We start from the raw sequence: 72,089 nt of genomic DNA, 5'->3' as shown, positions 1-72,089 counted from the left end.
TGGTGCAAATCACCATAGCTGGGCCACATCAATTGAATAAACTGTAACAGGATGGCTTACAAAAGTCCCTGCCCCTCCCTCTGTACATTGGACCTATGTGTCATTAGTGTGTCATGGCCACAAGGCATGTTTGACTGGTAATGCAGTCCTCAAGTAATCAGTCTCTGCTCACCAATTACGGGGCATGTTTGCAACCACATGATAGTTAGGGCCAATGTATGTGTGCAGATATGTGTGTAACTGTCACAGGAGACCCATGCTATGTACATGTTGGCCGTGATATATCAGATGCAGTACCGTCATGTCTGAATGGCTGCCAGTTCCTTATTCAGCCTACACATTGTGTATGTTTATGAAATTGTTGCGCTGTGCACAGATTTTGAGCACATTTCTTCCTTCCATACATTACAGGTGGACCGGCACCCTACACTGTGGGAGAGGTGGCAACATTTGAGGACCCCGACCACTCCAGTAAGTGTTGATAGTTCTGTTATGTGTTATGTTTGCTGGTTATGGACTTGTGTGAGTTGGACTCATAGCAAGGTGTGATGCGTTGGGCAAGCTTTTCTCTTGTTCCATGAGTGGGAATTCAGTTTCTCACATGTTTTGAGTTGGCCAATGCGTCTCCAGTGGTATCATGTAGGGATTGTAGGCCATTCCTGTAGGCCCCACTGTGAGTACAGGGGTTAGTCATGTTGATGACACTTGTATCACCAAGAGTCGCACTGGAAGTCAGCTCCGATTAAGTCAGCCTGTCAGACCCTCATTCTCTAAGATTGGTATAGCAAATTGCTTTCCAATAGACATCTGCTTCCCTATTTACCTACGTAATTATGAAACAGTAGGTTGAACCTCCTAGCAGCATGTACTTCCACATGGAGTGCTGCAAGTATGTTGAACTTGAGTGCAATGGCCTAGGTGTGCATGCAATTCATTATCATGGGTGTTCTAGCAACTCTGTGTCTGATGTAAGTCAGGCCTCCCTGGAAGTATATGTTGTGTACCAAGTTCTGCATTTCCTGACATGTGTGGCCCTATGAGTGCTCTAGGGTTTGCTGACTCCTAATTGTTGATAGACCTTACCTGTGGTGTGTCTGTAGAGACAAAAATGTGTGGAGTTTTCTATACACTCCTCGGTGTACATGTTGTTGGCAAATTATAGTTGTTTATCCACCCCCCCTCAAACACGGGCATGGGTTTGTGAATGGGGTACCTAGTACTGATGCTACCAGTATGTTACCCATACATGTCCTTTTACAACTTGCAGACCATGTGGCTTTAGTTTTGCTTTCCGTTACACTGACATTTGTAGCCCAGGTCTTGGCGGAGGATATGCAGCATGATTCTTAGCTGATAACTGCCATAACTCAGATTGCAAGTCAAAGCCAGTTGTTACCCATCTTGTAGGTTATGGATGTGCTATGTGTGATGTGACCTTTGTAGTCTGGCTTGCCATGCACTTCCTCAGGGACATTCAATGATCTGTATTGTGATATGAGCTGTTACAAGTACAGTAGATGTATTGTCTGATTAACTTCCTGTGCCATTTCACACAATGCAGTTACTAATGTAGAATATCTGCATTTGTCTTCACAGCTGCTAACATGACTCCAGACCAGGTCCGTGAATTTCAGCGCCGGACCATGCGATACCAGCACATCCTGCTGGTGGAGTCAGGGTTCCGAAGGATGGCCCGGCGATGTCGCCATGAAGGGGCCTCCAGCGCATGGAGAGCCTTCCCACAGGGTGGGCCTACTTTGCCCACCACAGCCACCGCCAGCACAACCACCAATCCGAGCCAGGTGGCCCCACCCACAGCTGCCACTGTTGGTCCGACATCTGCTGGACTTCCAGGCCCCAGCATTGCCACCGGTGCAGGACAGCCCACTAGGCCTGGCACCACACCCACACAGACCTCCTCCACCGGTACCCAGACTGCCACTGCTCCATCTGTTGACCCTGCAGCCTTCAACCAAATGGACCGTAAGATGGACAAAGTGCTGCGCAAGTTGAGCCACCTGAGCCAGGATGTGCGCCACATTAACTGGCGTGTTAAGTCCATTAAGAGGACCCTCCGGAAGGCCAACCTCTAGACTTTTTGATATGGACATGATTCCCTCCCCTCCCTCCTCTTTCCTTGTTCTTATAGTTAGTGTGCTTCGGGGGCTTAGTGTTAGGTTAGTATAGGCTGTTAGTTTAGTTAGTGTTAGTGGGTGGGGGGTCCTGATTGTTTCTATTTTTACTTATTACATGTGTGGGTGGGTGGGTGGCGGGCTATGTTGGTGTTCTTGTTTGTTTAAAAAACAAATCCCAAAAAACAAAAACAAAAATACACAAAAAAAAAAAAAAACATATATTTGTATAGGATAGTATAGTATGTGTTTAGGTTAGTATGTGTTGTCCTCCATGTGTCCCGTCTCATAAGGGGGGTGGGGGGTAGATGTTTAGAACGTTTCGTTACATGTGATAAGTAAGTGTAGCTTAGGTTAGTTAGGGACAGTTGTGGGTAATGAGTAGTCAGGGTAGATTAGGGTAGGTAAGATTTTTCCCTCAGTTTCCTCATTTGTGATTAGCATTTAATAAATATTTGGTTAACCCTTAATAGTATGTGTTGAATGGTACTTGATCGTGGTTTTGGATTCAGTGTACATCAATTTTGTACTATAACATCTGTGTCCTATGCTACAAACAAATCCCAACTGAGCTGTACGATTGGCAGCTAGCCCAGAGCTACCTTGCAAAGTTTCAACCCTTCGTTGCAACCACCAATCACAGTTAATATGGATGACAATGTGTTTCTGTTGATAAGTGTGTTTTCAAAGTCACAAACTGTCCTTCCAGACTTGGTATTGGGGAAACAGTTTTAGGTCTGACTGCAGTGTGATGATCATGCACACCCTTATAAGATGAGTTCTCATTGGCAATCTTGTATTCTTGTCTTCATGACCCTCATACATCATTTGTGACACAGTTCGGCATGATTACCTATTTGTATGTTAACTCGGACACCTTCATTTATGCAGTTTTTGTAGTGTTTACTTAGATTTGTGTGGCATGTTATTTGTGTTATTTTTGCATGTTGACAACATTTTCCGGGCACTATTTGATGACTTAGTTATCCCCTGAGGAAGCATGCTTCTGTCCAACACAGCATGATGGTGTATGGTTTCTCACTTCATTAGATTTGTCCCTCAGGATGGGCAGAGTATGATGCAATCATGGGCACTGTGCAGAATTCTCTGACTACATATTATCAGGACGGTTGTATTGACAAGCTACGTAATTTGACAGTAGGCACATTTCAGTTATCTACTGCACAGTTGATATGTCACATTACCCAGAGACAGATTTGTTGTGTAAGTGCTATTTATTGAAAAGTGCTGTAGTACTATCTGTACATTGTCCATGATTCTGAGTCCATTATAGTGACATCTTACATTGTGATCCTACACAAGGGGTTACGGAAATGCTTTTGACATGCTGGGGTTGATGTTTCAGACAGTGCAGAGGGACAGGATTTGCCAATGAGTAGGAGAGAGACAATCACTGGGCTGGGTGACAAGACATACAGTGGTTTGCAGAACAGTGTTTGAGTAAAGTTGTTGCAAGACTGGGAAGATACAAAGCGCAGGACCTTGGTAAATGTGGGCCATGTGGCAGGGACTACTGCTTCCGGGTCATTTTCCTTGTGAATGTGATCTGTTCCATGTCTTCTTCTTCTGATGTGTGTGTTGTCTCTTCTGTCCTTGTAATTGTTGTTGGTTGTGAAGGGGCAACACAGACCTCAGTGTTAGAAGACATGGAGTCAGACATCCTGGTCGCTGCTCCCTGTGAAGGTCTTAAGGGCAGTACTGCAGCAAGGAGGGTCTGCTGGTTCTTTAGAATAGCAGCCACATCACGATGGTAGGCAGCCAGGTCTGCCCTGAGGGGGTCATGATTGCATTTGTGCATGCACTGGAAGGTTTGGGGTGCAAGGTGTTGTGGCAACTCCCTTACTGCAGTGGTAAATTCCTTGACAGTTTCTTGTAGTCCTTGCAGTATAGATGTTAGGGCTTGCATAGCTGCTGCCTGATCTGCAGATGACATACACAAACGTATCCCCTCAAGGCTGGCTGCCATATTTTGCATCCCACCCGCACCTCCTTGGCCAGCTCCCGCTGTACTCCAACTACAGTTCTCTCAAAGCTGGAGCCAGTGTCGTCTGAGTCCTCAGCTGTATTGGAGCAGGCAGGTCTTACAATTGGGGTGGTGGGTGGATCCTCTGCGATGGCTGCTTGTTCTGTGCTCCTCCTTGTGACTAAAGGTGGGGTCTGGAGGGTGTCCAGGACCTTTTGGATAGTCTCCTGGGGAATGTTTATTGGCTCGTCATCCATGTCATCAGGGAAATCTGGGACAGGCATATCTGCAGGAGATCCATCTTCTGCAATAAAACAGGGTACAATTAGTGTGTCTGTGTTGTGGCAATTTTGATGTGACGTGCCTGCCTTTTGATGAATTCACTTTGTGATCTTGTTTTGTGTTAATTTCTCCAGTCCTCCAGATGGGCATTCTTCCAGGCCTATGGCCCACCTGTATGTCACATGTATATTATTGAGTTATCAGACTTGTCAGCCTTATCGCCTCTAGGTGTTGGTTTAAGCCAAATCGAGATTTGCCACCTTCTTTTCCTACTCAAGCCTCAGTCTACATCCATTCTCATGGTGAGACCTTTTGACCGGCTGTGGGTGTACTGATGGCCCTGGCAGCACACTTAACAATCTGGACCTGCCCCAATCTCTGATCTTTCACATCCAGTTAAATGTAATTGACATGTGGCATATCCTATGCATGGCAATGTTATGATCTGATATGGATGTTGACATTGGTAATGTGTCCTGCTGATGTTGGGGAATGTGTGTTACATTGGATTGCCCTGATAATCGTATCAGTGTCCTATTTCCTCCTCTGACTGTGCAGGTGTATTTCAGTGACCAGTTACATGTGTCCCCCCCTCAATGCTGTTGTCTGAGCAGTATGACATTTGGGATGTTGCATTGTTACCCAGGCACAGGATGGACCCAGACATATGCAGCATGGGTGTGTCCTTAGTGCTGTGTAGCTCCTATTGTTGGTTACATTGGCTGATGTTTGTGACAACTATGGGCATTGACATTTGAGAGTACTGGGGCCCTTGTCTTGTTTCTGGGGATTGATGAAGTTGTCATCCTCACCCCCTAATTTAGGTGTGTATGATCCATGGGGAAGTTACTGCCATTGGCTACTTGAGCTGCACACAGAGCAGAGATGGTAGTGGCAACTGTTGTCGCAGTTACATTCCAGTTGTCAGTATGGCTAGAGGTTGTTAAGAGGGCCCTAGTTAATGTAGGCGGTATGGTGGCTGACGTGTGCCGGGATGTCAGTTTGACGTTGTGGCCTTCCCTTCTGGCGTGGCTTTCCCTTTGCTCCATTGTTGGCATGACAGCCTGCCCCCATGGGACTGTTGTTGGTGTTGTGTAATGGTGTGCCCCAGGTCTTCTCAGAACGGGCCATGCCCCCATGCCGTGCCCCTTTACCCATGCCACTCCGTGTATTAGATGACTTCCATGCATTTGGTGGTCGGTATCCCCCCCCTGCTCACAGTTGACATTATTGCATTATAATTCCCCATGCGACTTACCCTGCATGTGCGTTGTCTCCTGGTAGTCTGCGCTGTCCTGTCCTTGAATCCCTGTGACGATCTCCTCAGGGATGACGGCTGCGACCATCTCCTCCATGTGGTCCGGGGCCTCCTGGTGTGCTGGACTCCCCCCTCCAGTCTGCAGTGCTGCCTTCCTGTTCCTGGCCATCTTTTCCTTGGTCCTGAGCTTGCAGTCATGCCAGCGTTTCTTGCACTCGATGACAGTTCTGAGTACTTCAGCCACACTGTTAATCTTGTCGACAATTTGTTGCCATATTGCCTCTCTCCTACTGATTGGCAACTTTGATGTGACAAACAGTTGGTGCTGGTGTTCTGTCACCTCTTTAACCAGAATTTCCTGCACCTCTGCACTAAAGCAACACTTTCTTTTCTTCTTAAAAGTGTCCTGGTTCTTGTGTGGGTCATCCTGGCTGGTTCCTGGTCTGCTGTCATCTTCCTCGGGTCTGTAGTGGCATCTGGGATCCATTTTGGCTCTCCTCTGGTGTAATGGCGGTGTGATGCAGTTTATCATTGAAACAATTACTTAAAAGGTGTTCTTTCATAAACAGATTGTACTGCCCATCATAATCATTTACACCACAGCCATTAATCCATCTATCCAGTGTTTTGACTGAGAAGTCAACAAATTCAACCCAGGTCTGGCTAGAGGATTTATGAGCCCCCCTGAACCTAATCCTGTACTCCTCAGTTGAGAATCCAAAGCCCTCAATCAGGGTAGCCTTCATGAGGTCATAGGATTCAGCATCTTTTCCAGAGAGTGTGAGGAGTCTATCCCTACACTTTCCAGTGAACATTTCCCAAAGGAGAGCACCCCAGGGAGATCTGCTTACTTTTCTGGTTGCACAAGCCCTCTCAAAAGCTGTGAACCATTTGGTGATGTCATCAACATCTTCATATTTAGTTACAATGCCTTTGGGGATTTTTAGCATGTCAGGAGAATCTCTGACCCTATTTAAATTGCTGCCACCATTGATGGCACCTAAGCCCATCTCTTGTCTTTCCCTTTCTAGGGCTAGGAGCTGTCTCTCCAAAGCCAATATTTTGGCCATCCTGGCTAACAGGAGGTCATCTTCATTGAGGCTGCCCTCAATGCTTCCAGAGTTGCTGGACTCCCCTGTGGGAGAAGCAGCATCCCTGACTATCACTTGTGGAGTCAGGGTTGGAGAAACCCTGGTTTCCCTAACTAGGAGTGGAGGGGGGAAATCATCCTCCACTTCACTAGCTTCCCCCTCTGTAAGGATCTCTTCAGAGGGGTTGTCTCTCGCAAACTCTGCCAAGAGCTCCTGGAGCTGTACTTTGGTAGGGTTTGAACCAGTTTTTATCTTTTTGATTTTGCAGAGAGACCTTAACTCTGACATCCTAAGATGCAGGTAAGGGGTGAGGTTGAGTTCCACCACCATCTCTTCTACAGCAGACATTTTGTTTCTAAAAGTTGGAATACGTTTTAAGAATCTAAAACTATCTCTAGAACTTAATTCAAACTTTTACAAAACTTTTAAACTCTAAAAGAAATGCTAACAGGGACTAACACAAGGCCCTAGCAGGAATTTTGAAAAATAGCTTAAATTTCAAAAATCAGTTTCTAATGACAATTTTTGGAATGTAGTCGTGTGATCAGGTAATGGCTGAGTAGTCCAGCAAATACAAAATCTTGTACCCCACTGCCTATCCACCAATGTAGGAAGTTGACTCTGTATGTACTATTTCAAAGTAAGAAATAGCATGCACAGTGTCCAAGGGTTCCCCTTAGAGGTAAGATAGTGGCAAAAATAGATAATTCTAATGCTCTATTTTGTGGTAGTGTGGCCGAGCACTAGGCTTATCAGAGGGTAGTGTTAAGCATTTGTTGTATACACACAGGCAATTAATGAGGAACACACACTCAGACAATTCCAGGCCAATAGGTGTTTACATAGACAAATAACTTTTCTTAGTTTATTTTAAGAACCACAGGTTCAAGATTTACAAACAATACTTTAAATGAAAGATATTTCACTCAGGTATCTTAGGAACTTTGAATCATCACAATAGCATTTACACTTTTGGCAAAAATGGCAATAAGCTATTTTTAAAATGGACACAGCGCAAAAATCAACAGTTCCTGGGGGAAGTAAGTATTTTTTAGGTTCACAGGTAAGTAAAGCACTTGCAGGGTTCAAAGTTGGGTCCAAGGTAGCCCACCGTTGGGGGTTCAAGGCAACCACAAAGTTACCACACCAGCAGCTCAGGGCCCGTCAGGTGCAGAGGTCAAAGTGGTGCCCAAAACACATAGACTTCAATGGAAATAGGGGTGCCTCGGTTCCAGTCAGCAAGCAGGTAAGTACCCGCGACTTCGGAGGGCAGACCAGGGGCGTTTTGTAGGGCACCGGGGGGAACACAAGCAGGCACCGAAAGTACACACTCAGTGGCACAGGGGCGGCCTGGTGCAGAGTGCAAACAGGCGTTGAGTTTGCAATAGGATTCAATGGGAGACCCCAGGGTCTCTTCAGTTCTGCAGGCAGGCAAGGGGGGGGGGCTCCTCGGGGTAGCCACCACCTGGGCAAGGAAGAGGGCTGCCTAGTGGTCTCTCCTGCACTGGAGTTCAGATCCTTCAGGTCCTGGGGGCTGCGGGTGCAGTGTGTTTCCCAGGCGTCGGGTTATTTGTAGTAGGCAGTCGTGGTCAGGGGGAGCCTCTGGATTCCCTCTGCAGGCTTCTTTGTGGGGGCTCAGGGAGGTCAACTCTGGCTACTCACGGGCTCGCAGTCGCCAGGGAGTCTTCCCTGTAGAGTTAGTTTTCCGCAGGTCGAGCCGGGGGCGTCGGGTGCAGAGTAGAAAGTCTCACGCTTCCGGCGGGAAATGTGTGGTCTTTAAAAGTTGCTTCTTTGTTGCAAAGTTGCAGTCTTTGTGGAACAGGGCCGCTGTTCTCGGGAGTTTCTTGGTCCTTTTAGATGGAGGGGTCCTCTGTGGCTTCAGAGGTCGCTGGACCCTGGGGGACGCGTCACTGTTGCAGTTTTTCTTGAAGTGGGGAGACAGGCCGGTAGGGCTGGGGCCAAAGCAGTTGGTGTCTCCGTCTTCTCTGCAGGTCTTCAGGTCAGCAGTCCTTCTTCGTCTTCAGGTTGCAGGAATCTATCTTGCTAGGTTCTGGGGAGCCCCTAAATACTCGATTTAGGGGTGTGTTTAGGTCCGGGGGTTAGTAGCCAATGGCTACTAGCCCTGAGGGTGTCTACACCCTCTTTGTGCCTCCTCCCTGAGGTGAGGGGGGCACATCCCTAATCCTATTGGGGGGAATCCTCCATCTGCAAGATGGAGGATTTCTAAAAGTCAGTGTCACCTCAGCTTAGGACACCTTAGGGGTTGTCCTGACTGGCCAGTGACTCCTCCTTGTTGTTCTCATTATCTCCTCCGGCCTTGCCGCCAAAAGTGGGGCAGTGGCTGGAGGGAGGGGGACATCTCCACTAGCTGGGATGCCCTGTGGTGCTGTAAAAAAGGGGGTGAGCCTTTGAGGCTCACCGCCAGGTGTTACAGTTGCTGCAGGGGAAGGTGAGAAGCACCTCCACCCAGTACAGGCTTTGTTACTAGCCACAGAGTGACAAAGGCACTCTCCCCATGTGGGCAGCAATATGTCTGGTGTGTGGCAGGCTGGCAAAACTAGTTAGCCCACACTGGAAGTCGGGTATGTTTTCAGGGGGCATCTCTAAGATGCCCTCTGGGTGTATTTCACAATAAAATGTACACTGGCATCAGTGTGCATTTATTGTGCTGAGAAGTTTGACACCAAACTTCCCAGTTTCCAGTGTAGCCATTATGGTGCTGTGGAGTTCGTGTATGACAGACTCCCAGACCATATACTCTTATGGCTACCCTGCACTTACAATGTCTAATGTTTTGCTTAGACATTGTAGGCGCATAGTGCTCATGCACCTATGCCCTCACCTGTGGTATAGTGCACCCTGCCTTAGGGCTGTAAGGCCTGCTAAAGGGGTGACTTGTCTATGCCATAGGCAGTGTGAGGTTGGCATGGCACCCTAAGGGGAGTGCCATGTCGACTTAGTCATTTTCTCCCCACCAGCACACACAAGCTGGCAAGCAGTGTGTATGTGCTGAGTGAGGGGTCCCCAGGGTGGCATAAGACATGCTGCAGCCCTTAGAGACCTTCCCTGGCATCAGGGCCCTTGGTACCAGGAGTACCAGTTACAAGGGACTTACCTGGATGCCAGGGTGTGCCAATTGTGGTGACAAAGGTACAGGTTAGGGAAGAACACTGGTGCTGGGGCCTGGTTAGCAGGCCTCAGCACACTTTCAAATCATAACTTGGCATCAGCAAAGGCAAAAAGTCAGGGGGTAACCATGCCAAGGAGGTATTTCCTTACACTTATTACTAGAGCAGCCTTAGAATTTCAGGGTTCCTCCTGGCTCCTATACGAAGTTAAATTTAGTCGGATGAAGGCGGTCATGCCAGAAATGGATTAGGATCAAAGGGAGACTAATCTGTAGCACCCCAAATTCACCATGTCCCCCTATGGGTCAATCACTTGGAAGCCTTTTTGGTCTGATAAAAGTTAGAGGGACAATAAACTTGCACGGTGGCAATATATAAAAAAGGAATGCAGTAACGGGCCAGCATACAAATATAAACACATTTGCTCCTTCTGTGGGTCCCAGGGGCACCCCGAAAGCAAGTGCACTATCTGGATGACTTTCGGTTTATGGGACCCTTAGGCTCTACATACTGTGAGAAGGCCCTGATGGGCTTCCAACAGTTGGCCCAAGCCCTGGGGGTGCCAGTGGTAGCTGACAAGATGGAGGGCCCCTCTTTGCAGATAACATTTCTGGGTATTGAAATTGAGTCAGTGGCTTGTGTGTGCAGGCTCCCAGCAGACAAGGTTATGGCATTGAAAGCATCCATTCAGACTTGTCTAGTGGGCAGGAAGGTCGCCTTGCGCCAGTTGGAAGTGTTGATTGGGCAGTTGAATTTTGCATTACGGGTGATTCCTATGGGGAGAGCCTTTTCAAAGGATGTCTTCAGGGTTATGGCAGGCCTTCAGGCCAAGCATCACCCCACCAGACTGTCCTTTGAGGTCAGAGAGGACTTGAGGACCTGGAAATGCTTTCTGGATAACATCAATAGCACCCTCCTATAGCAACAGCTGCTGCGGTCCAGCACTGAGCTGGCCCTGTTCACTGATACAGCGGGCAGCATGGGTTTTTGGGGCAATATATGGCACAAGATGGTGCATGCAGCATTGGCTAGAAGAATGAAGGGCCTCTGGGCTCATCCAAAACTTTACCTTCCTAGAGCTTTTCCTTATTAATGTAGCGGTGCAGATCTGAGGAGACACTTTGGCCAACAGCAGGATAGTATTCTGGTCAGACAGCGTGTTGGCAGTCATGGCAATAAATAATCAGAGTGCAAAGTGTCCATTTGTGTTACTCTTGATTAAGGCCCTTGTCCGCAGTTGCTTAACGCATAATGTGTTCTTCTCAGCAAAGCATGTCCCGGGGGGTAATAACGCAGGGGCTGATGCCTTGTTTCATTCCAAGTTGGCAGAGTTCAGAGCACTGTCGCCACAAGCAGACGAGACAATGCCATTCTTCCCTCAGGAGTTATGGAAGCTTGGTGCCTCATCGCCTCCGACTTGATCACAGCATACTTGGCACGCAAAACCAAAGGTACGCATGAGTCGGCTTGGCAAATATACAATGCCTCCTTTGAATCCCCTGTTGCGGCAGAGGTGCAGGGCATCCTAAAGTTCCTGGTGAAGCAAAGAGAGGGTGGCAAGTCTCTGTACCTAGTACGGAGACAGCTGTCTGCATTTGCCTTCTTTGCTGGGCTCAAAGGGGTGACAGACCCGACCAAAGATCCTAGGGTGAGGAGGGCTATCATGGGTTGGGAACGTATGCCCCCCCCCAAGGAAGACGCCAGGAGACCTATTGATGCAGCAAGGGTGGCACAAATTGTGGGAGTTTTGAAATGGGTATGCTGACCTCCCTATGAACTTAGGCCTATAGTTATACTTTGTAAGCGCCGCATTTGCATCATTTTTTGATGCAAAAGCGGCACAAACGTACAAAATACAATTGTATTTTGTAAGTTTGTGCCACTTTTGCGTCAAAAAGAGGCACAAATGCGGCATTAACAAAGTATAAATATGGGCCTTAGTCTATTCAGCCACGCCTTCTCACTAGGCCTATCGGGGGACGCCATCAAGAGGGTTGGCAGGTGGAAATCGCAATGCTATGTGTGCCTCCATTTGGTTTAGGCTTCTCTAATGCCTAGGTTCCTTTTTTACCCTCTGTTCCAGTCCTCGGGCGCTGTTGGGTGCTGTACAATTCATGTGTGTTGGTGCACATGCTCCTTCAGTCGAAGAGCCTCCCAATATTTCACTGACTCTGGCCTGGAGAAGGCCCAGTGGGAGGTAGGGTTCCAGCATCATTGGGCGGGTATTGGAGGCCTCAAGCTAAGAGATTTATTTCACAATCTTGAGAGGGCCCTGAATGAAGGAAGGGTCCCCCTCCTGACATAATCATCATCCATGTGGGAAGCAACAATATGGTGCCATTGGGTAGGCGGGGGTTGGGAGGCTCTCTTCTCCACCCTGTCAAGGGTGCAGATTCGGCTACCAGCAGCAGCCATGCTGTAGTCCGAGATTATCCCATGATTGGGTGCGGCCTGGAGGGGTGTCCACCAGGGCAATCAATGATTTGGTGAGAAAGTTGAATCGTTCAATACAAAGAATCCTAGCTGGTTCATCGATGGGCACGGTCCGGCACAACTTGATCCATGTAACCAGACCCAAGTTATTCCTTCCTGATGGAGTGCATTTGTCCATCAGGGGCCAAGAGTTATGTATCCAGACCATTTTGGGGGCCATACTCGATCATGCCCAGTGCTGTTGGGGGGAGGGAGGGTTCCGCCGGGTAGCTCCTTGCCCTGTGGAAAGAGTATGGACTCTTGGCTGGACTGACCCCTTAACGGAGTGTGATTTTGTGGGCAATAGGCTGGCGAGAGAGGATGGTTTACCTTCCGATGGCCTTGGACTATCTTGCCCTAAATGCCTGGTTGGAACATTGGGGGCTACGCCATTGTTCAGATACATAGGCGGGTCAATTTGCTATACGTTGCCCTATCATTTGATGGGAGCACCCTTCTAGATTGGAGGGATGTCAAAAGTTGTTGAGCCAGTGGGGTTATGGTGATAAACTCTACTTAAATGTACGGGTGGTGGTGCTGTTTGAGGCCTGCCGGCACAATGCGCATTACAGCCGTAGTGGCAAAAGACTGTTTCCAAGAGAGCTGTAACCAATCTGCTTTCTGCCGTCCTTGTAAACATTTTGAAAATGCTCAGTCATATCTTTCATATCTCTGATACCTCAAGCGTTTGTATGTCGAATTCTGCTGTCCCTTGTTGGGGGGAGGGGGTATTTTGGTCGATTGATTACAAGTGGCATACACCAATTTGCTATATGATGTTTTAATGTGTTATACTGGTATGAAAAGGCTATGCAGGGGTGATCCACATACCTTAAGTTGTCACAACTCTTTTTTTGTAGGGGTGAGAGTTGCACATTGTGCGCACAATATATATTATGTTCTCATATTGATTCTACGGAGGTGTATATAGTAGCCCATAGTCCAGGTTTTCCCCGTAATGAAGCACTTGTGCAAAATATCCTCTTGTATCAGGCTAGTTTGCATTTCGCACACTTCCCATCTCCTCTCAGGATAGAGTGGGACTAAGGAAGCTTGCTTGTCCAACCCCACCCTGTGATGAGTTCTGAAATGTGTGGTGTACCCTGGCTTACTGACAGGTTTATGAAACCCATGGCCTCACAGTGTTGAAGGTCACTGAGGGTTGGGGCTGAAATCTGGTGAGCCCCGTTAGAACTGTGATGGCATGCAAATGCGAACTAGCACATGTGTCTTTTGAAGGACTCTAATTTTTCCTGACCATCACTCAGAGCGAGGGTCAGAAGCTCTAAAAAGTTCAGTTACTGCAAACTGAACAATAAACTAAGAGGCAGGAATTAAGGTGGAGGTTCTTGCCCTACGTAATCAGCCTCCTATGCTCTACAGTTCCTTTAGAAAGCGGATCTACGCATGACTCCGCAACCATCAATTACAGAAGCAGCAACTTTCAGCATTAGTGACAACTCACTGCAATTTCGAACTGTGATAGTTTTGCACCTTCGGTAATTGTAAGGAAATGGCTCCCAGTTGCAATTACCCCCCCACTTTTTGCCTGATACTGATGCTGACTTGACTGAGAAGTGTGCTGGGGCCCTCATAACCAGGCCCCAGCACCAGTGTTCTTTCACCTAAAATGTACCATTGTCTCCACAATTGGCATAACCCTGGCACCCAGGTAAGCCCCTTGTAACTGGTACCCCTGGTACCAAGGGCCCTGATGCCAGGGAAGGTCTCTAAGGGCTGCAGCATGTCTTATGCCACCATAGGGATCCCTCACTCAGCACAGACACACTGCTAGCCAGCTTGTGTCTGCTGGTGGGGAGAAAATGACTAAGCCGACATGACACTCCCCTCAGGGTGCCATGCCAACCTCACACTGCCCGTGGCATCAGTAAGTCACCTCTCTAGCAGGCCTTACAGCCCTAAGGCAGGGTGCACTATACCACAGGTGAGGGCATAGGTGCATGAGCACTATGCCCCTACAGTGTACACTCTGCACTCGACGCCCCCGGCTCGACCTGCAGAGAAACACTACAGGGAGGACTCCCCGGCTACTGCGACCCTTTGAGTAGCCAGAGTTGACCCCCCTGAGCCGCCCCCAGCGACGCCTGGATAGGGAATCCAGAGGCTCCCCCTGATCGCGACTGCCTGCTTCAAAGAACCCGACGCCTGGTAAAGACACTGCACCCGCAGCCCCCAGGACCTGAAGGATCCGACCTCCAGTGCAGAAGCGACCCCCAGGCGGCCCTCTCCCTTGCCCAGGTGGTGGCTGCCCCGAGGAGCCCCCCTTTGCCTGCCTGCTTCGCTGAAGAGACCCCTGGGTCTCCCATTGAATCCTATTGCAAACCCAACGCCTGTTTGCACTCTGCACCCGGCCGCCCCCGTGCCGCTGAAGGTGTACTTTTTGTGCTGACTTGTGTCCCCCCCCGGTGCCCTACAAACCCCCCCTGGTCTGCCCTCCGAAGTCGCGGGTTCTTACCTGCTGGCAGACTGGAACCAGGGCACCCCCTTCTCCATTGAAGCCTATGCGTTTTGGGCACCACTTTGACCTCTGCACCTGACCGGCCCTGAGCTGCTGGTGTGGTAACTTTGGGATGCCCTGAACCCCCAACGGTGGGCTACCTTGGACCCAACTTTGAACCCTGTAGGTGGTTTACTTACCTGCAAAACTAACAAATAGTTACCTCCCCCAGTAACTGTTGAAATTTGCACTGTCTAGTTTTAAAATAGCTTATTGCCATTTTTGCCAAAACTGTACATGCTATTTTGCTGATTCAAAGTTCCTACAATACCTCAGTGAAGTACCTTTCATTTGAAGCATTGATTGTAAATCTTGAACCTGTGGTTCTTAAAATAAACTAAGAAAATATATTTTTCTATATAAAAACCTATTGGCCTGGAATTGTCTTTGAGTGTGTGTTCCCCATTTATTGACTGTGTGTCTATGCAAGAGCACTCCATCAGCAATTCCCCTCACATTCTGTGAGGAATAACAGCAATTTAATCAATTGGCTGATTTGCAAAGATATGTGCCAGTAACATTAATTAATATTTATTATATCAGCAGAGTTGAAGGTTTAAATACATTTCAGAATGGTATCAGCTTACTCAACCAATGTGGCTGAGTAGAGTTTTTAAGTGTGTTTAATTCTGATCTATAACAGCGTTTAATGGAAGCAACCTAGTTACGATTTGGCTTATTTTAAATGCTGTGAAGTACCCTCAGCTCTGCATAAACAAGGGATTTATTGTCATAAAACAGGTGATAAACAACTGAAAACATCTGAACCATATGCAGGTAAAACTGAAGGGCATTCATGCCACGCATGAAAGGAGCTGGGCACTGGGCCGAAGGCCATTGCTAAGCAGGTAGCTGATGTATTATCCAGTTTTTAATATCATCCTGATAATAGATGGACTCTATAATATCAACTACCACTATATCATCATGGTAAATATAAGCATAAATTTACCATTCTTTACTCCACATCAACGTACCTTGCAGATATGGCAGTATGGAATTAAGGATAGCTTTTCATCTGCCTTCTTCCTGTGATAACCTGCTTTCCTGGGAGCTGTTTTCCTGCAAGGGAACAACGTACTGACTTTCTATTTTGTTTGCTTCTTCCCCTCATAGGGAAGATAATGACCATCAAAGCAGAAATGAGACCCTAAAGGTCTGGAAAGAGGTTTATGTTCTGGGGAGTGAACTATCTGCTTAAAGGGCTTCATACAATTGCTCTTCTGAATCTATACTGATGTGAGATATATACCTTGTTCTCCCTTCAGTTGAGCAGAAAATACTGCCACGTGATTTGTTAAAACCCATGATCGACAGCAAAGTAGCTCACCATTTATATACCTTGAAGATTAATATATTGTCAATGTACATGTATGTGTTGTTAGATATAGTAAGTTATTGATACAGCGCTCATTAATATGTTTATAGCACAATATTTAGTACCCAATATTCTCTTACCATAAAGGTCTTACACCCAAGTCTTATGGGAATATGAGAGACAAACCTCAGGAATGTATGGAATACATTTCTGTTCCATATTTTATTGTGCCCTTCAATCTATCTGAATGATAGCATTTCATGTAAAATGTAAACTTCGCACTTATATAGCGCACTACTCACCCATTAGTGTCTCAAGGTGCTGTATGCATACCGCTGTGGAACCCCTCCTGGCTTTTCCCTGTGAGGCACCCACCCCTGGGCAGCCCCCAGGGTGAAGCCAGACATCCAAGTGCTGTCAGGGCCATTGTAGAGATTAAGCAAGCTATTGCCCAGAGTTACAGAGTGGGACCCATTAATTAAATTAGACACCGTGGCAAGAATTATCTGGTCCAAGGGAATTGAGCTCAAGACCCACGAGGCAGAAATTGAGCCCTGGTCCAGGGTCAGATCTCTGCATCAGGGTCTGCCGCTGTAACCACTGTGCCACACTTGGCCACAAGAAAGGTAAAGAGCAACTATCAAGAGTTTCTTTATCATTCTATATATTCTATCAGATGTATTTGTAAGCATATTCCCTAAACAGCCAGCTGTGGCTTCAAAAGCAAGTATTGTATTATTCTACCATAAAATTGACAAAAGTGAAGATTATGTTACCTGCCATGGGGATGTTGACCTCCAAAACCTACTTACAATGTTCACAGCCTCGCTTTAGGATAACAAACCTTTGATAGTAACAGAGAAACACAGAGACAGAAATATTATAAATTTAATGTAAAGTTTATTTAAATCAAGACCAACTTAGTGCACACTTTGAAGAGATACAATACAAATATTTGTCTACATTTAAGACAGTTATTTCATTTTGCTAGCAAGCTTTGCTTAAAACTGTAAAGACAATAAAGCATCAAAATCATGTTTTAATCTAATTGTAAATGCACTTAAGTTGTTCTGTTCCATTTTGCCAATTACTAGATTTTATTTTATGAAACATTAAATCAAAGTTATATATATTTTTATGTTGATGTTTTTTACAGTGTCACCAAATTGCCTTTCACAAATGTTAGGTTGAATTATCGCTAAGCACTTACGTTAGCAAACATGCAAAGAATGTTTTTGTTATTTTCAAAATAGTTTGGTTAACAAACTTTGGGCCTGATTTAGAACTGTAAATATATGTATATTCACATGTGCAAGATCCATGAACTGAAAGAGTTCGAAACATGCATAATTAAGCATCTGTTTTGAAAAATCATTCAAAATGATGCTTAAACACACAAAATGTTGCAGAGGATTAAGAATGCCACAAAACGTTGTGGGTGAGGGGAACTCTCAAATATATTTTGATAACCTTACCCTAGTTCTTCTTGAATGGGATAAACCTGGTATATTGTCTTTAAATTTGCGTTCTAGGATCTCGCACGGGTGAAGAGATATTCTACCTTTTATGACTATAAGAAGGAATCCGGTGAAGATAATTCTATGTTAAGCTGGTATTTTATGGACTTACAAAAATAATGTTTCCAAAATGTATGGCGATTCGGTGGAAATATTTATTTCTTATATAGTGAGATCACCCACCATAATCAGAATTATTGAGAAAGGTTAGGGTACAGCCTACATAATCATTACAGTTGATAGGCTATATGTTATTTTGGGGACTATAAGTCTCAATGACATCAGGACCATGGTTTCATCTAATTACATGGTGAAACCCTAACATTTTGATCCCCCAGAGCTCTGTCCTCCCATCACCTAACCTAGACATACACACATTTTTTGTTACTTTCAAAAGGTCTTCCTATTTATTTTAGTTAAATGTCAGTACATTAAACTTGCTTGAAAGTTCCAGTTTAGTGAAATTCGGATAAAGATAAGTAAATTAAGGTACCTATTTATGTTTATTTTAACATTCCTAAATAGAATTGCAAGTATTGACTTGCTTTGAAAACAGCAGAAATATATTTAGAAAAATTTCATAGAATACTAAAATCACACTTTATTCACTATGGGCCGTATTTATACTTTTTGACGCTAAACTGCGCTAACGCAGTTTAGCGTCAAAAAGTTTTGCGCCGTCTAACGCCATTCTGAAGCGCCATGCGGGCGCCGTATTTATGGAATGGCGTTAGACGGCGCAATCAGACCGGCGCTGCCTGGTTTGCGTGGGAAAAAACCACGTAGACCAGACAGCGCCGGCGTAGGGGGAAAATGGCGCATGGGCGTCTTAAAATGGGGCAAGTCAGGTTACGTCGAAAAAATCGTCTTAACCCGACTTGCGCTATTTTTTAACGACGCCCATCCCCCATCAACATGACTCCTATCATTGTAAAGATAGGAGTCATGCCCCCTTGCCCAATGGCCATGCCCAGGGGACTTGTGTCCCCTGGGCATGGTCATTGGGCATAGTGGCATGTAGGGGGGCACAAATAAGGCCCCCCTATGCCACCAAAACAAAATATAAAAAAAAAAAAATTATACTTACCTGAACTTACCTGAATGTCCCTGGGGTGGGTCCCTCCATCCTTGGGGGTCCTCCTGGGGTGGGCAAGGGTGGCAGGGGGGGTCCCTGGGGGCATGGGAGGGCACCTGTGGGCTCATTTTGAGCCCACAGGCCCCTTAACGCCTGCCCTGAGCAGGCGTTAAAAAGTGGCGCAAATGCGCCGTTTTTAGCCACGCCAACTCCCGGGCGTCTCTTTTGCCCGGGAGTATAAATACCACGTAAAGTCCTGGGAGTCATTTTTTAGACGGGAACGCCTCCCTTGCATATCATTAACGCAAGGAAGGGGTTCACGCTAAAAAATGACGCACATTCCGGGAACTTTGGCGCTATTCGCCTCTAACGCCATAGTATAAATATGGCGTTAGTTGGCGTTAGTTTTGCGTCGAAATTGCGTCAAAAAAAACGACGCAATTTCGGCGCAAACGGAGTATAAATATGGCCCTATATTTTTTAGTTATTTGTTATGTTCTTAAGAATGGTGAGGAAGCGTTCAGCAAAAACCCCCTTCAAATATAAATTTTTCATACTATCCCTGAATTTGAAGGTGGATAGCATGTAGCGCTGCTTTTCCTGCTTCTTGGGTTTTTATATTCTCAAATTTGTATTCCTATTACTCTATTCTATTAGTGACCTAATGCATACAGAAGGAAATACTATTAAAAACTATTGTAAACTAAACATTAACTAAATGCATAATACAGAAATGAAAATATATCTATTCGTATATGTTAAAAATCTGATTCCTCTGATCAGTTAGGCATTTAACAAATTCTCCACTGCTGATGACAACCATCTATAGCCTGTTGAAGAAAAAAAACACAAAAGGTACATATAATTAGATCGAGAGATAGAAACCACAAAATGACCTGAAAACACTTAAACACAAAGTAATGTTCAGTGACACACATTATATGAACAATTATAGACTGGTTACACAGTCTGGGTTTTAATGAGTCCACTATATTGATGTACCATGTCTATGACAGCATACTCCACCCAATAAAATAATAAATGCATTTTCTCCAATGTTTGAATTGGAGACAGAGCATAGATGAGAGATATAAAATGCAGCTCTGTCTTTCACTGAAGATGAGCCCAGCTTGCCTTTTAGGATTGCAGTAAACATTTTCACTAGGGGTAGGGAACTGACACCAGTTTGCCTCCTCCAAAAAGGTGCTGTTGATCCTGACATCCTTGATGTGGATTTACCCAAACTTTTTTGTTGTACAGCCTTCTGTTTTTGCTCACTTTTTTAGCTGGCGTTAAACTTTTGCATACTTTACAACTGCTAACCTGTGCTATGGTGCTTGTTCTCTCTCCTTTAAATATTATAACATTGGCTTACATCCTATTGACATATTTAATTTACTTGGATATCCCTAGTAAATTGGTAGGATATTCACCCAGGGCCAGTAAATTAAAGGTACTAGTGGGTTTGCAGCACTGATTGTACCACCCACTTAAGTAGTTCTTAAAACAGGTCTCAGGACTGCCATTGTAGCCTGTGCGTGCAATTTAAAACTTCCTTTTCAACTTGGCAAAATATAACTCTTGCCAGGCGCAACCCTCCCCTCTGTTCTGTTTTATTACACGGAAGTCACTTCTATGGTAGATCCTAAATAACCCAGAGGGCAAATTGCAATATACTTGAAAGTTTTGACATGTACTTTTAGATTTTACATGTTTTGATAGTCAAATAACTGCTTTGAGGCCTACCTCTCTTCAAGGATAACATTGGATCAACTTATTACATTTAATAAGAGATAACTAACAATTGGCAGCAGGTGGGAATATCAAACTTGGCTTCTAAAGAATTGTAATTAAAAGTCCACTTTAATAGTAAAGTTTCATTTTTAGCCACAATACTTAAATGTCACTTTTTCTAAATTTGGCATTTTCTTGGCCTATCCATTTGGTGGCAGAAGCCTGTCCCTGGGTCACAGCTAATGACTAGTTGCAACTGGCATTTGGTCCCTGCGTATTGCTCCCTGAGAGTGAGACGAAGAGAAGATATGTATTGGTAGGATAGGCCACTCTGGGTTGATGAAAGAGAAGAACTGTTACCTATCAGGCTTGCACATTAAAAAGGCTCTTCTGGAGCATTTTCAGAAAGGTTCTGACACTGGTCTTTTGTGAACCAAGTCAAGCTGGGGTCAGTGTAAGGAGGAAGGGGATGCCTTACCCCTTGGGGTGGGGGGCGGGAGGGTGGAAACCTCCAAAACCTTCTCCTACTTCAAAGTGGGCACCAGGTACAAATATTAGACTGTTAGACCCAGCTCTTCAGTACACATCTGGACCTATGGGGGAACTCAGAAGGAGGCCTGTTGTGTTGCTCTGCAACAAGGACTTCCGATCTACTGCCGTGCTGCCTGCACGAATGACTTGACCTGCTTCTTGAACCCATGACCACCAAGTTGGAAAGTTGGCTGTCCTTCTGACCAACGCCTCGGGGAGAGAAGGCTCCAGACACTTTGAACACAGCACCTGGACTTTGCCTGCTGTTAGTGATACCCTCCGAAGTGGTGCCTCCTGAGTTCTGGACCATTGGAAGTGAGCCTGAAGGTGCTCTGTCAGCCCAGCTTTGCTCCCAATGGAACAGACACATTGCCTTTGGAAAAGTCTGCATCAGAGCCGGTGAGTGAAGCATCATTGGTGCTGGTCCTCAGATTGTAAGCCCCTCTTCGATGGCATCCTTGACGCCAATGCAGGACTCTGCATCAGAAGCCCCGCAGCGCAACATATTGTCAACGCAGGCCCTCACATCACAAACCCCCTGGTCAATAGCTCCCTTGATGATGATGGAGGTCCTCGCCTTGAAGCTCCTTGGAAGAGACGATGCTTGATGCGTCTACATACCAGGACCTCACATCGCTTCGGCTGCGCTATGCATCCTCGGCACAAGGCCTCACAACGCTCTGCACCCAGGATTTAAGCTACTTTGTTTTGCAGGCATAACTGGGTCCCTGCAGCTGGCCCACGCTCCATTTCAGTTGACCTGAACATATGACTTTGTCCCAGCCAGGTACGATCAGATAACCACAGTTTTGGTTCTGTGCTTTTTGGGGCTAAATTCACTAAAATCTTTACAATTGCATATCTCCGGTTCTACTGTTTGGATTTTTGTTATTTTGATCTTAAATTGTTTATTAAGTTTTACTCTATTTTTGTAATTTGTGTGGGATTTTTCTTGAGTTGTATTTGACTTTATTACTGTTTGACGTGCTGCATAAATACTTTACACGTTGCCTCTAAGTTAAGTCTGACTGCTCTTGTGCGAAGCTACCAGATGGTTGAGCACAGGTTAATTTTGGGGTTTGTCTGTGACTTCACCCTGACAAAGATTGTGGTTACTGCTTGAGTAGGGTTTCACCCCCCTAAACCAGTAACCCAATTTGGTGCATTGAATATTCACCATTCTTGGTTGGTGTCTCAAAGAGCCACTATGCTTTTGTGTCCAGATATGTAATATGGCAGCATCTTTGTCTAAGAGACCTGATCAGGCAGGTCTTCTAAGTTGTTGTGTAAGTTGAAACCCTTGGTAATGCTTTTGATAATCAGTCTCCTCTGGCGGCATGACAGAACGAAGTCCACCGCTAGACTGCTAGTACAGGCGGGCTCGGCCAACCAAATCACTGGATGGGCTTTGATACTGCTTACATCAGAGCCTGACCCGGACAGGCGGCCACCCTGAAGGACTGCTGGTCAGGGCTTGTGTCCTGGGGCTGCTCGGGCAGTTGGCACACAGAACTTGGAGTCAATACACTGGTCATGGCCATCGGTCCGAACTCAGACTTCTTATGGCTGAGGGCCGCCCTCTCACACAGAAAAACGTATTGCACATATCAGGCCAACTCACCCATACTTCACGTCAATGTACATGGATACCCGAGATCACAGTGCACTCCAAATGCTCACATATTTAATGACAAAAGGTTGCATTTTTTAGTGTTGTCAGACTACTAAATGTCTCAAAATATTGCCTTCCCATTGTATATTACCAAACTTCAATAAAGACCAATTGGAAAAGTACTCTTTTGTTAGTCAGTCTGTAATCCTAAACAAATCACTGTCGCTTCATCAGGCTCTCCGTCTATAGGAATGGCTGGAAATAGCTCTTTGATTGCATGTTACCCTCTTACCCAGTCTCACCCACAACCTTCTAGGTAGCTAGACATGACAGTCTTGCTTGCTGAGGAGGGGATATACCTTATAATGTACCTACCAAGACTTAAAGCCCCCTACGCTTTAGGTGGATCAGTAGCAGTAAAGGCTAAGGCCCTCATTACAACCCTGGCGGTCGGTGGAGAAGTGGCGGTAATACCGCAAACAAGCCGGCGGTAAAACAATTGGAATTCCAAGCATGGCGGTGACAGCCATGCAAAAACGCCACTTCTCCACTCCGACCGCCAGGGTGGTAATGACTGCTGGGCTGGAGACTTTGGTCTCCAGCCCGGCGGCCGTTACTACACTGCCGGCAGCATCACGACCCCGCATACCGCCCTGGAGTTCTTGGGGTTCTGTATTGCCACAAAATCCATGGCGGTAGGCACTATCAGTGCCAGGGAATTCGTTCCCTGGCACTGACAGGGTTCTTCCCCACCCCTCTCCCCTCCCCCGGGTCTTCCCCCCAAACCCACGACCCCCATGCCACCCCTCAAAGGTGGTTGGACCCCCCTCCCCCACCCAACATTGACACACACACCCCCTACACGCACACTTACACTACAACTACACATACACGCACACATACACACAGACAGACATGCACACATTTTCCAAACACACAACACCCCCCCGCATGCATACACACACTCACACACACCCTCTACACACTCACACGCACACCCTCATGCACGCACACAACACACAACACCCCCCACCCCCCTCCACTAATGGACGATCACCTTACCTGGTCCGGTGATCCTCCGGGAGGGAACGGGATCCATGGGGATGCTCCGCCGCCAGCTCCCCGTTACCTGAGCACCGCCACACCAAATCATGGGACGTGATTCGGTGGGCGGTGTTCTGATGACGTGGTGGTGGAGGTGGAGCAGCCTCCACTTCCCCGCCGACCGCCAGTATTGCTGCTGGCGGCTCTCTGTCCGAAAAAGGGTGGAGGGCTGCCAGCAGTCATGATACGCTGTGCGGAAAACCACCTGCACTGGCGGTCTTCAGCACGGCGGTACCTCAGCGGTCTTGCTTAAAGACCGCTAAGGTTGAAATGAGGCCCTAAGTCATTAATCCTGTGTTTATGCACAAGATAGTACTTCAAAGTGTGGTTCTCTTGTTGCTCATAAGTTTCCTTTTTAGTGGTTCACTGAAGCAGACTTTTCTGATGTTTAATTAGACAACAAGATATGACAATTTCTCAATAGCTGCTTCATCCACTGGGTCACAGGGTTCATGCTAACCAAGAGGAGTTAAATCCACGTGTATGACCCCTGTAGAAGGCTGTTCTCTGTTTGATCAAGATAAAGAAACCATAGACTAAAATATATGAAGGGACGTCTGCAAAGTCAGGCTCAGTTGGGACCACTTCTGAGAAAATGCTTCTTGCTTTTTTGCTTACCTGTCAAAGTACACAAGCCCTAGGACATTAAGCACCACAAGGTTAACAAGTATCTGTGTGCCTTTTGACATAGCAATAGCAGGATCAGGGGGTCATGGTGCAGAGAAAGGAACCTCGGTAACAAAATAGGACTAAAGTAGACACAGTTGCCTGTGGTGCCACAATTGGGCTATCACAAAGATGATGCTCCACACCTGCACAGGTTCCACACACAAACCAAGCAGTTATTGAAAAGTAAGAGCTTGTGACACAACAGGGTTTTTCGAGCAGGTATGACATGGTGAGGCTAGTACCTGCAGAATTTATGATCTTCTTAGAGGAGTGGTACAGGAACAGCGCTGATGCACGAAACCGCAAAATGGGAAATCCATCATTTTCACTTGATGGTTTGTGTGAAATGGTCAGAAACTGATTGGGTATCACTCACATCTACAGCTCATGGTTAAATCATTCCAGGGTGGAAATCAAGAAAAGTACGCACCGGAAGGCACCACTACCAATTAACACCTATTTCTTCTTGTGGAAACAACAACAAAAGAATCTGTAAAGCGAAAAAGAAAAGTATGACTTAGATAAAACCCAGTGTGTCACTGAACTGTACTCGTCATGGGTGACATGTATTAACTAGAGGTCTTAAAAAGTCTATTATACACAGTCCCTTTATAAAAATGAGCCTATTTATTTTTAGCAGATGCTTCTTATGTGCACAGACCACAGCACAATGAGTGGTAGTATATTTGTGTTTGCAGGTGTGTGTATGAACCCCTAGTGGAGCTCAGTGGATAAATAAAAATACACCCCCTTTTCTTAAGGACTCAAGGTATCCAACATTCAATCAATGCCGTCCATCAACAAAATGACCCACCTTCACTGCCATTCCGTATGTACATTTACAGAGCATACATGACTGTTTGTCCTGCACAGCACAACTCAACCACCATATTCCATGTGTTGTCCTAAAGTAGCTACCCAGAAAGTAACTCCGTTATTTCCACTCTTGAGATGCTACGAACATCACTGCTGTGAGAGGTCCTGCTAAAGCTCAATAAGTATACAAGAAAACACAGAGCCTGTTTCACAAAGGTAAACAAACTTTTGTGTAAGTTACTTGTTTTGGTAGTCACAAACTACAAGTTAATAGTAAATTTAGGACTGCGGAGGATCCGCAGTCAGAGCAGAGAACTCCACACATAAAAATATAGGCCTGGCCTATTAGTAAGTTTACAACTGCAGAAACTCAACAGTTGGGGGAGAGCTCTGCACATAAAAAGATAGGCCTATCCTCAATTTTTATGTGTGAAGTTCTCTGCCCCAACTGCAGACTCTCCACAGCAGAAACTTAACATTGACTCGTAGTTTGTGAATACCAAAAATAAGGGCCAACAATGCCACAATAGCCGAAATGCGTGTCGCCAATAGCAACGGCTAGGCAACGGCCAAGAGTTGGCGAAAGGTTACTGAGTGGCAGTAAGAAGTTTACGTTGCCTACCATGATCTTGGAGGATCTCTAAGTGGCCCATGAAAGAGTTACAGTGTTCACTATGGACAACTATTTCAATAATCACTAGTACGCGAATCTCGAGGATCACCAAGTGGCGCACGAAAGGGCTGCAGCGCTCAAAATTAATAATCATCTGCTGGCACTGAATGTTCCCCTATTAGTAGTTGGACAAAAGACTGACAACTGTAGTTTTGGTATAGAACATGGATTTGCTATTATCTGTGATAAATTATGAGTAATGAACTCTTTGCTTGATATATAGGTGTGGTTATCATTATGTGATATTTGTTGTTGTATGTTGGTCTGTTGCTATTGTGGGTATGTGTTTGTCAGTCCCTAATTGGAGTTTTTCTTTATTATTGTCTTGTCTTAAGTATGTTGATATGTTTTATTTTTATTTCAGGTTAGCTTAGGGAATTTTTGCTTTTTTTCTGCTTGGAAACTGTATAATGAAGTAGTTATCTGTTGAATAAAATAAAAAAAAATTCTAAAAATATGTAGAGCAACTATTGATGTGATATATTGTGAATACAGTCGGAGAGATGCATGTGTCGCCTTCAGAGTGTTGCTCCCTCGATTTCTCTCCTTATCTAGTCAGGGACCCCTTCTGTTTTCTACTCTGATTTTCTGTACTACAGCTCCAGCACTGCACGTGAGAGGTGTGACATGGGATATAGCTCAAAGAGAACTTGGTGGTGACACACAGGGTGTGAAAGCTAAAAAAAGTGAGTGCTGGTAAGTGGTGGCAGTCAGTTCACCCTCTTACACTTTCACCAGCATCAACAGTTCAGAAGGTTATCAGGCATACTTACGAAAGCGTTGCATAAGTATGCTTCCCATCGCCTACACAAGAAAATAAATACAATAGAATTAGAGAGCATTTGGTTGGGTAGAGAAAGGGAGGGATATAAAAAGAGAGAAAGAGCGGGAGAGCTACAAAAGGGGGACAGAGAGGCAATAGGACATAGTAAAATAGAGAGAGGAAGAGAAGAATGAGGAAAGAGAAAGAGAGACGACCACAACGACAGACAGAAAGAGAAAAAATATCACAGTAAACGGAGACTGACTCAATCTTTTAGACAAGCAAGACTAGTAGTTATGTCTCCTTGAAGGAGATTGGTGAAATGGCTTGACCCTCACTGATTTACACAGCTATCGCCGCTAGTCCTACAAAGCCCAGTTAGGAGGAGAAATGTCTTTTCATTGTCACAGATGAATTTCCAATTTGACCTGATCCTTATTACAATATATTACAGGGCGAGCATGATTCTTCATACAGAGTAATTTTATACTGAAGCAGTCGGATCAGATACCCTTATCAAGGGAGATAAAGAAATTCAAGCAATGCCCTCAAGATAGTTCTATTTGTATTCATAAGTGAGCCCTGAAGAAGCGATTTTTCACAAAACATGTGTTGGCTGTTAACAATTACTCTGTATGAAGAATCCAGGTTGTCATGTATTATTTTGTAAGAAGAACCATGCCAAATTGGAAACTGATCTGGGACAATGCATTTCTCAAACTGAAAATTCATCTGTGACAATAAAGAACAATTTCTATGAAATATTCACAGTTCAAGGACTTTATATTGTCTATTAGATAATCAATGATATCCTGCTGTTGGTTATATAAATGTGAATGGTTATGCCCTGTTTGAGTTGATGGGTGGTAGGCAGACTTCACTCTTTTCTTCCAAGGGGGACCTTAGTATAGCAAGGATGGTCCACCGTGTCCCAAAGAATGCTTGTTTCAATAACAAATATAAAGAATTCTAGAAGATACAGCCATTACCTTATTCCAGAGCCTCAGGTGCAAGATGCTGTAAAGTAAACAATACAAATTATTGTTGTGATTTACAAACAAACCTATCCTTGCGTCTACCACCCAGACACGGAGGGCCTGATTCAACAAGGTACATTTAAACTTGAAATCCAACTTTAGACCTGAAGTCTATGTTAGACCTTAAGTTGAACTCTAGACCTAAAGTATAGGCTAGATCTGAAGTCTAAGTTTGGACTTCAGGTCTAAAGTTAGACTTCAGATTTCAATTACACTTCAGGACTAAGTCTACCTTTGTGAATCGGGCCCTGACTGATGTTGATGTCAGTCCCCCCTACCTCCCCCCTGCCAGAGCAACCACTGACTCCCACAGAGTTCCACCATTGTGTCTTGCTCAACTCTTGGCACTGATCGGTGCACCCACATCCCAAGGTTCAAAACACAGCTGTGGATTTTACCTGAAGACTCGGCGTGAAACCACTACAGTGATAGATCTGAGGTACCACACTTACAGCGAGATGAACAACAGAACGAGCTGTTATTTAGTAGATAAGGTGAGAGATTTACAGCCCCCGTGACGCACTCCAACTCCTAACTCATCCTTGATTGATCATTCTCTATGGTTGCTCTGGCAACCATGTGTGAAGTATCCCACGCTGGAGAAACGTCTGTAGCACCGCAAGCATCTATCTCAATCAGAAACTAATGGGGAGACTCGGATTATAAACACAAAGAGGGTTTTAGACACATGCTTATGACCTTGAAGAGGGTTCCCTAAGGTTAGATACTTTTGGTGGTACAAACAAGCTGAAATAAAAGAGCGACCCACAGAAATCTAAGGCTATGCAGAGTCTCTGACAGAAACCATGAGTCGCTCACATCCATTTCAGGCTGGGACAAAGAAAAGTAAAAGAAACATGCTTCATTGGAGAAAATTCTGCATCTAAGCTTTCATGTGAACAGAAATATATTATTTTATTGAATGTTTCAATAATTGCATCCAATTCAGTTAGTGGTTTTAAGTACTCGTAGTCCACATGAAAGAAGAGTGGCATTGGAAGCTAAAATAAAACGTAAAAACCTTGAGTAGAAAAGGTGAAAAAGACACCTTCATTGTAAATCCATCCCCTGCTGTAGAGTGATGGACACAGAGGCTACAGGAATAGGATGCTGGAGCCTGGACGAGGGTAGAATGCACTTCCATGCACACTGACATCCACGCATACTTCGACGCCCCCGCTGACCTCTGATGTAGAAGACCTGTCCTCGTGCAGATTACCGGAAGGATGCGGGGACCAGTAAATAATGAGCACAGAGACTATGGGTGTCTTCGATCTGACAATGCCTCCAAGTACATTCTTCTGGGGCGGGGGAGGGGTTTACTTTTTGCTAATATCACTCTTAAGAGATCACGCCTCTCTGGCATTAAATTGGAAAAGACAGAAAAAGTGAGCCAAAATGTTCCCTATCCTTAAGTGACTCAAGTGGCAGATTAATAAGATTACATAACAAAGGCTACCTCTTAGCCAATCAGAACACGCTCTATATGAATAAATGTGATGCTTTCAGAAACCTGACAAATATGTTCGTAATGTGACTGGATACGCACATATCTAAAGACAAGTCATTTTTTAAAGGTAAACGCCGGTGTTGCTCATTGGCAGAGGCTGTAACTACTTTTGGTTATGGTCTGACTCAGCTGTGATGGCCTTTGTTTAACCAATGTCTGAAGTTGCTGTGGTATGCAAAGGATCATGGAGGGGGTGGGGGTTCACTACATGCTCACATGGATGGATTTCTCATTCGTTTGACATGTTCCACATATGCAGTTGTTTGAAAACTCAGAGGAAAGGTCACTGATCAGTGACTGAACACAGAACTGACTGACTGACTGACAGCTTTAATCAGTTCTCATTATTAGCTGATTATTCCTCCCTTCTAGCATATTCTGAGCTTCAGGTGGACACACAGAGTGAGGACTCAGCTATTCCTGTATTATTCCACACTCAGTACATGTCTCTACATGCATCTGGTCTGTTAGGAGGGAATATTACCTTGAGATGCTGCAACTATTCCACACACTGTGTGCGTGCGTTTACAAATCATCCTATATTTACAAGAAATATTTTACCTCAGTGCAGTCATCTGTGAATTGGCGCTGTAGTGTCTCCTCATCGCCCAGACCCACCAGGCCCTCCTCCTCTAACGCCTTCACCTGCTTATTCTGCAGCCAAACTCTCTCACACTCACCAGACTGTCCCTCCACACCAGCTCCCGCACCTACACTAGACTGTCCATCCACACCAGCTCCCGCACCTACACTAGGCTGTCCCTCCAGACCAGCACTCACCTGCACTAGACTGCCCCTCCACTCCAGCTCCCTCACCTACACTAGGCTGTCCCTCCACACCAGCTCCTGCACCTACACTAGACTGTCCCTCCAGACCAGCACTCTCACCTTCACTAGACTGTCTCTCCACTTCAACTCCCTCACCTTCACTAGACTTTCCGTCCACTCCAACTCCCTCATCTTCACTAAACTGTCCCTCCAATCCAGCTCCCTCCCATTCACTAGACTGTCCCTCTAGCCCATCTCTCTCACCTTCACTATAATGCTCCTCCAGCCCATCTCCCTCACCTTCACAAGACCGTCCCTCCATTCCAGCTCTCTCACCTTCTCTAGATTGTCCTTCCTGCCCAGCTCCATCACCTTCACTAGACTGTCCCTCCAGTTGAGCTCCGTCACCTTCACTAGACTGTCCCTCCAGCCCATCTCCCTCACCTTCACAAAACTGTCCCTCCACTCCAGCTCCCTCACCTTCACTAGACTCTCCCTCCACTCCAGTTCCCTCACCTTCACTAGACTGTCCCTCCAGACCAGCACTCTCGCCTTCACTAGACTCTCCCTCCACTCCAGTTCCCTCACCTTCACTAGACTGTCCCTCCAGACCAGCACTCTCACCTTCACTAGACTCTCCCTCCAATCCAGTTCCCTCACCTTCACTAGAATCTCCCTCCTCTCCAGCTCCCTCACCTTCACTAGACTCTCCCTCCACTCCAGTTCCCTCACCTTCACTAGACTCTCCCTCCACTACAGTTCCCTAACCTTCACTAGACTGTCCCTCCAGACCAGCACTCTCACCTTCACTAGAATCTCCCTCCTCTCCAGCTCCCTTGCCTTCACTAGAATGTTCCTCCTCTCCAACTCCCTCACCTTGACTAGACTGTCCTTCCAACCCAGCTCCCTCACCGTCACTAGACTCTCCCTCCACTCCAGTTCCCTCATCTTCACTAGACTGTCCCTCCAGACCAGCACTCTCACCTTCACTAGACTGTCCCTCCAGACCAGCACTCTCACCTTCACTAGACTGTCTCTTGACTCCAGCTCCCTCGCCTTCACTGAACTGTCCCTCCTCAACCTCCAGGTGCTGTTCCTTCTCCTGCTTCCCCTCCTCCTCTTTGCTACACTGACCCTCTACGCCTCCCTCCTCGGGGCCCTTCCTGGTCAGTCCCTCCTGCTGCCACCCCGCACTCAGCTTCTCACAGTCCCACTGCCAGACTCTTTCTTCTGCTGAGCTCCAGCCCTGGCTGACCCCTCCTGCCCCCCACCTCGGTCCTGCCTCTTCTGCCTCTCCAGGGATTCTGTCTCTCCTGCGCCCCAAAACCCCTGATCCCTGCCACCCAACCCCTCCCAGTCCCACTGCTGCTTCCACCCTCCTTCAGCCCCATTCGCCCACTGGCTGCCCACCCCCCCGCCTGCCTGTTGTCCTGTACTTTCTCCTTCCCCCCACCCCTGCTGGCCCCCACACTCTGTAGACCTCCCCTCCTGCTCGCCTCCACTCTGACTGCCCCGTGGCTGCGTAACATAATCTGGGGCCCACCCCCACTTCTCTACACCATAACTACTCTCCCACCCCGGCTCCAGGGGTGCGCTCCAAGGAAACTGGTGAAAGTTTGAGCCATCCTGAGGCGACACATTGAAAGCGACATTCTTGTCTGTCATCACCGCCGTGATGATCGTACTTCCGGTGTATAATATCATAGTCACCAGACCCGGGGTAAACACAGATTCTGTGCGACCATCCTTTCTCTACTGACAGACAGACAGGCCCCGCGCTGTCCACTTAAATTCAGTGGTCACCTTGGCGGCATCTTCCCCCACACTGTCTCCCTGGCCCTCCTTCTCCTGCTGAAACCCCCCCACTAGATCTGACACCCCCTGCAGATAGTCGCTCCCCTTCACTCCAGCTCCGTCCTGCGCCTGGTAAATCAAACAGGCCTCTGTCAGCTGAAAAATAGAGTAAATCACACATTAGTTTAATTGCCCCCTCAATGAACATTTACATTAATGTACATAACATGTGGTTGTACAATGGCATCCGTTTTATGTTTTTCTGCTTTTTGAGGATTTGAGATGCATGACAGGTATTACTCTTTTTTTAACAGATTATTGAATCGATGTTTTATGGGCCTTTCTTACTGCATCCTAAGCAAAAGAAAACACAGAGTTAAAATATTATTTCTAAGTTGTACTGTAAACATAATAATAATATTCAGGCTATTTGTAGGTATGACCGCCATGTCCTATCCCTGATGATGACTCTGGCTCCGAGCACTGGCGCAGCAGAGGAGCCATTGACTAAATATGGCCCCAAAACAGCTACTTTTGGCGTCCACTCGGTGGCTTACAAGTCCAGAGACCCGGCGCCACTGCACCTGCTGCACTTTTTATAACGTCCCCGAGGCTCGGGCTCTTCAGTCCTTTAGAGTCACTAAGGGACAATTCAGAATAGCAGAGATCAGCCTTTACACATTTGCAAGATACATGTCGTAGGATGACACTGCCCCGAAGTGCATCATGGGAACATCACGGAGACAACATGGACAATATACTGCTGAAAAGTGGGGCTATCAGGCACCTCACTAGATAATCACTAATCCAAAAGCTATCCTGCTGTACAATGTTCGTTTCAAGGCAGATCTTTAGAGAAGGCGCCCCAAAGAAAGCGGCATTACGTGCACTGTAAACCTCTTCCACAACCTTGCACGCAAGAATGTGCTATGTGTAAATTTATCAATATATTCCCTCTTCATTCCTTGTCCCTTAAATCCTGCTCAGTGCTGTTTTCAATATTATCAGCATTATAGTGGATGAGAATAGTTAAACATGTTTCACTCTAAAATAGTTTTAAATAAAAAAGAAGGGATTTCAATTCTTTTCGGATCTGCTAAAAGACGTGTAAAGTGAAGGCCGGAACTGTTACTTCCAACCTGTAAAAAACAAACATGTATTAGAAAAGCATTCTGTCATCGTGAAACAAAACATAATTTACTTTACAAAAAAAATAATTTCCAGCGGGTAAAATCTGCACTACAATGTGAAAAGAAGTCAGCACTTCCGCCTGGAGTTGTTGCAAATGTCAGGAGGAAATTACGTCATTAAACATCATCTCGGCAGCGCCTCTTCACCTGCTCTCAATACCACAGAATGTCAACAAAGTGCCAATGCATGAACCACAGAGTACCAAAAACAATGTACTTGTGTTATATTGCCTGTTAAAATAATATTTTATTTTTTGTTATTCTTTATTTTAATGGGACGAGGGTACAGATTTACCCATTTAAGATGTTAAGCTCCAATGCTGTTTAGTCAGTCGCTTGTTTACTATTACGGATATATCTTTCATAAAGCTGTGAACTCCCTCAGTTATCTTCATGCGCCTATCGGTTGGAGGCGATACAAAGCGCTTCGACGCCTCGTCAGGGGTAGTGAGCGCTATATAAATACAATTACAATATAGAGTGAATATTAAGATCAGGTGCTTGTTTTACGGGCACCATCTTCACCACTAAGCTAACTTTATAATTCTCTTGCGAGTGATGCCTCTGGGAACCTGGTAATGAGCAGACACCGCCTGTGGCTCAATGTCCACTATGCACCTGTGATGACTGAGGTAGACATGGATGACGCCTGTTAATCACTGTCCCTTCCAGATGGGTCTTACCATTGGTTTGGGTCCTGAATGTCGAGCAGGGAACATTCTTGTATTATACAATTGTATCCATAAGATGGAGAACATGAATAGCAAGAGGAGATTATGTATAGATTTTATACCCCTAACTCTATACCCTGAAGATATGTGTATCTTGAAGGTACACAGATGGGGATATACAACCTTTTTACAGTATTGTATTTTAATACTTTGGCACGTTTTTAAAATCTAATGATATTCCCTTCTCGATATTCCAGACTACAATTCTTAAAATTCTTGTGAGGAAATTAAAACGGCAGAAAGTGGACAAAAAAGTCGGCATAAGTTCAAATATTGTTATTGGTGCTGAGCCTAGTGCCACACTGGAGCAAGCGTGGTGATTGCCTCCCTCAGAAAGTGTTCTCGGAAAGACCTGTGCTGAATCCTAAGTGAACTCCATCATAGCTGGAGGATGAAGAGACCATCAACACAAGACTTGTTCTGCTGATGCTCCAATGGCAAGGAATGCCATGGATGGACAACTGTCTCCTCCCAGATACGGGAAGAACTTTGTTACCTCCAGAAGGAGAAGATGATCCTGACAGAGACAATTTGAATTCAGGAGAAAACGGTATCTTAACAAGAAGTGTAGGTGAGGGAATAGAAGATTGTTGATTATTCAACTCTTTCTTAAACAAGCACTAGCAAGGCCAAAAGGTCTCAGTAATGCGACAGCTATTGGCTTTGTCAAGTGATTTTTTAGCCATGTTGTATAGCATCACAGCTACTGTTCAGCAAGACTGAAAGTCCGAGAATAAAGCCTTACTATGCTGCCAGTGCTGGCCGCGTCATAGTGCTTTTTTGTCTAGAGGAGGGATAAGAAAATCAACATGGGGGACAGGCAAGCAACACAACAAGGGAGGGAGTGGAGGGCGGGTCAGGAGAAGGTAAAAAAGCACCATGACGTGGCCAGCGGTGTGAATGCTCTTGGAATTTTATTGCTTGGTGTGGAATTGTGTGACTGTCTCACTTCCTAGAGGAAAGCAACGCACTCAACGTTTCCCAGTCTGGATTCCGCAAGAACCACAGCACTGAGACCGCCCTCATCGCATGTACTGACGACATCAGAACCAGAGTCGACAAGGGCGAGACCGTCGCACTCATCCTCCTGGACCTATCCGCTGCCTTCGATACTGTCTGCCACCAAATACTCTGCAGACACCTCCACAACACAGGTATTCGACACAAGGGCCTAGACTGGCTTGCCTCCTTCCTCACCGAAAGAACCCAGAAAGTCCGCCTCCCTCCCTTCCACTCTCCAGCCACCAAGATCATCTGCGGAGTCCCCCAAGGGTCCTCCCTGAGCCCCACCCTTTTCAACATTTACATGGCCCGATCACCAACATCCTCTGGCCACACGGAATCACCATCATATCCTACGCAGACGACACCCAGCTCGTCATCTCCCTCACCCGAAACCCTACCACCGCCTAAACCAACCTCCGCGCCAGACTCCTTGACACCGCCAAATGGATGACAGCTAACCACCTCAAGCTAAACTCCAACAAAACCAAAATCATCATCTTTGGCCCCAACAAAACTATATGTGACAACTCCTGGTGGCCCACTGCCCTAGGATCCCCACCAACGCCTGCAACCCACGCACGCAACCTCGGCATCATCTTGGATTCTTCCCTCTCCATGACCCAGCAAATCAATGCCATCACCTCCTCCTGTTTCAACACCCTCTGCATGCTGCGAAAAACCTTCAAATGGATTCCCATAGAGACCATGAAGAACGTCACCCTTGCACTCATCAGCAGCAGGCTAGACTACGAAAACGCCCTCTACGCCGGCACCACAGTCAAGCTCAAGCGAAAACTCCAGAGAATCCAGAACGCAGCGGCCAGCCTCATCCTGGACCTCCCAAGCCATGAACAAATCTCCTCACACCTCAGATCCCTTCACTGGCTTCCGATCGACAAGAGGATCACCTTCAAAACCCTCATCCACACACACAAATCCGTCCACAACACTGGACCAACCTACCTCAACGAAAGAGTGAACTTCCACACTCCCACTCGCCACCTCCTCTACGCCGACCTCGCACTCGCCACAGTCCCCTGCATCCAACGCGCCACCATGGGAGGCAGATCCTTCTCCTACCTCGCACCCAAAACCTGGAATTCCCTCCCCACCAACCTCCACAAGAATCAGAACCTCCTGCTCTTCAGAAAACACCTCAAGACATGGCTTTTCAAACAGTAATCAGCCTCCCCTTCCCCTCCTCCTCCCTCACACCCCACCAGCGCCTTGAGACCCTTATGGGTGAGTAGCGCACTCTATAAATTTTTTGATTGATTGATTGATTGACGTAGAGTGGTACTGCAAGGCTTGGAGTGGAACTGTGTGGCATGGAGTACAATGGTGTAGAGTTGAATTATGTGATGCGGAGTGGCATTATGTGTTATGGTGTGGTATTAGGTGACATGGCATGGAATTATGTGGTGTGCAGTGGAGGTATGTGGCAAAGAGTGTAATTATGGAGTGGGTGTGGAACTGTCTGGTGTAGCATGGAATTTTGTAGAGTATAATTGTGTTGCGTTCAGTGGAGTGGAATTATCCAAGTGTAACTAATCCTGCAAAGCCCATTGAGACTCATTGTTAACAATGGTGTGCCTCCTTTTAACGCCTGCTCTGAGCAGGTATTAAAAGTGCCATAAAAATAACGCAAAGAAATGTCTTAGATTTCTTTGGGCCATTTTTCAGCCTCCCTAATGAGAGAATGCCCCCTTTGCATACATTAGGCCTGGCGCAGGTATAATTCAGTGCAAAGGGCTACAAAGTGGTGCAATGCATGCATTGCACCACTTTGTATATTTGGCGCAGCACTTATGGCTTCATTGGGCCACATTAGCATGACAAAATTACTCTAATGTGGCACAAGGAGGAGCTAGGTGCTCTTAAATCTGCATCTATGAGTGTAGTGTGGAAGTATGTGGTGTGGAGTTCAAATATGTGGCTTGGAATAGTGTTGAATGATGTGGAATTGAGTGCCATGGACTGGAATTGTGAGATGTGTAATTGTGTAGCACGGAGCGCAATTGTGTCACCCGGAGCACAATTGTGGAATGAGAAGTGCAATTGTATCATATGAATTGCAATTGGATGGAGTGCATTATGTGACATGTTCTAGAATTATTCAATGTGGAATTATGTTACATAGAATGGAGTAGGATTGCGTGGCATGGGATTGTGAGGGATGTTGTAGAATTATGTGTTGAGGAGTGGAATTTTGTGGCGAGGAGTGCAACTGTGTGCAGTTGAATTATGCTGTGTTGACTAGAATTTTGTGGGGTGGGGTGAAATTAGGTGGCATGGCATGAACTTCTGTAGTGTGGAGGGGACTTGTATGGCATGGTGTGGAATTGTGTCCCAGCAACTGTGTTGCACTACGTAGAGTGAAATTATGTGGTGTGCAGTTGAGTGGAAATATGTGGCGTGGAGTCAAATTAAATGTCGTGGGGTGGAAATGTGTAGATTGCAATTATGTGTAGTGGAGAGGAATTATGTGGCCTGGAGTAAAACTATATGACATAGAATTGTGGTGTGTGGCATTGAATTTGGTGAAGTTGAATTGTTTAAGTGGAATGCAACTGCGAGGATAGGAATTATGTGGCATGGAGTGGCTTTATGTGCCAATTGGCTGTAATTAGGTGTCATAGCATTTTACTAAGTGGCGTGGTCTGGAATTATGTGGGATAGATGGAATTTTTGGTGTGGCATGAATTTGAGAGCCATTGGCAACGAATTGTGAAGCAGGCAATTGTGTTGTTTTGAGTGGGGTGGAATGATGTGGAGTGGAGTGGAGTAGAATTATATGTAGTGTGTGGGAATTATGTGGTACAGAGTGGAATTATGTGGTACAGTGTAATAATGCAGTGCAAAGTAAAATTATGTGGAGTGTAGTTGATTTATGTTTAGTGAAGTGAAAATATGTAGCATGGTGTATCCTGGAATTGTGAGGCATGGTTTGGAATTGTGTGGAGTAAAAGTGTGCAGTAGAGTGCAACTGTGAGAAGTGAAATGCAAATGTATGGAGTAGATTTATGTGAGGCTGAGTGACATGATATATAATTTTATGGTGTGGCATGGAATTTTGTGGTGTAGAATTGTGTGATGTGTGGTGGAATTGTGCTGGATTGGCTGGAATGGAATATTATGGAGTGTGCTTGTATGCATTTGAGTATACCGTAATTATGAGGAACAGAGTGGAATTCTGTAAAATGAGTAAAAATACCTGGTGCGGAATTATGTGGCATGTCATGGAATTATGTGGTGTGGCTTATGCTGAAATTATGTGGCATGGTATTCTGGTGTGGAATTGCATTGCCTAGAATTGAGTGGAGTTCAGTGGGATGGAATTATGCATTGTGGAGTGTAATGATGTGAAATGGGGTTGTGTGGCATGGAATTGTGCGGCACAGAGAGGCTTTATGTGGCATGGACTGGACTGAAAATATGTGGAGTGAAATTATGTCACAATTAGTTGAATTATGTGGTGTGGAATCATCTGGAGTGGGGCTAAATTATGTGGTGTGGAATTATTTTCTGTGGACTGGACTTTTGTGGAGGGGTGGAACTGTGGGATGTGGAATTGTGTGGTATAGAGTAGAATTGTGTTGCATGGAGTGCAATTGTGTAATGTGGAAAGTAATTGCGTTCCATATAGGTCTATAATGTAGAGAAGAGTGGAATTATGTGATGTGGTGTGGAATTATGTGGCATTAAATTGTGTCAAGGTGGCAAAGAATAACTGTGTGTCCTTCAACTGTGTGATGTGGAGTGGAATACTGTGGCACAGATTGGAACTCTGTGGAGTGGATTTATGTTTACTGGCGTGGAACTATGCAGGATTGAGAGGTGTGAAATTGTGTCGCACAGAGTAGGACTATGTTCTGTGGAACTGTATGACATGGTGTGAAATTGTGCTGGGCTAGACTGTGTTATGCGGAGTCGGCTTGTTTTATACAGCATGGAGGGAATTATGTGGTGTGGCATAGAGTGGAATTACGAGCAGTGGAATTATATGGCATTGAGTGCAGTGAATTATGTGTCATGGAGTGGAATGTTGTGGGTTGTGTGGAATTACGTGGCATAGAATGGAATCATGTCTTGTCAAATGGGCTGAAATTACGTGGCATGGCTTGGATTTCTGGCATGAATTTGTGTGGTATTAGGTGGAGTGAAATTAAGTGGACTGGAGTGGAATTGTGTGGCATGAAGTGTAGTGAATTATGTGGCATGGAGTGGAATTATGTGGGTTGAAATGGATTATGTGGCATGGAATGGAGTTATGTCTTGTGGGATAGACTGAAATTATGTGGTGTTGTGTGGATTTCTGGTGTGAAATTGCGTGGCATTGAGCTGTGTGGCATTACGTGGAGTGGAATTACGTGTATTGGACTGGAAGTATGTGGCCTGGAATAGAAGATAAATATGGAGAGGACTTAAAATGCGAGGACTGGAATTATGGGGCATAGAATTGTCTAGCATGGGATGAAATTGTGAGGCGTGGGATGGAATTGTGAGAAGTGGGATTGTGTGGTGTGGAGTGCAATAGTGTGACCTCAACTGGAATTGTATAATGTTGAGAGCAACTGTTTGATGTGGAGTTGCATTGTGTAAAGTGGAAGTATTTGGCATGGTGTTGAATTATGTGGTGTGGCATGGAATTATGTGTCCAGTGAGGGAGTAGAATTATGTGGCATGGAATTATGAAACATGGTACTCAGTTGTGTGCCATGAAGTGGAACACAGCATGGAAGTATTGCATGGCATGGAATTGTGTGGCATGAAGTTGAATTGTGAGATGTGAAATTGTGTTGTGTGGAGTGCCATTGGGTAGTGATAAATTGTGTGGTATGGAGTTGATTATGTGGCATGGTGTGGAATTAGTTGGCATGGCACAGAACAATGTGGTGAGCAGCTTAGTTATGAGGTGTGCAGTGGAATCATGTGTTGGAATTGAGTGGTGTGGCCTGGAACTGTGTGTCTTGGAGTAGAAAGGCATTATGTGATGTGGAGTGTAATTAAGTCGCACAGAGTAAAATGATGTGGCAGAGAGTAGAATTATGTTTAGTGGAGTAGTTATGCGCAATGGAGTGGAGTGGAATTTTGCAGCTCAGATTTCCATGCCATGGAATAGAATTATGCGGCATGGCGTGGAATTACATGTTGTGTCTTGGAGTTGTGTGAGCAGGAATTGGGTGGCATGGAGTGCAATTGTGAGACATGGAATTGCATGGTGTGTAGTGTATTTGTGTGACTAGGAGTGCAATTGTGTAGAATGGAATGATGTGGCGTGAAGTGGATTGAATTATGTGAGAAGGTGTGGCATTATGTTGTGTGGTTTTGAGAGGAATTATGTGGGGTGGTCTTGGATGGAATTATGTGGCGTGGAGGAAAATAATGTAGTATGGAATGGTGCTGTAGGAAATTGTGCTGGAATGAGTGGGATGCAGTTGTTTGGCATGAATCAGAGTAGAATTATGTGGAGTTGAATTGTGTGTCATGGAGTGTATTAGAACTATGCGACATGGAGTGAAACTGGTATGTGGGGTGGAAGATGTAACACGTGTAGGGGGCGTGCAGAAAGGAAAAGAAGCAAAACGGATCGGCGGGCAGGAGGAAAAGGAACAAATGGATGGGGATATGGGAGATGGTCTGAAATCACAAGCACTCATACAGAGTGCTTAAACCCAAAAAACCTAGCTCCAGAAACAGGAGCAGTGGAAAAACATAAGTACTTGATCAGTGCTCCCGGGGGGGGGGGAGAAGGCAAACGCGAGATGGCAGCATGGCACATGCATGCTATAATGAACAGTAGCAATAAGAATGAGAGCGACACTGAAGCTAACCAATGGTAAACTATCATATATTGGTGGAATTATGTTGCTAGGCGTGGAATTGTGCAGTTTGGCATGGGACTGCAGCATAAGGTGCAGTGGAATTATGTGGCATGGTGTGGGATTCTGTGGTGTGGTGAGGACTTAAATGGAAGTATCTGCTATGGAATTCTGTTGCAGATCTGTGTGGCACGGAATTGTGCCATATGAAATTGGGAGGTGTTTCGTTTTGTGTAATTATGTGGCATGAAATGAAAATGTGTGGCATGTAATTGTGGGACACTGAAGGGAGAGGAATGGAATTATTTGATGTGGACTGGATTGGGACTATGCGAAGTAGAACTACTAGACAGATTGAAGAAAAGTGTTTCTGCACCCAGTTCAGCGCCACTTTTCTTGGACCCCTTAGTGCTCCCCTAACGCCACTATGTGTGCACCGAATCTAATATACAGCGCACCATGCCGGAAGTTAGGATCTAGTGCTAGTTCGGAGCTTTGCAGGATTAGTGTAAATTGTATTGACACTAATCCTGCAAAGCCCATTGAGACTAATTGTAAGCAATGGTGTGCCTCATTTCAACTCCTGCTCTGAGCAGGTATAAAAAGTGCCCAAACAATGACGCAAAGAAATATCTTAGATTATTTTGCGCCATTTTTTCAGCGTCCCTAACTGGGGAATGCCCATTTTGTATACATAAGGCCTGGCGCAGGCATATTGCAGCGTAATGGGCTACAAAGTGGTGCAATGCATGCATTGTGCCACTTTGTATATTTGGCACAGCACTTATGGCCTTGTTGGGCCACATTAGTATGAAAACATTACTTTAATGGGGCACAAGGAGGTGCTCGGTGCTCTTAAATCTGTATCTATGAGGGTAGTGTGGAATAATGTAAAGCGTAGTTAAATTATGTGGCATAGAATAGTGTTAAATGGTGTGGAATTGAGTGCCATGGACTGAGATTGTGTAGCATGCAGTGCAATTGTGTCACCTGGAGCACAATTGTGGAATGAGAAGTGCAATTGTATGATATGCATAGCCACTGGGTGGAGTGCATTATATGACATGGAGTAGAATTATTCAATGTGGAATTATGTTGTATAGAATGGAGTAGAATTGTGTGGCATGGGATTGTGAGGGATGGAGTAGAATTATGTGTTGACGAGTGGAATTTTGTGGTGAGGAGTGTAATTGTGTGCATTTGAATTATGTTGTGTTTACTAGAATTTTGTGGGGTGGGGTGAAATTAGGTGGCATGGCATGCAATTCTGTAGTATAAAGGGGATTTATATGGCATGGTGTGGAACTGTGTCCCAGCAACTGTGTTGCACTACGTAGAGTGAAATTATGTGGTGTGCAGTTGAGTGGAAATATGTGGCGTGGAGTCAAATTACTTGTCGTGGAGTGGAAATGTGTAGATTGCAATTACGTGTAGTGGAGAGGAACTATGTGGCCTGGAGTAAAGTTATATGACATAGAATTGTGGTGCATGGCATTGGATTTGGTGAAGTTGAATTGTTTGTGTGGAATGCAACTGTGTAGATATGAATTATGTGGCATGGATTGGCATTATGTGCCAATGGGTTGTAATTAGGAGTTATGGCATTTTACTAAGTGGTGTGGCTTGGAATTATGTGGGATAGATGGAATTATTGGTGTGTTATGAATTTGAGAGCCATGGGCAAGGAATTGTGAAGCAGGCAATTGTGTTGTTTTGAGTGGAGTGGAATGATGTGTAGTGGAGTGGAGTAGAATTATATGTAGCGTAATGGAATTATGTGGTACCGAGTGGAACTATGTGGTACAGTGGAATTATGTGGTGCAGATTGCAATTGTATGGAGTGTGGGGAATTTATATTTAGTGAAGTGAAATAATGTAGCATGGTGTATCCTCGAATTGTGAGGCATGGTTTGGAATTGTGTGGTGTGAAAGTGTGGAGTAGAGTGCAACTGTGAGAAGTGAAGTGCAAATGTATGGAGTAGATTTATGCAAGGCTGAATGACATGATATATAATTTTATGTTGTGGCATGGAATTTTGTGGTGTAGAATTGAGTGAGGTGTGGTGGAATTGTGCTGGATTAACTTGAATGGAATTATTTGGAGTGCACTTATATGCCTTGGAATATAGTGTAATTATGAGGAACAGAGTGGAATTCTGTAAAAGGAGTTAAAATACCTGGTGCGGAATTATGTGGCATGGCATGGCATTATGTGGTGTGGCTTGTGCTAAAATTATGTGGCATGGAAATGTGGTGTGGAATTACATTGCATAGAATCGTGTTGAGTTTTGTGGGGTGGAATTATGCATTGTGGAGTGTAATGATGTGGCACAGATTTGCGTGCAATGGAATTGTGTGGCACAGAGTGGCTTTATGTGGCATAGACTTGACTGAAAATATGTGGAGTGAAATGAAGTCACAAGTAGTTGAATTATGTGGTGTGGAATCATGTGGAGTGGGGCTAAATTATGTGGTGTGGAATTATTTTCTGTGGAGTGGACTTTTGTGGAGGGGTGGAACTGTGGGATGTTGAATTGTGTGGTACGAGTAGAGTTGTGTGGCATGGACTTAATTGTGTAACGTGGAAAGTAAATATGTTCCATATAGGTCTATCATCTGGAGAAGAGTGGAATTATCTGACATGGTGTGGAATTATGCGGCATGAAATTGTGGCAAAGTGGCAAAGAATAACTGTGTACTCCTGCAACTGTGTGATGTGGAGTGGAATGATGTGGCACAGATAGAAATTCCGAGGAGTGGAGTTATGTGTACTGGAAGGGAACTATGCAGCATTGAGAGGTGTGGAATTGTGCCACACAGAATAGGACTATGTTCTGTGGAACCTTATGACAAGATGTGAAATTGTGTTGTGCTGAGCTGTGTTATGCGGAGTAAGCTAGTTTTATACAGCATGGAGGGAATTATGTGGTGTGGCCAAGAGTGGAATTACGAGGAGTGGAATTATATGGCATGGTGTGCAGTGAATTATGTGGCATGGACTGGAATGTTGTGGGTTGTGTGGAATTATGTGGCATAGAATGACATGTCTTGTACAGTGGGCTGAAATTATGTGGCATGGCTTGGATTTCTAGCACAAATTTGTGTGGTATTAGGTGGAGGGAAATTAAGTTGGCTGGAGTGGAATTGTGTGGCATAAAGTGTAGTGAATTATGTGGCATGGAGTGGCATTATGTATTGTGGGATGGACTGAAATGATGTGGTGTGTGGATTTCTGGTGTGATATTGGATGGCATTGAGCTGTGGGGCATTATGTGGAGTGGAATTAAGTGGCTTGAAGTGGAATCATGTGGCCTGGAATTGAATGGAAATATGGAGTGGAATTAAGAGGCGAGGACTGTAATTATGTGGCATAGAATTGTGTTGCGTGGGGTGGAATTGTGTGGCAGGGGATGGAATTGTGAGAAGTGGCAATGTGTGGTGTGGAGTGCAAAGGTGTGACCTCAACTGGAATTGTGTAATGTTGAGAGCAACTTTTTGATGTGGAGTGGCATTGTGTGAAATGGAAGTATTTGACATGGTGTTAAATTATTTTGTGTGGCATGGAATTATGTGTCCTGTGAGGGAGTAGAACTATGTGGCGTGGAATTATGAAACATGGCACTCAATTGTGTGCCATGGAGTGGAACACTGCATGGAATTGTAGCATGGCATGGAATTGTGTGGCATGAAGTTGAATTGTGAGATGTGAAATTGTGTGGCATGGAGTGCAATTGGGTAGTGATGAATTGTGTGGTATGGAGTCGATTATGTGACATGGTGTGGAAAGAACAATGTGGTGAGCAGCTTAGTTATGAGGTGTGCAGTGGAATCATGTGTTGGAATTGAGTGGTGTGGCCTGGAATTGTGTGTTTTGGAGTAGAGAGGAATTACGTGATGTGGAGTGGAATTAAGTGGCGCTGAGTGAGATGATGTGGCAGAGAGTAGAATTATGTGTCTTGGAGTTGTTTTGCGCAATGGAATGGAGTGGAATTTTGCACCTCAGATTTACATGCCATGGAATAGAATTATGCGTCATGGCGTGGAATTAGATGTTGTGTTTTGGAGTTGTGTGGGCAGGAATTGTGTGCAATTGTGAGACGTAGAATTGCATGGTGTGTAGTGTATTTGTGTGACTAGGAGTGCAATTGTGTAGAATGGAATGATGTGGCGTGAAGTGGATTGAATTATGTGAGAAGATGTGGCATTATATTGTGTAGTTTTGAGAGGAATTATGTGGGGTGGTCTTGGATGGAATTATGTGGTGTGGAGAAAAATAATGTGGTATGGAATTGTGCTGTAGGAAATTGTGCTGCGATGAGTGTGATGCTGTTGTTTGGCATGAATCAGAGTACAATTATGTGGAGTTGAATTGTGTGTCATGGAGTGTAGTATAACTATGCGACATGGAGAGAAACTGTGGAATGTGGGGAGGAAGAAATAACACGTGTAGGGGGCGTGCAGAAGGGAAAAGAAGCAACACGGATGGGCGGGCAGGAGGAAAAGGAACAAATGGATGGGGCTATGGGAGACGGTCTGAAATCACAAGCACTCATACGGAGTGCTTGAACCCAAAAAACATAGCTCCAGAAACAGGAGCAGTGAAAAAAACATAAGTACTTGGTCAGTGCTCTGGAGGGTTAAGGGGGGGTGGCGGGGGCAAACACGAGATGGCGGCATGGCAAATGCATGCTATAATGAACAGTAACAATGAGAATGAGAGCCACACTGAAGCTAACCAATGGTAAGCTATCATATGTTGGTGGAATAATGTTGCTAGGTGTGGAATTGTATGGCATGGAATTGTCAGGCATGAAATTGCATGGCATTACATGGAATGGCGTGGGATTCTGTGGTTTGGAGGGCAATTGTGTGGAGTCGAATTAGGTGACGTTCCATGGAATTATGTAGTGGAAGTATGTTCCATAGAGTGTAATTATAAAGTGGGTGTGGAACTGTGTGGTGTAGCATGGAATTCTGCGGAGTACAATTGTGTTGCGTTGAGTGGTGTGGAAGTATGTTGCATGTGTAGAGTGGAAATATGTTGCAAGGAGAGGAATTATGTAGCGTGGAGTGGAATTATGAGCTCTAGAATTGTATGGCGTGAAGTCAAATTGTGAGATGTGAAATTGTGTGGCGTGGATAGGTGTTCTGTGGCATAGAGTGCAAATGTGTGACGTGGAGTGAAAGTATGTGGAAATTAATTATATAGATTGGAGTGAAGCTGTGGCGTGCGATGGAATTATGTGCATTGTGGTGTGAATGTGTACTATGTAATTGTGTTGCATTGAAAGGAGTGGAGTTGTGTTATAGAATGACATTATGTGGTATATAGTGGAATTATGTTACAGAATGGAATTATGTAACATAGATGGAATTATGTGGCGCTGAGTGGAATTATGGTTAATGGAGAGGGATTGAGTGGCATGCAGTGGACTGGATGTGAATGGTGTGCAATTATGTACCATGTAAAGGAATTATTTGGCATGGCTTGGAATTGTGCACCATGCAATTGTGTGGCGTGGAGTGCAATTGTGCTGTGTAGAATGAAGTGGAGTGCAGTTGTGTGATTTGGAGTGCAATTGTATGGTTTAGAACTATGTGGCATGGTGTGAAATAGAATTATGTGCCATGGAGTAGAAATAAATGGCATGGAATTGTGCAGTGTGGCATGGGACTGAAGCATGGGGTGCATTGGAATTTTGTGACATGGTGTGGGATTCTGTGGTAGGGTGAGGACTTAAATTAAATGGAAGTATCTGCTGCGGAATTCTGTTGTGGATCTGTGTGGCACGGAATTGTGCCATATGAAATTGTGTGGTGTTTCGTCTTGTGTAATTATGTGGCATGAAGTGAAAATGTGTGGCTTGTAATTGTGGGACAATGAAGGGAGAGGAATGGAATTATGTGATGTGGACTAGATTGGGACTATGCGAAGTAGAACTACTAGACAGATTGAAGAAAAGTGTTGCTGCACCCAATGCAGAGCCACTTTTCTTGTGCCCCTTAGTGCTCCCCTAACGCCACTATGTGTGCACCGAATCTAATATACAGTGCACCATGCCGGAAGTTAGGATCTAGTGCTAGTTCGGAGCTTTGCAGGACTAGAGTAAATTGTATTGACACTAATCCTGCAAAGCCCATTGAGACTAATTGTAAACAATGGTGTGCCTCATTTTAACACCTGCTCTGAGCAGGTATAAAAAGTGCCCAAAAAATGACGCAAAGAAATATCTTAGATTATTTTGCGCCATTTTTTCAGCGTCCCTAACTGGGGAATGCCCATTTTGTATACATAAGGCCTGGCGCAGGCATATTGCAGCGTAAAGGGCTACAAAGTGGTGCAATGCATGCATTGAGCCACTTTGTATATTTGGCACAGCACTTATGGCCCCGTTGGGCCACATTAGTATGAAAACATTACTTTAATGGGGCACAAGGAGGCGCTCGGTGCCCTTAAATCTGTATCTATGAGGGTAGCGTGGAATAATGTCATGGGTAGTTAAATTATGTGGCATAGAATAGTGTTGAATGGTGTGGAATTGAGTGCCATGGACTGAGATTGTGTAGCATGGAGTGCAATTGTGTCACCTGGAGCACAATTGTGGAATGAGAAGTGCAATTGTATGATATGCATTGCCACTGTGTGAAGTGCATTATATGACATGGTGTAGAAATATTCAATGTGGAATTATGTTGTACAGAATGGAGTAGAATTGTGTGGCATGGGATTGTGAGGGATGGAGTAGAATTATGTGTTGACGAGTGGAATTTTGTGGTGAGGAGTACAATTGTGTGCATTTGAATTATGTTGTGTTGACTAGAATTTTATGGGGTGGGGTGAAATTAGGTGGCATGGCATGCAATTCTGTAGTATGAAGGGGATTTATATGGCATGGTGTGGAACTGTGTCCCAGCAACTGTGTTGCACTATGTAGAGTGAAATTATGTGGTGTGCAGTTGAGTGGAAATATGTGGCGTGGAGTCAAATTACATGTCGTGGAGTGGAAATGTGTAGATTGCAATTACGTGTAGTGGAGAGAAACTATGTGGCCTGGAGTAAAATTATATGACATAGAATTGTGGTGCGTGGCATTGAATTTGGTGAAGTTGAATTGTTTGTGTAGAATGCAACTGTGTGGATATGAATTATGTGGCATGGATTGACATTATGTGCCAATGGGTTGTAATTAGGAGTTATGGCATTTACTAAGTGGTGTGGCTTGGAATTATGTGGGAAAGATGGAATTATTGGCGTGTTATGAATTTGAGAGCCATGGGCAAGGAATTGTGAAGCAGGCAATTGTGTTGTTTTGAGTGGAGTGGAATGATGTGTAGTGGAGTGGAGTAGAATTATATGTAGCATAATGGAATTATGTGGTACCGAGTGGAACTATGTGGTACAGTGGAATTATGTGGTGCAGATTGAAATTGTATGGAGTGTGGGGAATTTATATTTAGTGAAGTGAAATAATGTAGCATCGTGTATCCTGGAATTGTGAGGCATGGTTTGGAATTGTGTGGTGTGAAAGTGTGGAGTAGAGTGCAACTGTGAGAAGTGAAGTGCAAATGTATGGAGTAGATTTATGCGAGGCTGAATGACATGATATATAATTTTATGGTGTGGCATGGAATTTTGTGGTGTAGAATTGTGTGATGTCTGGTGGAATTGTGCTGGATTGACTGGAATGGAATTATATGGAGTGCACTTATATGCATTGGAGTATAGTGTAATTATGAGGAACAGAGTGGAATTCTGTAAAATGAGTAAAAATACCTTGTGTGGAATTATGTGGCATGGCATGGAATTATTAGGTGTGGCTTGTGCTGAAATTATGTGGCATTGAAATCTGGTGTGGAATTGCATTGCCTAGAATTGTGTTGAGTTACGTGGGGTGGAATTATGCATTGTGGAGTGTGATGATGTGGCACAGGTTTGTGTGGCATGGAATTGTGTGGCACAGAGTGGCTTTATGTGGCATAGACTTGACTGAAATTATGTGGAGTAAAATGATGTCACAAGTAGTTGAATTATGTGGTGTGGAATCATGTGGAGTGGAACTAAATTATGTGGTGTGGAATTATTTTCTGTGGAGTGGACTTTTGTGGAGGGGGTGGAACTGTGGGATGTGGAATTGTGTGGTACGAGTAGAATTGTGTGGCATGGACTTAATTGTGTAACGTGGAAAGTAAATATGTTCCATATAGGTCTATCATGTGGAGAAGAGTGGAATTATCTGACATGGTGTGGAATTATGTGGCATGAAATTGTGGCAAGTTGGCAAAGAATAACTGTGTGCCCTGTAACTGTGTGATGTGGAGTGGAATGATGTGGCACAGATAGAAATTCCGAGGAGTGGAGTTATGTGTACTGGAGGGGAACTATGCAGCATTGAGAGGTGTGGAATTGTGCCACCCAGAGTAGGACGATGTTCTGTGGAACTGCATGACATGGTGTGAAATTGTGTTGTGCTGAGCTATGTTATGCGGAGTCAGCTTGTTTTATACAGCATGGAGGGAATTATGTGGTGTGGCATAGAGTGGAATTACGAGGAGTGGAATTATATGGCATGGAGAGCAGCGAATTATGTGAATTAGTGAATTGTGTGGAATTATGTGGCATAGAATGACATTATGTCTTGTACAGTGGGCTGAAATTATGTGGCATGGCTTGGATTTCTAGCACAAATTTGTGTGGTATTAGGTTGAGTGAAATTAAGTGGGCTGGAGTGGAATTGTGTGGCACAAAGTGTAGTGAATTACGTGGCATGGAGTGGCATTATGTATTGCAGGATGGACTGAAATGGTGAGGTGTTGTGTGGATTTCTGGTGTGAAATTGCATGGCATTGAGCTGTGTGGCATTATGTGGAGTGGAATTAAGTGGCTTGGAGTGGAATCATGTGGCCTGGAATAGAATGGAAATATGGAGTGGAATTAAGAGGCGAGGACTGTAATTATGTGGCATAGAATTGAGTTGCGTGTGGTAGAATTGTGTGGCGGGGGATGGAATTGTGAGAAGTGGGAATGTGTGGTGTGGAGTGCAAAGGTGTGACCTCAACTGGAATTATGTAATGTTGAGAGCAACTTTTTGATGTGGAGTGGCATTGTGTGAAGTGGAAGTATTTGACATGGTGTTAAATTATGTGGTGTGGCATGGAATGATGTGTCCTGTGAGGGAGTAGAACTATGTGGCGTGGAATTATGAACATGGCACTCAATTGTGTGCCATGGAGTGGAACACGTCATGGAATTGTAGCATGGCATGGAATTGTGTGGCATGAAGTTGAATTGTGAGATGTGAAATTGTGTGGCATCGAGTGCAATTGGGTAGTGATTAATTGTGTGGTATGGAGTCGATTATGTGGCATGGTGTGGAAGTAGTTGGCATGGCACAGAACAATGTGGTGAGCAGCCTAGTTATGAGGTGTGGAGTGGAATCATGTGTTGGAATTGAGTGGTGTGGCCTGGAATTGTGTGTCTTGGAGTAGAGAGGAATTATGTGATGTGCAGTGGAATTATGTGGCGCTGAGTGAGATGATGTGGCAGAGAGTAGAATTATGTGTCTTGGAGTTGTTTTTGCGCAATGGAGTGGAGTGGAATTTTACACCTCAGATTTACATGCCATTGAATAGAATTATGGCATGGCGTGGAATTAGATGTTGTGTTTTGGAGTTGTGTGGGCAGGAATTGTTTGCAATTGTGAGACTTGGAATTGCATGGTGTGTAGTGTATTTGTGTGACTAGGAGTGCAATTGTGTAGAATGGAATGATGTGGCGTGAAGTGGATTGAATTATGTGAGAAGATGTGGCATTATGTTGTGAAGTTTTGAGAGGAATTATGTGGGTTGGTCTTGGATGGAATTATGTGGTGTGGAGGAAAATAATGTGGTATGGAATTGTGCTGTAGGAAATTGTGCTGGGATGAGTGTGATGCAGTTGTTTGGCATGAATCATAGTAGAATTATGTGGAGTTGAATTGTGTGTCATGTAGTGTAGTAGAACTATGCGACATGGAGTGAAACTGTGGCATGTGGGGTGGAAGAAATAACACGTATAGGGGGCATGCAGAAGGGAAAAGAAGCAACACGGATGGGCGGGCAGGAGGAAAAGGAACAAATGGATGGCGCTATGGGAGACGGTCTGAAATCACAAGCACTCATACGGAGTGCTTGAACCCAAAAAACATAGCTCCTTATACAGGAGCAGTGAAAAAATCGTAAGTACTTGGTCAGTGCTCCGGGAAGGTGGAGGGGGGTGGCGGAGGCAAACGCGAGATGGCGGCATGGCACATGCAAGCTATAATGAACAGTAACAATGAGAATGAGAGCGACACTGAAGCTAACCAATGGTAAGCTATCATATGTTGGTGGAATAATGTTGCTAGGCGTGGAATTGTATGGCATGGAATTGTCAGACATGAAATTGCATGGCATTATATGGAATGACGTGGGATTCTGTGGTTTGGAGGGCAATTGTGTGGAATCGAATTAGGTGACATTCCATGGAATTATGTAGTGGAAGTATGTTCCATAGAGTGTAATTATAAAGTGGGTGTGGAACTGTGTGGTGTAGCGTGGAATTTTGCGGAGTACAATTGTGTTGCGTTGAGTGGAGTAGAAGTATGTTGTATGTGGTGGAGTGGAAATATGTGGCAAGGAGAGGAATTATGTAGTGTGGAGTGGAATTATGAGCTCTAGAATTGTGTGGCGTGAAGTCAAATTGAGAGACGTGAAATTGTGTGGCGTGGAGAGGAGTTGTGTGGCATAGAGTGCAAATGTGTGACGTGGAGTGCAATTGTATGACGTGGAGTGAAAGTATGTGGAAATTAATTTTATAGATTGGAGTGAAGCTGTGGCGTGCGATGGAATTATGTGGCATGTGGTGTGAATGTGTACTATGTAATTGTGTTGCATTGAAAGGAGTGGAGTTGTGTTATAGAGTGGAATTATGTGGTATGTAGTGGAATTATGTGACAGAATGGAATTATGTAACAGGGATGGAATTATGTGGCGCTGAGTGGAATTATGGTTAATGGAGAGGGATTGAGTGGCATGCAGTGGACTGGATGTGAATGGTGTGCAATTATGTACCATGTAAAGAAATTATTTGGCATGGTTTAGAATTGTGCACCGTGCAATTGTGTGGCGTGGAGTGCAATTGTGCGGTGTAGAATGAAGTGGAGTGCAGTTGTGTGATTTGGAGTGCAATTGTATGGTTTAGAACTATGTGGCATGGTCTGAAATAGAATTATGTGGCATGGAGTAGAAATAAATGGCATGGAATTGTGCAGTGTGGCATGGGACTGCAGCATGGTGTGCATTGGAATTATGTGGCATGGTGTGGGATTCTGTGGTAGGGTGAGGACTTAAATTAAATGGAAGTATCTGCTGCTGAATTCTGTTGTGGATCTGTGTGGCACAGAATTGTGCCATATGAAATTGGGTGGTGTTTTGTTTTGCGTAATTATGTGGCATGAAGTGAAAATGTGTGGCATGTAATTGTGGGGAAAGGTAGGGGAATGGAATTATGTGATGTGGACTGGATTGGGACTATGCAAAGTAGAACTACTAGACAGATTGAAGAAAACTGTTGCTGCACCCAGTGTAGAGCCACTTTTCTTGCGCCCCTTAGTGCTCCCCTAACGCCACTATGTATGCACCGAATCTAATATACAGCGCACCATGCTGGAAGTTAGGATCTAGCGCTAGTTCGGAGCTTTGCAGGATTAGTGTGAATTGTATTGACACTAATCCTGCAAAGCCCATTGAGACTAATTGTAAACAATGGTGTGCCTCATTTTAACACCTGCTCTGATTAGGTATAAAAAGTGCCCAAAAAATGGCGCAAAGAAATATCGTAGATTATTTTGCGCAATTATTTCAGCGTCCCTAACTGGGGAATGCCCATTTTGTATACATAAGGCCTGGCGCAGGCATATTGCAGCGTAAAGGGCTACAAAGTGGTGCAATGCATGCATTGAGCCACTTTGTATATTTGGCTCAGCACTTATGGCCTCATTGGGCCACATTAGTATGAAAAGATTACTTTAATGGGGCACAAGGAGGCGCTCGGTGCTCTTAAATCTGTATCTATGAGGGTAATGTGGAATAATGTCATGCGTAATTAAATTATGTGGCATCGAATAGTGTTGATTGGTGTGGAATTGAGTGCCATGGACTGAGATTGTGTAGCATGGAGTGCAATTGTGTCACCTGGAGCACAATTGTGGAATGAGAAGTGCAATTGTATGATATGCATTGCCACTGTGTGGAGTGCATTATATGACATGGTGTAGAATTATTCAATGTGGAATTATGTTGTACAGAATGGAGTAGAATTGTGTGGCATGGGATTGTGAGGGATGGAGTAGAATTATGTGTTGACGAGTGGAAGTTTGTGGTGAGGAGTGCAATTGTGTGCATTTGAATTATGTTGTGTTGACTAGAATTTTGTGGGGTGGGGTGAAATTAGGTGGCATGGCATGCAATTCTGTAGTTTGAAGGGGATTTATATGGCATGGTGTGGAACTGTATCCCAGCAACTGTGTTGCACTATGTAGGGTGAAATTATGTGGTGTGCAGTTGAGTGGAAATATGTGGCGTGGAGTCAAATTACATGTCGGTGAGTGGAAATGTGTAGATTGCAATTACGTGTAGTGGAGAGGAACTATGTGGCCTGGAGTAAAATTATATGACATAGAATTGTGGTGCGTGGCATTGAATTTGGTGAAAATTAATTGTTTGTGTGGAATGCAACTGTGTGGATATGAATTATGTGGCATGGATTGACATTATGTGCCAATGGGTTGTAACTAGGAGTTATGGCATTTTACTAAGTGGTGTGGCTTGGAATTATGTGGGATAGATGGAATTATTGGTGTGTTATGAATTTGAGAGCCATGGGCAAGGAATTGTGAAGCAGGCAATTGTTTTTTTTTGAGTGGAGTGGAATGATGTGTAGTGGAGTGGAGTAGAATTATATGTAGCATAATGGAATTATGTGGTACCGAGTGGAACTATGTGGTACAGTGGAATTATGTGGTGCAGATTGAAATTGTATGGAGTGTGGGGAATTTATATTTAGTGAAGTGAAATAATGTAGCATCGTGTATCCTGGAATTGTGAGGCATGGTTTGGAATTGTGTGGTGTGAAAGTGTGGAGTAGAGTGCAACTGTGAGAAGTGAAGTGCAAATGTATAGAGTAGATTTATGCGAGGCTGAATGACATGATATATAATTTTATGGTGTGGCATGGAATTTTGTGGTGTAGAATTGTGTGATGTCTGGATGAACTGTGCTGGATTGACTGGAATGGAATTATATGGAGTGCACTTATATGCATTGGAGTATAGTGTAATTATGAGGAACAGAGTGGAATTCTGTAAAAAGAGTAAAAATACCTGGTGTGGAATTATGTGGCATGGCATGGAATTATGTAGTGTGGCTTGTGCTGAAATTATGTGGCATGGAAATCTGGTGTGGAATTGCATTGCCTATAATTGTGTTGAGTTATGTGGGGTGGAATTATGCATTGTTGAGTGTGATGATGTGGCACAGGTTTGTGTGGCATAGAATTGTGTGGCACAGAGTGGCTTTATGTGGCAGAGACTTGACCTAAATTATGTGGAGTAAAATGATGTCACAAGTAGTTGAATTATGTGGTGTGGAATCATGTGGCGGGGGACAAAATTATGTGGTGTGGAATTATTTTCTGTGGAGTGGACTTTTGTGGAGGGGGTGGAACTGTGGGATGTAGAATTGTGTGGTACGAGTAGAATTGTGTGGCATGGACTTAATTGTGTAACATGGAAAGTAAATATGTTCCATATAGGTCTATCATGTGGAGAAGAGTGGAATTATCTGACATGGTGTGGAATTATGTGGCATGAAATTGTGGCAAGGTGGCAAAGAATTACTGTGTGCCCTGTAACTGTGTGATGTGGAATGGAATGATGTGGCACAGATAGAAATTCCGAGGAGTGGAGTTATGTGTACTGGAGGGGAACTATGCAGCATTGAGAGGTGTGGAATTGTGCCACCCAGAGTAGGACGATGTTCTGTGGAACTGCATGACATGGTGTGAAATTGTGTTGTGCTGAGCTATGTTATGCGGAGTCAGCTTGTTTTATACAGCATGGAGGAAATTATGTGGTGTGGCATAGAGTGGAATTACGAGGAGAGGAATTATATGGCATGGAGTGCAGCGAATTATGTGAATTAGTGAATTGTATGGAATTATGTGGCATATAATGACATTATGTCTTGTACAGTGGGCTGAAATTATGTGGCATGGCTTGGATTTCTAGCACAAATTTGTGTGGTATTAGGTTGAGTGAAATTAAGCGGGCTGGAGTGGAATTGTGTGGCATAAAGTGTAGTGAATTATGTGGCATGGAGTGGCATTATGTATTGCAGGATGGACTGAAATGGTGAAGTGTTGTGTGGATTTCTGGTGTGAAATTGCATGGCATTGAGCTGTGTGGCATTATGTGGAGTGGAATTAAGTGGCTTGGAGTGGAATCATGTGGCCTGGAATAGAACGGAAATATGGAGTGGAATTAAGAGGCGAGGACTGTAATTATGTGGCATAGAATTGTGTTGCATGTGGTAGAATTGTGTGGGGGGGATGGAATTGTGAGAAGTGGGAATGTGTGGTGTGGAGTGCAAAGGTGTGACCTCAACTGGAATTGTGTAATGTTGAGAGCAACTTTTTGATGTGGAGTGGCATTGTGTGAAGTGGAAGTATTTGACATGGTGTTAAATTATGTGGTGTGGCATGGAATGATGTGTCCTGTGAAGGAGTAGAACTAGGTGGCGTGGAATTATGAACATGGCACTCAATTGTGTGCCATGGAGTGGAACACGGCATGGAATTGTAGCATGGCATGGAATTGTGTGGCATGAAGTTGAATTGTGAGATGTGAAATTGTGTGGCATCGAGTGCAATTGGGTAGTGATGAATTGTGTGGTATGGATTCGATTACGTGGTATGGTGTGGAAGTAGTTGGCATGGCACAGAACAATGTGGTGAGCAGCTTAGTTATGAGTTGTGGAGTGGAATCATGTGTTGGAATTGAGTGGTGTGGCCTGGAATTGTGTGTCTTGCAGTAGAGAGGAATTATGTGATGTGCAATGGAATTATGTGGCGCTGAGTGTGATGGTGTGGCAGAGAGTAGAATTATGTGTCTTGGAGTTGTTTTTGTGCAATGGAGTGGAGTGGAATTTTACACCTCAGATTTACATGCCATTGAATAGAATTATGGCATGGAATTAGATGTTGTGTTTTGGAGTTGTGTGGGCAGGAATTGTGTGCAATTGTGAGACTTGGAATTGCATGGTGTGTAGTGTATTTGTGTGACTAGGAGTGCAATTGTGTAGAATGGAATGATGTGGTGTGAAGTGGATTGAATTATGTGAGAAGATGTGGCATTATGTTGTGAAGTTTTGAGAGGAATTATGTGGGTTGGTCTTGGATGGAATTATGTGGTGTGGAGGAAAATAAGGTGGTATGGAATTGTGCTGTAGGAAATTGTGTTGGGTTGAGTGTGATGCAGTTGTTTGGCATGAATCATAGTAGAATTATGTGGAGTTGAATTGTGTGTCATGTAGTGTAGTAGAACTATGCGACATGGAGTGAAACTGTGGCATGTGGGGTGGAAGAAATAACACGTATAGGGGGCATGCAGAAGGGAAAAGAAGCAACACGGATGGGCGGGCAGGAGGAAAAGGAACAAATGGATGGGGCTATGGGAAACGGTCTGAAATCACAAGCACTCATACGGAGTGCTTGAACCCAAAAAACATAGCTCCAGAAACAGGAGCAGTGAAAAAAACATAAGTACTTGGTCAGTGCTCCGGGAGGGTGGAGGGGGGTGGCGGAGGCAAACGCGAGATGGCGGCATGGCACATGCATGCTATAATTAACAGTAACAATGAGAATGAGAGCGACACTGAAGCTAACCAATGGTAAGCTATCATATGTTGGTGGAATAATGTTGCTAGGCATGGAATTGTATGTCATGGAATTGTCAGATATGAAATTGCATGGCATTATATGGAATGACGTGGGATTCTGTGGTTTGGAGGGCAATTGTGTGAAATCGAATTAGGTGACATTCCATGGAATTATGTAGTGGAAGTATGTTCCATAGAGTGTAATTATAAAGTGGGTGTGGAACTGTGTGGTGTAGCGTGGAATTTTGCGGAGTACAATTGTGTTGCTTTGAGTGTAGTAGAAGTATGTTGTCTGTGGTGGAGTGGAAATATGTGGCAAGGAGAGGAATTATGTAGTGTGGAGTGGAATTATGAGCTCTAGAATTGTGTGGCGTGAAGTCAAATTGTGAGACGTGAAATTGTGTGGCGTGGAGAGGAGTTGTGTGGCATAGAGTGCAAATGTGTGACGTGGAGTGCAATTGTATGACGTGGAGCGAAAGTATGTGGAAATTAATTTTATAGATTGGAGTGAAGCTCTGGCGTGCGATGGAATTATGTGGCATGTGGTGTGAATGTGTACTATGTAATTGTATTGCATTGAAAGGAGTGGAGTTGTGTTATAGAGTGGAATTATGTGGTATGTAGTGGAATTATGTGACAGAATGGAATTATGTAACAGGGATGGAATTATGTGGCGCTGAGTGGAATTATGGTTAATGGAGAGGGATTGAGTGGCATGCAGTGGACTGGATGTGAATGGTGTGCAATTATGTACCATGTAAAGGAATTATTTGGCATTGCTTAGAATTGTGCACCGTGCAATTGTGTGGCGTGGAGTGCAATTGTGCGGTGTAGAATGAAGTGGATTGCAGTTGTGTGATTTGGAGTGCAATTGTATGGTTTAGAACTATGTGGCATGGTCTGAAATAGAATTATGTGGCATGGAGTAGAAATAAATAGCATGGAATTGTGCAGTGTGGCATGGGACTGCAGCATGGTGTGCATTGGAATTATGTGGCATGGTGTGGGATTCTGTGGTAGGGTGAGGACTTAAATTAAATGGAAGTATCTGCTGCGGAATTCTGTTGTGGATCTGTGTGGCACGGAATTGTGCCATATGAAATTGGGTGGTGTTTCGTTTTGCGTAATTATGTGGCATGAAGTGAAAATGTGTGGCATGTAATTGTGGGACACTGAAGGTGGGGGAATGGAATTATGTGATGTGGACTGGATTGGGACTATACAAAGTAGAACTACTAGAAAGATTGAAGAAAACTGTTGCTGCACCCAGTGCAGAGACACTTTTCTTGCGCCCCTTAGTGCTCCCCTAACACCACTATGTGTGCACTGAATCTAATATACAGCGCACCACGCCGGAAGTTAGGATCTAGCGCTAGTTCGGAGCTTTGCAGGATTAGTGTAAATTGTATTGATACTAATCCTGCAAAGCCCATTGAGACTAATTGTAAACAATGGTGTGCCTCATTTTAACACCTGCTCTGATCAGGTATAAAAAGTGCCCAAAAAATGACGCAACGAAATATCTTAGATTATTTTGCGCAATTTTTTCCGCGTCCCTAACTGGGGAATGCCCATTTTATATACATAAGGCCTGGCGCAGGCATATTGCAGCGTAAAGGGCTACAAAGTGGTGCAATGCATGCATTGCGCCACTTTGTATATTTGGCTCAGCACTTATGGCCTCGTTGGGCCACATTAGTATGTAAAGATTACTTTAATGGGGCACAAGGAGGCGCTCGGTGCTCTTAAATCTGTATCTATGAGGGTAGTGTGGAATAATGTCATGCGTAGTTCAATTATGTGGCATAGAATAGTGTTGAATGGTGTGGAATTGAGTGCCATGGACTGAGATTGTGTAGCATGGAGTGCAATTGTGTCAACCAGGAGCACAATTGTGGAATGAGAAGTGCAATTGTATGATATGCATTGCCACTGGGTGGAGTGCATTATATGACATGGTGTAGAATTATTCAATGTGGAATCATGTTGTACAGAATGGAGTAGAATTGTGTGGCATGGGATTGTGAGGGATGGAGTAGAAGTATGTGTTGACGAGTGGAATTTTGTGGTGAGGAGTGCAATTGTGTGCATTTGAATAATGTTGTGTTGACTAGAATTTTGTGGGGTGGGGTGAAATTAGGTGGCATGGCATGCAATTCTGTAGTATGAAGGGGATTTATATGGCATGGTGTGGAACTGTGTCCCAGCAACTGTGTTGCACTATGTAGAGTGAAATTATGTGGTGTGCAGTTGAGTGGAAATATGTGGCATGGAGTCAAATTACATGTCATGGAGTGGAAATGTGTAGATTGCAATTACGTGTAGTGGAGAGGAACTATGTGGCCTGGAGTAAAATTATATGACATAGAATTGTGGTGCATGGCATTGAATTTGGTGAAGTTAAATTGTTTGTGTGGAATGCAACTGTGTGGATATGAATTATGTGGCATGGATTGACATTATGTGCCAATGGGTTGTAATTAGGAGTTATGGCATTTTACTAAGTGGTGTGGCTTGGAATTATGTGGGATAGATGGAATTATTGGTGTGTTATGAATTTGAGAGCCATGGGCAAGGAATTGTGAAGCAGGCAATTGTGTTGTTTTGAGTGGACTGGAATGATGTGTAGTGGAGTGGAGTATAATTATATGTAGCATAATGGAATTATGTGGTGCCGAGTGGAACTATGTGGTACAGTGGAATTATGTGGTGCAGATTGAAATTGTATGGAGTGTGGGGAATTTATATTTAGTGAAGTGAAATAATGTAGCATCGTGTATCCTGGAATTGTGAGGCATGGTTTGGAATTGTGTGGTGTGAAAGTGTGGAGTAGAGTGCAACTGTGAGAAGTGAAGTGCAAATGTATAGAGTAGATTTATGCGAGGCTGAATGACATGATATATAATTTTATGGTGTGGCATGGAATTTTGTGGTGTAGAATTGTGTGATGTCTGGGTGAACTGTGCTGGATTGACTGGAATGGAATTATATGGAGTGCACTTATATGCATTGGAGTATAGTGTAATTATGAGGAACAGAGTGGAATTCTGTAAAAAGAGTAAAAATACCTGGTGTGGAATTATGTGGCATGGCATGGAATTATGTGGTGTGGCTTGTGCTGAAATTATGTGGCATGGAAATCTGGTGTGGAATTGCATTGCCTATAATTGTGTTGAGTTATGTGGGGTGGAGTTATGCATTGTTGAGTGTGATGATGTGGCACAGGTTTGTGTGGCATGGAATTGTGTGGCACAGAGTGGCTTTATGTGGCAGAGACTTGACCTAAATTATGTGGAGTAAAATGATGTCACAAGTAGTTGAATTATGTGGTGTGGAATCATGTGGAGTGGGACTAAATTATGTGGTGTGGAATTATTTTCTGTGGAGTGGACTTTTGTGGAGGGGTGGAACTGTGGGATGTGGAATTGTGTGGTACGAGTAGAATTGTGTGGCATGGACTTAATTGTGTAACATGGAAAGTAAATATGTTCCATATAGGTCTATCATGTGGAGAAGAGTGGAATTATCTGACATGGTGTGGAATTATGTGGCATGAAATTGTGGCAAGGTGGCAAAGAATTACTGTGTGCCCTGTAACTGTGTGATGTGGAGTGGAATGATGTGGCACAGATAGAAATTCCGAGGAGTGGAGTTATGTGTACTGGAGGGGAACTATGCAGCATTGAGAGGTGTGGAATTGTGCCACCCAGAGTAGGATGATGTTCTGTGGAACTGCATGACATGGTGTGAAATTGTGTTGTGCTGAGCTATGTTATGCGGAGTCAGCTTGTTTTATACAGCATGGAGGGAATTATGTGGTGTGGCATAGAGTGGCATTACGAGGAGTGGAATTATATGGCATGGAGAGCAGCAAATTATGTGAATTAGTGAATTGTGTGGAATTATGTGGCATAGAATGACATTATGTCTTATACAGTGGGCTGAAATTACGTGGCATGGCTTGGATTTCTAGCACAAATGTGTGTGGTATTAGGTTGAGTGAAATTAAGTGGACTGGAGTGGAATTGTGTGGCATAAAGTGTAGTGAATTATGTGGCATGGAGTGGCATTATGTATTGCAGGATGGACTGAAATGGTGAGGTGTTGTGTGGATTTCTGGTGTGAAATTGCATGGCATTGAGCTGTGTGGCATTATGTGGAGTGGAATTAAGTGGCTTGGAGTGGAATCATGTGGCCTGGAATAGAACGGAAATATGGAGTGGAATTAAGAGGCGAGGACTGTAATTATGTGGCATAGAATTGTGTTGCATGTGGTAGAATTGTGTGGGGGGGATGGAATTGTGAGAAGTGGGAATGTGTGGTGTGGAGTGCAAAGGTGTGACCTCAACTGGAATTGTGTAATGTTGAGAGCAACTTTTTGATGTGGAGTGGCATTGTGTGAAGTGGAAGTATTTGACATGGTGTTAAATTATGTGGTGTGGCATGGAATGATGTGTCCTGTGAAGGAGTAGAACTAGGTGGCGTGGAATTATGAACATGGCACTCAATTGTGTGCCATGGAGTGGAACACGGCATGGAATTGTAGCATGGCATGGAATTGTGTGGCATGAAGTTGAATTGTGAGATGTGAAATTGTGTGGCATCGAGTGCAATTGGGTAGTGATGAATTGTGTGGTATGGATTCGATTACGTGGTATGGTGTGGAAGTAGTTGGCATGGCACAGAACAATGTGGTGAGCAGCTTAGTTATGAGTTGTGGAGTGGAATCATGTGTTGGAATTGAGTGGTGTGGCCTGGAATTGTGTGTCTTGCAGTAGAGAGGAATTATGTGATGTGCAATGGAATTATGTGGCGCTGAGTGTGATGGTGTGGCAGAGAGTAGAATTATGTGTCTTGGAGTTGTTTTTGCGCAATGGAGTGGAGTGGAATTTTACACCTCAGATTTACATGCCATTGAATAGAATTATGGCATGGAATTAGATGTTGTGTTTTGGAGTTGTGTGGGCAGGAATTGTGTGCAATTGTGAGACTTGGAATTGCATGGTGTGTAGTGTATTTGTGTGACTAGGAGTGCAATTGTGTAGAATGGAATGATGTGGTGTGAAGTGGATTGAATTATGTGAGAAGATGTGGCATTATGTTGTGAAGTTTTGAGAGGAATTATGTGGGTTGGTCTTGGATGGAATTATGTGGTGTGGAGGAAAATAAGGTGGTATGGAATTGTGCTGTAGGAAATTGTGCTGGGATGAGTGTGATGCAGTTGTTTGGCATGAATCATAGTAGAATTATGTGGAGTTGAATTGTGTGTCATGTAGTGTAGTAGAACTATGCGACATGGAGTGAAACTGTGGCATGTGGGGTGGAAGAAATAACACGTATAGGGGGCATGCAGAAGGGAAAAGAAGCAACACGGATGGGCGGGCAGGAGGAAAAGGAACAAATGGATGGGGCTATGGGAAACGGTCTGAAATCACAAGCACTCATACGGAGTGCTTGAACCCAAAAAACATAGCTCCAGAAACAGGAGCAGTGAAAAAAACATAAGTACTTGGTCAGTGCTCCGGGAGGGTGGAGGGGGGTGGCGGAGGCAAACGCGAGATGGCGGCATGGCACATGCATGCTATAATTAACAGTAACAATGAGAATGAGAGCGACACTGAAGCTAACCAATGGTAAGCTATCATATGTTGGTGGAATAATGTTGCTAGGCATGGAATTGTATGTCATGGAATTGTCAGACATGAAATTGCATGGCATTATATGGAATGACGTGGGATTCTGTGGTTTGGAGGGCAATTGTGTGAAATCGAATTAGGTGACATTCCATGGAATTATGTAGTGGAAGTATGTTCCATAGAGTGTAATTATAAAGTGGGTGTGGAACTGTGTGGTGTAGCGTGGAATTTTGCGGAGTACAATTGTGTTGCTTTGAGTGGAGTAGAAGTATGTTGTCTGTGGTGGAGTGGAAATATGTGGCAAGGAGAGGAATTATGTAGTGTGGAGTGGAATTATGAGCTCTAGAATTGTGTGGCGTGAAGTCAAATTGTGAGACGTGAAATTGTGTGGCGTGGAGAGGAGTTGTGTGGTATAGAGTGCAAATGTGTGACGTGGAGTGCAATTGTATGACGTGGAGCGAAAGTATGTGGAAATTAATTTTATAGATTGGAGTGAAGCTCTGGCGTGCGATGGAATTATGTGGCATGTGGTGTGAATGTGTACTATGTAATTGTATTGCATTGAAAGGAGTGGAGTTGTGTTATAGAGTGGAATTATGTGGTATGTAGTGGAATTATGTGACAGAATGGAATTATGTAACAGGGATGGAATTATGTGGCGCTGAGTGGAATTATGGTTAATGGAGAGGGATTGAGTGGCATGCAGTGGACTGGATGTGAATGGTGTGCAATTATGTACCATGTAAAGGAATTATTTGGCATTGCTTAGAATTGTGCACCGTGCAATTGTGTGGCGTGGAGTGCAATTGTGCGGTGTAGAATGAAGTGGATTGCAGTTGTGTGATTTGGAGTGCAATTGTATGGTTTAGAACTATGTGGCATGGTCTGAAATAGAATTATGTGGCATGGAGTAGAAATAAATGGCATGGAATTGTGCAGTGTGGCATGGGACTGCAGCATGGTGTGCATTGGAATTATGTGGCATGGTGTGGGATTCTGTGGAAGGGTGAGGACTTAAATTAAATGGAAGTATCTGCTGCGGAATTCTGTTGTGGATCTGTGTGGCACGGAATTGTGCCATATGAAATTGGGTGGTGTTTCGTTTTGCGTAATTATGTGGCATGAAGTGAAAATGTGTGGCATGTAATTGTGGGACACTGAAGGTAGGGGAATGGAATTATGTGATGTGGACTGGATTGGGACTATACAAAGTAGAACTACTAGAAAGATTGAAGAAAACTGTTGCTGCACCCAGTGCAGAGACACTTTTCTTGCGCCCCTTAGTGCTCCCCTAACGCCACTGTGTGTGCACTGAATCTAATATACAGCGCACCACGCCGGAAGTTAGGATCTAGCGCTAGTTCGGAGCTTTGCAGGATTAGTGTAAATTGTATTGATACTAATCCTGCAAAGCCCATTGAGACTAATTGTAAACAATGGTGTGCCTCATTTTAACACCTGCTCTGATCAGGTATAAAAAGTGCCCAAAAAATGACGCAACGAAATATCTTAGATTATTTTGCACAATTTTTTCCGCGTCCCTAACTGGGGAATGCCCATTTTATATACATAAGGCCTGGCGCAGGCATATTGCAGCGTAAAGGGCTACAAAGTGGTGCAATGCATGCATTGCGCCACTTTGTATATTTGGCTCAGCACTTATGGCCTCGTTGGGCCACATTAGTATGTAAAGATTACTTTAATGGGGCACAAGGAGGCGTTCGGTGCTCTTAAATCTGTATCTATGAGGGTAGTGTGGAATAATGTCATGCGTAGTTCAATTATGTGGCATAGAATAGTGTTGAATGGTGTGGAATTGAGTGCCATGGACTGAGATTGTGTAGCATTGAGTGCAATTGTGTCAACCTGGAGCACAATTGTGGAATGAGAAGTGCAATTGTATGATATGCATTGCCACTGGGTGGAGTGCATTATATGACATGGTGTAGAATTATTCAATGTGGAATCATGTTGTACAGAATGGAGTAGAATTGTGTGGCATGGGATTGTGAGGGATGGAGTAGAAGTATGTGTTGACGAGTGGAATTTTGTGGTGAGGAGTGCAATTGTGTGCATTTGAATAATGTTGTGTTGACTAGAATTTTGTGGGGTGGGGTGAAATTAGGTGGCATGGCATGCAATTCTGTAGTATGAAGGGGATTTATATGGCATGGTGTGGAACTGTGTCCCAGCAACTGTGTTGCACTATGTAGAGTGAATTTATGTGGTGTGCAGTTGAGTGGAAATATGTGGCATGGAGTCAAATTACATGTCACGGAGTGGAAATGTGTAGATTGCAATTACGTGTAGTGGAGAGGAACTATGTGGCCTGGAGTAAAATTATATGACATATAATTGTGGTGCATGGCATTGAATTTGGTGAAGTTAAATTGTTTGTGTGGAATGCAACTGTGTGGATATGAATTATGTGGCATGGATTGACATTATGTGCCAATGGGTTGTAATTAGGAGTTATGGCATTTTACTAAGTGGTGTGGCTTGGAATTATGTGGGATAGATGGAATTATTGGTGTGTTATGAATTTGAGAGCCATGGGCAAGGAATTGTGAAGCAGGCAATTGTGTTGTTTTGAGTGGACTGGAATGATGTGTAGTGGAGTGGAGTATAATTATATGTAGCATAATGGAATTATGTGGTACCGAGTGGAACTATGTGGTACAGTGGAATTATGTGGTGCAGATTGAAATTGTATGGAGTGTGGGGAATTTATATTTAGTGAAGTGAAATAATGTAGCATCGTGTATCCTGGAATTGTGAGGCATGGTTTGGAATTGTGTGGTGTGAAAGTGTGGAGTAGAGTGCAACTGTGAGAAGTGAAGTGCAAATGTATAGAGAAGATTTATGCGAGGCTGAATGACATGATATATAATTTTATGGTGTGGCATGGAATTTTGTGGTGTAGAATTGTGTGATGTCTGGGTGAACTGTGCTGGATTGACTGGAATGGAATTATATGGAGTGCACTTATATGCATTGGAGTATAGTGTAATTATGAGGAACAGAGTGGAATTCTGTAAAAAGAGTAAAAATACCTGGTGTGGAATTATGTGGCATGGCATGGAATTATGTGGTGTGGCTTGTGCTGAAATTATGTGGCATGGAAATCTGGTGTGGAATTGCATTGCCTATAATTGTGTTGAGTTATGTGGGGTGGAGTTATGCATTGTTGAGTGTGATGATGTGGCACAGGTTTGTGTGGCATGGAATTGTGTGGCACAGAGTGGCTTTATGTGGCAGAGACTTGACCTAAATTATGTGGAGTAAAATGATGTCACAAGTAGTTGAATTATGTGGTGTGGAATCATGTGGAGTGGGACTAAATTATGTGGTGTGGAATTATTTTCTGTGGAGTGGACTTTTGTGGAGGGGTGGAACTGTGGGATGTGGAATTGTGTGGTACGAGTTGAATTGTGTGGCATGGACTTAATTGTGTAACGTGGAAAGTAAATATGTTCCATATAGGTCTATCATGTGGAGAAGAGTGGAATTATCTGACATGGTGTGGAATTATGTGGCATGAAATTGTGGCAAGGTGGCAAAGAATTACTGTGTGCCCTGTAACTGTGTGATGTGGAGTGGAATGATGTGGCACAGATAGAAATTCCGAGGAGTGGAGTTATGTGTACTGGAGGGGAACTATGCAGCATTGAGAGGTGTGGAATTGTGCCACCCAGAGTAGGATGATGTTCTGTGGAACTGCATGACATGGTGTGAAATTGTGTTGTGCTGAGCTATGTTATGCGGAGTCAGCTTGTTTTATACAGCATGGAGGGAATTATGTGGTGTGGCATAGAGTGGCATTACGAGGAGTGGAATTATATGGCATGGAGAGCAGCAAATTATGTGAATTAGTGAATTGTGTGGAATTATGTGGCATAGAATGACATTATGTCTTATACAGTGGGCTGAAATTACTTGGCATGGCTTGGATTTCTAGCACAAATGTGTGTGGTATTAGGTTGAGTGAAATTAAGTGGGCTGGAGTGGAATTGTGTGGCATAAAGTGTAGTGAATTATGTGGCATGGAGTGGCATTATGTATTGCAGGATGGACTGAAATGGTGAGGTGTTGTGTGGATTTCTGGTGTGAAATTGCATGGCATTAAGCTGTGTGGCATTATGTGGAGTGGAATTAAGTGGCTTGGAGTGGAATCATGTGGCCTGGAATAGAACGGAAATATGGAGTGGAATTAAGATGCGAGGACTGTAATTATGTGGCATAGAATTGTGTTGCATGTGGTAGAATTGTGTGGGGGGGATGGAATTGTGAGAAGTGGGAATGTGTGGTGTGGAGTGCAAAGGTGTGACCTCAACTGGAATTGTGTAATGTTGAGAGCAACTTTTTGATGTGGACTGGCATTGTGTGAAGTGGAAGTATTTGACATGGTGTTAAATTATGTGGTGTGGCATGGAATGATGTGTCCTGTGAGGGAGTAGAATTATGTGGCGTGGAATTATGAACATGGCACTCAATTGTGTGCCATGGAGTGGAACACGGCATGGAATTGTAGCATGGCATGGAATTGTGTGGCATGAAGTTGAATTGTGAGATGTGAAATTGTGTGGCATCGAGTGCAATTGGGTAGTGATGAATTGTGTGGTATGAAGTCGATTATGTGGCATGGTGTGGAAGTAGTTGGCATGGCACAGAACAATGTGGTGAGCAGCTTAGTTATGAGGTGTGGAGTGGAATCATGTGTTGGAATTGGGTGGTGTGGCATGGAATTGTGTGTCTTGGAGTAGAGAGGAATTATGTGATGTGCAGTGGAATTATGTGGCGCTGAGTGAGATGGTGTGGCAGAGAGTAGAATTATGTGTCTTGGAGTTGTTTTTGCGCAATGGAGTGGAGTGGAATTTTACACCTCAGATTTACATGCCATTGAATAGAATTATGGCATGGCGTGGAATTAGATGTTGTGTTTTGGAGTTGTGTGGGCAGGAATTGTGTGCAATTGTGAGACTTGGAATTGCATGGTGTGTAGTGTATTTGTGTGACTAGGAGTGCAATTGTGTAGAATGGAATGATGTGGCGTGAAGTGGATTGAATTATGTGAGAAGATGTGGCATTATGTTGTGAAGTTTTGAGAGGAATTATGTGGGTTGGTCTTGGATGGAATTATGTGGTGTGGAGGAAAATAATGTGGTATGGAATTGTGCTGTAGGAAATTGTGCTGGGATGAGTGTGATGCAGTTGTTTGGCATGAATCATAGTAGAATTATGTTGAGTTGAATTGTGTGTCATGTAGTGTAGTAGAACTATGCGACATGGAGTGAAACTGTGGCATGTGGGGTGGAAGAAATAACACGTATAGGGGGCATGCAGAAGGGAAAAGAAGCAACACAGATGGGCGGGCAGGAGGAAAAGGAAAAAATGGATGGGGCTATGGGAGACGGTCTGAAATCACAAGCACTCATACGGAGTGCTTGAACCCAAAAAACATAGCTCCAGAAACTGGAGCAGTGAAAAAAACATAAGTACTTGGTCAGTGCTCCGGGAGGGTGGAGGGGGGTGGCGGAGGCAAACGCGAGATGGCGGCATGGCACATGCATGCTATAATGAACAGTAACAATGAGAATGAGAGCGACACTGAAGCTAACCAATGGTAAGCTATCATATGTTGGTGGAATAATGTTGCTAGGCGTGGAATCGTATGTCATGGAATAGTCAGACATGAAATTGCATGGCATTACATGGAATGACGTGGGATTCTGTGCTTTGGAGGGCAATTGTGTGAAATCGAATTAGGTGACATTCCATGGAATTATGTAGTGGAAGTATGTTCCATAGAGTGTAATTATAAAGTGAGTGTGGAACTGTGTGGTGTAGCGTGGAATTTTGCGGAGTACAATTTTGTTGCGTTGAGTGGAGTAGAAGTATGTTGTATGTGGTGGAGTGGAAATATGTGGCAAGGAGAGGAATTATGTAGTGTGGAGTGGAATTATGAGCTCTAGAATTGTGGGGCGTGAAGTCAAATTGTGAGACGTGAAATTGTGTGACGTGGAGAGGAGTTGTGTGGCATAGAGTGCAAATGTGTGACGTGGAGTGCAATTGTATGACGTGGAGTGAAAGTATGTGGAAATGAATTTTATAGATTGGAGTGAAGCTGTGGCGTGCGATGGAATTATGTGGCATGTGGTGTGAATGTGTACTATGTGATTGTGTTGCATTGAAAGGAGTAGAGTTGTGTTATAGAGTGGAATTATGTGGTATGTAGTGGAATTATGTGACAGAATGGAATTATGTAACAGAGATGGAATTATGTGGCGCTGAGTGGAATTATGGTTAATGGAGAGGGATTGAGTGGCATGCAGTGGACTGGATGTGAATGGTGTGCAATTATGTACCATGTAAAGGAATTATTGGGCATGGCTTAGAATTGTGCACCGTGCAATTGTGTGGCGTGGAGTGCAATTGTGCGGTGTAGAATGAAGTGGAGTGCAGTTGTGTGATTTGGAGTGCAATTGTATGGTTTAGAACTATGTGGCATGGTGTGAAATAGAATTATGTGGCATGGAGTAGAAGTAAATGGCATGGAATTGTGCAGTGTGGCATGGGACTGCAGCATGGTGTGAATTGGAATTACGTGGTATGGTGTGGGATTATGTGGTAGGGTGAGGACTTAAATTAAATGGAAGTATCTGCTGCAAAATTCTGTTGTGGATCTGTGTGGCACGGAATTGTGCCATATGAAATTGGGTGGTGGTTCGTTTTGCGTAATTATGTGGCATGAAGTGAAAATGTGTGGCATGTAATTGTGGGACACTGAAGGTAGGGGAATGGAATTATGTGATGTGGACTGGATTGGGACTATGCAAAGTAGAACTACTAGACAGATTGAAGAAAACTGTTGCTGCACCCAGTGCAGAGCCACTTTTCTTGCGCCCCTTAGTTCTCCCCTAACGCCACTATGTGTGCACCGAATCTCATATACAGCGCACCATGCTGGAAGTTAGGATCTAGCGCTAGTTCGGAGCTTTGCAGGATTAGTGTAAATTGTATTGACACTAATCCTGCAAAGCCCATTGAGATTAATTGTAAACAATGGTGTGCCTCATTTTAACACCTGCTCTGATCAGGTATAAAAAGTGCCTATAAAATGACGCAAAGAAATATCTTAGATTATTTTGCGCCATTTTTTCAGCATCCCTAAGTGGGGAATGCTCATTTTGTATACATAAGGCCTGGCGCAGGCATATTGCAGCGTAAAGGGCTACAAAGAGGTGCAATGCATGCATTGCGCCACTTTGTATATTTGGCTCAGCACTTATGGCCTCATTGGGCCACATTAGTATGTAAAGATTACTTTAATGGGGCACAAGGAGGCGCTCGGTGCTCTTAAATCTGTATCTATGAGGGTAGTGTGGAATAATGTCATGCGTAATTAAATTATGTGGCATAGAATAGTGTTGAATGGTGTGGAATTGAGTGCCATGGACTGAGATTGTGTAGCATGGAGTGCAATTGTGTCACCTGGAGCACAATTGTGGAATGAGAAGTGCAATTGTATGATATACATTGCCACTGTGTGGAGTGCATTATATGACATGGTGTAGAATTATTCAATGTGGAATTATGTTGTACAGAATGGAGTAGAATTGTGTGGCATGGGATTGTGAGGGATGGAGTAGAATTATGTGTTGAGGAGTGGAATTTTGTGGTGAGGAGTGCAATTGTGTGCATTTGAATTATGTTGTGTTGACTAGAATTTTGTGGGGTGGGGTGAAATTAGGTGGCCTGGCATGCAATTCTGTAGTATGAAAGGGATTTATATGGCATGGTGTGGAACTGTGTCCCAGCAACTGTGTTGCACTATGGAGAGTGAAATTATGTGGTGTGCAGTTGAGTGGAAATATGTAGCGTGGAGCCAAATTACATGTCCTGGATTGGAAATGTGTAGATTGCAATTACGTGTAGTGGAGAGGAACTATGTGGCCTGGAGTAAAATTATATGACATAGAATTGTGGTGCGTGGCATTGAATTTGGTGAAGTTGAATTGTTTGTGTGGAATGCAACTGTGTGGATATGAATTATGTGGCATGGATTGACATTATGTGCCAATGGGTTGTAATTAGGAGTTATGGCATTTTACTAAGTGGTGTGGCTTGGAATTATGTGGGATAGATGGAATTATTGGTGTGTTATGAATTTGAGAGCCATGGGCAAGGAATTGTGAAGCAGGCAATTGTGTTGTTTTGAGTGGAGTGGAATGATGTGTAGTGGAGTGGAGTAGAATTATATGTAGCATAATGGAATTATGTGGTACCGAGTGGAACTATGTGGTACAGTGGAATTATGTGGTGCAGATTGAAATTGTATGGAGTGTGGGGAATTTATATTTAGTGAAGTGAAATAATGTAGCATTGTGTATCCTGGAATTGTGAGGCATGGTTTGGAATTGTGTGGTGTGAAAGTGTGGAGTAGAGTGCAACTGTGAGAAGTGAAGTGCAAATGTATAGAGTAGATTTATGCGAGGCTGAGTGACATGATATATAATTTTATGGTGTGGCATGGAATTTTGTGGTGTAGAATTGTGTGATGTCTGGGTGAACTGTGCTGGATTGACTGGAATGGAATTATATGGAGTGCACTTATATGCTTTGGAGTATAGTGTAATTATGAGGAACAGAGTGGAATTCTCTAAAAAGAGTAAAAATACCTGGTGTGGAATTATGTGGCATGGCATGGAATTATGTGGTGTGGCTTGTGCTGAAATTATGTGGCATGGAAATCTGGTGTGGAATTGCATTGCCTATAATTGTGTTGAGTTATGTGGGGTGGAATTATGCATTGTTGAGTGTGATGATGTGGCACAGGTTTGTGTGGCATGGAATTGTGTGGCACAGAGTGGCTTTATGTGGCAGAGACTTGACCTAAATTATGTGGAGTAAAATGATGTCACAAGTAGTTGAATTATGTGGTGTGGAATCATGTGGAGTGGGACTAAATTATGTGGTGTGGAATTATTTTCTGTGGAGTGGACTTTTGTGGAGGGGTGGAACTGTGGGATGTGGAATTGTGTGGTACGAGTAGAATTGTGTGGCATGGACTTAATTGTGTAACGTGGAAAGTAAATATATTCCATATAGGTCTATCATGTGGAGAAGAGTGGAATTATCTGACATGGTGTGGAATTATGTGGCATGAAATTGTGGCAAGGTGGCAAAGAATTACTGTGTGCCCTGTAACTGTGTGATGTGGAGTGGAATGATGTGGCACAGATAGAAATTCCGAGGAGTGGAGTTATGTGTACTGGAGGGGAACTATGCAGCATTGAGAGGTGTGGAATTGTGCCACCCAGAGTAGGATGATGTTCTGTGGAACTGCATGACATGGTGTGAAATTGTGTTGTGCTGAGCTATGTTATGCGGAGTCAGCTTGTTTTATACAGCATGGAGGGAATTATGTGGTGTGGCATAGAGTGGCATTACGAGGAGTGGAATTATATGGCATGGAGTGCAGCGAATTATGTGAATTAGTGAATTGTGTGGAATTATGTGGCATAGAATGACATTATGTCTTGTACAGTGGGCTGAAATTATGTGGCATGGCTTGGATTTCTAGCACAAATTTGTGTGGTATTAGGTTGAGTGAAATTAAGTGGGCTGGAGTGGAATTGTGTGGAATAAAGTGTAGTGAATTATGTGGCATGGAGTGGCATTATGTATTGCAGGATGAACTGAAATGGTGAGGTGTTGTGTGGATTTCTGGTGTGAAATTGCATGGCATTGAGCTGTGTGGCATTATGTGGATTGGAATTAAGTGGCTTGGAGTGGAATCATGTGGCCTGGAATAGAACGGAAATATTGAGTGGAATTAAGAGGCGAGGACTGTAATTATGTGGCATAGAATTGTGTTGCATGTGGTAGAATTGTGTGGGGGGGATGGAATTGTGAGAAGTGGGAATGTGTGGTGTGGAGTGCAAAGGTGTGACCTCAACTGGAATTGT

Source organism: Pleurodeles waltl, chromosome 11, assembly GCF_031143425.1.
Source record: "Pleurodeles waltl isolate 20211129_DDA chromosome 11, aPleWal1.hap1.20221129, whole genome shotgun sequence".
Lineage (NCBI taxonomy): Eukaryota > Metazoa > Chordata > Amphibia > Caudata > Salamandridae > Pleurodeles > Pleurodeles waltl.
Note: the sequence above shows the minus strand (reverse complement) of the source record.